The 72,089-nt window shown below is 40.1% G+C and overlaps 2 protein-coding genes across 2 annotated transcripts in view; both read right to left on the reverse strand.

Moving 5' to 3' along the window:
- Positions 1–337: 337 nt before the first annotated feature.
- lrp2b (low density lipoprotein receptor-related protein 2b) lies at positions 338–44,575 on the reverse strand. The gene is made up of 81 exons (XM_073489713.1): positions 44,509–44,575; positions 43,110–43,220; positions 42,781–42,903; positions 42,197–42,313; positions 41,945–42,055; positions 40,384–40,500; positions 39,612–39,728; positions 38,927–39,070; positions 37,342–37,458; positions 36,734–36,862; positions 36,316–36,485; positions 35,987–36,210; positions 35,501–35,707; positions 35,194–35,396; positions 34,751–34,891; positions 34,036–34,245; positions 33,642–33,834; positions 33,116–33,241; positions 32,866–32,996; positions 32,148–32,285; positions 31,571–31,849; positions 31,229–31,468; positions 30,971–31,093; positions 30,714–30,830; positions 30,095–30,472; positions 29,607–29,855; positions 29,137–29,345; positions 28,339–28,523; positions 27,908–28,136; positions 27,439–27,616; positions 26,840–26,968; positions 26,518–26,684; positions 25,794–25,937; positions 25,304–25,413; positions 24,747–24,924; positions 24,402–24,615; positions 23,014–23,250; positions 22,716–22,907; positions 22,060–22,532; positions 20,729–21,176; positions 20,408–20,573; positions 20,135–20,293; positions 19,772–20,061; positions 19,087–19,290; positions 18,370–18,609; positions 18,043–18,168; positions 17,771–17,890; positions 17,163–17,294; positions 16,718–16,919; positions 16,314–16,609; positions 14,686–15,202; positions 14,355–14,510; positions 13,731–13,901; positions 13,424–13,647; positions 13,158–13,335; positions 12,021–12,217; positions 11,515–11,760; positions 11,008–11,133; positions 10,410–10,529; positions 9,936–10,052; positions 9,727–9,843; positions 9,389–9,526; positions 9,015–9,137; positions 7,345–7,473; positions 6,245–6,376; positions 5,957–6,082; positions 5,451–5,594; positions 5,176–5,341; positions 4,911–5,039; positions 4,468–4,691; positions 4,185–4,367; positions 3,565–3,684; positions 3,202–3,289; positions 3,012–3,076; positions 2,714–2,885; positions 2,455–2,518; positions 2,032–2,166; positions 1,625–1,720; positions 1,448–1,531; positions 1,178–1,234; positions 338–512 (listed from the first exon to the last, which is right to left on the reverse strand). Exons 1-81 carry the CDS (start codon positions 44,573–44,575, stop codon positions 483–485), a joined length of 13,884 nt encoding a protein of 4,627 aa, XP_073345814.1. The 3' UTR covers positions 338–482.
- A 13,371-nt stretch (positions 44,576–57,946) lies between these two features.
- muc13b (mucin 13b, cell surface associated) overlaps positions 57,947–72,089 on the reverse strand; it is a 15,560-nt gene continuing 1,417 nt past the window's right edge. Inside the window, 14 exon segments of the mRNA XM_073490218.1 lie at positions 57,947–59,345; positions 65,898–66,136; positions 66,400–66,563; positions 66,595–66,630; positions 66,633–66,664; positions 66,856–66,943; positions 67,299–67,336; positions 67,532–67,574; positions 67,688–67,816; positions 68,493–68,671; positions 68,807–68,865; positions 71,026–71,135; positions 71,459–71,575; positions 71,708–72,085. Of these exon segments, the coding sequence (XP_073346319.1) occupies positions 57,947–59,345; positions 65,898–66,136; positions 66,400–66,563; positions 66,595–66,630; positions 66,633–66,664; positions 66,856–66,943; positions 67,299–67,336; positions 67,532–67,574; positions 67,688–67,816; positions 68,493–68,671; positions 68,807–68,865; positions 71,026–71,135; positions 71,459–71,575; positions 71,708–72,085 (3,011 nt within the window).

Below are 72,089 nucleotides of genomic sequence, written 5' to 3' on the forward strand. Positions count from 1 at the left end.
CCTCCTGTGATATGTGCAGTGTTGTAGAAAGAAAGGTACAAGAGAGATCATAATTACACTCACTATCAGGGGCTTAATCTCAAACCTTATCACATTTCATACAATTTTCAGTCCAATCATTACACTTCACACACAATGGTGACAGGAGTATTTTTAATTTTTAACTGTCTTACAATCAAAATTTACATAAAAATATATAACAAACTTATCATAAACAGAGCACTAACAGATTCATTTTCACTTTGTTTCATTATTGAATAATTCTCATACTAGTTACATTTAATTAGATCTGATTAGTTTTTGTACACAAATAGTTACATTGAAATTGAAGGTGGCACAAAATATATATTTCCTTTACAAACTGACTTAGTTGATTTGTTCTGTTCTGATACTTCAGTAGTGCTACATCCTCCGATGAAAATGAATGTTGAAAGTTTCAGTCCTGAATTTGAGTCAGTCTGATCTCTGATGTAGAGGTCACATCAAATTTCAGAATCTGGAAATGTGTTATCCTGTGGAAAGAAAAACAATTACTAAAAAATGCAATGACATATCTTTTCAAAGCTTGTTTATGTCGTATACATCAGTGGTTTCAAGTTTTTTGTTTTGTTTTTAATACGTTTGGGAGCCCTAAACTGAGACTAATAAGATCACAGATCCCCACGATTTTGTCCAAGAGTACCTTATATGATAATAATTTTGCTTTTAGATGTTTTATTAGAGAAAATGTATGAAACAAATGATCAAACTAGTCATACATTCTGTCATTGTGTTACTTGTGGATGGAGTTACAGTGAAAATAAATAATTCCCTTTTTATGCTGGGCAAAGCAATGAAACCACTGCAATGACCACTGATATACATAAATGTCATATATTTAGTATTTTAACCCAAAATAAAACCAGTGTCTGAGACTGACTGAAATTATGTTACATAATTTACAAAAATAGTAAGCTGTTAAATACCACTAAGACCGAAGCTAAAAAGTTGTCAAATTGAAATAAAATAGACATAAATGTAAAAACTTCATGGCTATCATGTGCAGAACTTTTACAGCGATGCATGTCAAAATGAAATCTAGCAAGTACTTTTAAATCCTGAATGATGTACAGTTTTTTAAGACATTTAATGCTCCCCTGACACATTAAATCTGAGCTCATCATCATTCTGGACTCACCGGGTATGTGGGATTTTTGAAAGACACGAAACTGTCACCTCCAATGGGCTCAAACTGCTGGAAAAAGAAGAAACAAGATGCTTCAATAACTGAGCACACACACAAATAAACCCCCACACTCTACACTTCTATTCTGAAGTAACAGTCCACTATTGTCTCACAATACATATGTCAGACTTTACCTTCAAACATTCAGAGCATGTAATCATCGCTTTCAGATATCGAGCTGTAAACAGTGTGTAACATTCTGACGTGTGTCTCCATGGATACCTGTGTGCTGGAAGCAGCTGGTTTGGCAGAACTGAAGTCAACATCTTCTGTGTCTGAGCTGTATGCTGGGTTCTCAAAAGACTCCTTGAAAACAGGTGAAAAGAAGAGGTTCGGTCAGCAACACTTGAGTTATGAGGTATGAAAAACATTTGGTTTGACATTAAACCGGCGATGAACCTTGTTGGCAGCAGCAGGTGTGTTTGCACTTCTTTTTGGCTTGTCCGGAACTTGAACTTGAACTTGATCCAAGTACAAAGGGTTATCGATGTACTCCTGAGGAAGGAGAAAGAGCATCAAAAGACTGAGCTTAATCAAAATACACCAAAATATAGGTATTGTGCTGCATTGGGTCATGTATGTGCATTATGTTTGTATATTTCTCAGTACAAAATTAAGGAATTATAGGCACCCAACCAGCAGATACAAGAAATATACCATTTAGATCATAAATATGTAGGGAATGTTCTTTACAATATGGCCGTTTGGGCATTCAATCTAGGTCTTTAACCATGTAGCATGCCACATAAATGCAGCCACTGAGGAGGAAGAGGTAGGTGCAGAATCAATAGTTTATGTTTATTGACCTTGTTTGTTCCAACAGGAGCAGAGGTGGCTGTTGCCATCGTGTTTGTGTTCAGAGGTTTTTCTCCAGCTTCATATGCTGGGTTCTCAAAATTATTTCCCTCCGTGTCCACCATGGATACTGACAAACAGGGAACCTGACATCAGAAAAGCAAACAGAACGAGTAAATAATGATAGTAGTTCTTTGTTAATGTGTGTCGATGGCAGTCTATTAGATGTTTGATATGATACATTGGAACAACTTCTAAAATATTATTATGTGACTTTGCTCGTGAAAATATTGCTGCTGCTCCGGGAACAATATTTTGTTACATCTAAAATATGTTTACATTCCAATACTGTTCTTTGTCTTTAATAAATTAAAGAAATAGTTAAAAAAAGTAAAAACTAAAATCCTAGTAATGAATGTTTGTTTGCTACTGACCGCTTGACCGTTCATCCTTGTTCCACTCTCGTCTGTATTCGACCCGTTGGGAGACGCACCGTTTCTGAGAATCAACACACACATCACAGCTGTAACATGATGCTGTACATGACATACTAACATACAATGACCATAAAATAGAAAGCCTGTAAGTGAGTCTAATATTCTATACTGAAACCATATAATTCAATTCTTGCTTCTGTTAAAGTAAAACAATTTAATTTGCTTAAATTTCATTTAGGATAATCACATATCTTACCTGAAGCTTGGCAGGTTGGGCATGGACGGCATCGAGGGCATGGATGGCATACTGGGCATACTGGGCAAGTTGTTCCGTAGCGTCTCCATCAGGTTCGACTTCTTCCTGGCAACACAGACCAGCGCAGCCAGCAGAGCCAAAATCACTACTGTCACCCCGATCGCTATTCCAACTGTGATGGAGGGACACAGACGGAGGGAGAAAGGCAGCTTACTAATAATAACATAAAGTTTGCTCAGTTAAAGTGACTTTGAATGTTGTAATTGTTTATTTTTGGCTATAAAAAAATCTAATTTACTTGAGGTTGCAATAATGGTGTTCTTGTTTATCTGGCAGTTATCTCCCGTCCAGTCTGGAGGACATCTGTGAAACAAAATACAAACATTAGAGCCCATTCACAGTAATTCTTAACTCAGTAATGCGTTCGTCTGTGCATCACTAATTAGTCTGCCACAGATTCAACATTCCTTAACAAAAAAATGCCTTACATGCAGAGAGCCTGGTTGTCATCAAAGTAGCAGGTGCCTCCATTTTGACACTGACATGGAGGAGGCATGGTGGGCGGTGGATCAAACCCTGAAATAAGTTATATGGACAACAATCATAACATTTAACTGCCCCATGACAGAACAACTTATAACAGAGTTGAGATTTTCATGTCTTTTTGATTTTATTATATTATTACATTTTGCCATTATTATATTATATGAAAAAATAATGTGTTTTTTGGACATAAAGCATGCAAATGTTCTAGTAGACATCAATATGTCATATATTCATTTCTGCAACTTCATGACATGATTTCCTGTGTTTTTACAGCACATGAGGAAATAAATAGGTTGCTCTCTTACCAGCATCACATTCAGTGTGACTGCCTGGGACAAAGCTGGTGCCCTCAGGGCAGGCGCAGCTGTAACCTCCTGGTCGGAGCAAACACAGGTGGCTGCAGGTTCCCTTACACGGATTCTTCACTGCAGACACAAGGAAAAGTGATTGATTCTTTCATTTCAGCAAGTAAGAGTAAATGACTTACATATGTTTCTGTTTGTAGGGTTTTTAAGTTGTCAGTTTAAACTTTCTTTTTATTATGAAAAGACTGGTGTTCACTTTTTTTTTTTAGTTTGACATCACAGCTTTAAGCAAGACTTTGCAATCTCTCTTCTACATCAATGTTACCATCACTGTAATGACTGTTTCCCTGGATTTTCTGTAATTACATTTCACTAGTTTGTGGATTACTGCTGAGCCCAGACACATAAAAAGCACAATACTTTCCGTGCATCATTTAACTATAACATAGCTGTAAGAGACAATTATTCATCTGCAAATAAAAAAACCTGCAGGGACAAACCAAAATGCAAAAATCATTCTTTTACGGTGGTATGTGTACTGTAAACATGCTTGTTATATAAAGTGGTTAATGCAGTACATTATGTGTTAATGGGAATATGTAGGTGAGTGTGCAGCTTACTGTCAATGGAATTGTATCTCTGCTGCTGGTACACAGAGACCTGGGTCAGCCACGGTCCAACAGTCAGCAGCTTGGTTTTGACTCCACGGCCGAACTTGTCCTGCCGGAAAACCTCACCTTTCTCCTGAGTGCTCCAATAAACGTGGTCCTCGAACACAGACACACTGAAAGGGTTTCTCACATCTGGAGGAGGGGCAACAAAGTGTGACAAATGTAGCTGAAGGAAATAGATACTGGATTTAAGGAATGTGGATGGATGATGACTCTCCTTCTTAAACCTTACCTATGTAGACGGCAGTTTTACGCTCGTCTCCTGAAGGCAGAACAGACTCGATGTGGCTTTCCTTGGAGTCAGACCAGTAGATTCTGTCACCACTGGCAAAGTCGATTGACAGGCCAGTGGGCCAACCAAGGCCATCACCCACTAGGACTTTCCTCTCCTGGCCATCCAGCCAAGAACACTCGATCTTGGCTGCGCCGTCTCCACGGTCCGCCCAGTACAACATCCTGCAGAAACATAGCAGAGATTTAAAGTTCTGAGATGTGGGATAAGGTGTTTTCCCTTTAGGTTTAAATAAAACAGGATAGTATATTGAGGGTCTGTCATTTCTGCTGTAAAATACAAAGATGTCTGTCCTATGGTTCAAGGGAAACACTACTACAGATGATTTCCAACTTATTAAAACAGGAGTAAAATGTACATATAATCTGTCATCTGTGTCTCACCCCAGTCGTGGGTTGACGGCCACAGCTGACGGGTGGCCCAGTTCAGTCTTGACCAAGTGCTTCCTGTAGCGTCCGTCCAACATTGCCACCTCTAACCTCTTCAGCTTGGAGTCTGCCCAGTAAAGGTTCCTACAGGCAGAAGAATCACAACACATGCAAACTTTCTTTCACAATCCTGAAAATAACTCTTTGTCGGTCAGTTCCGGGCACCAGAGTACTGAGGGAATGTAATCATGTACATTAAGGAATGTCAGCTCAAACACACCTTCCCACCCAGTCCACAGCAATGCCGTCTGGTGTGGTGATGTATCTGATACCGAGGTCGACAGCAACAGCGATGTTGTTACTGCCATCATCCACTGAAGGTATGTATGCTCTCTTAATGGAACCTGGTACAGCGCCCTTACTGGCTACAGTGAAGTACACCATACCTGACAAAACACAAGGACGTCATCAAACAAGTTCCTCTGGTTTAAGATTTGTCCCGATCTCATGTTTGACCTTCTCACAGTATCTGGTGTTAGTCTGAGTGTGACCTACTGAATCCGGTGTTGTTGTGGTCGAAGTCGTAGTCCAGAGCCATGATATGCTCCTCTTCTTCCAGGAAGTCGTGGAAGGTCTCCGTCTGCAGGTTGAACTTCCGGATACGGATGTTCTCCGGTAGCAGTAGCAGGGGAGCCGCTCCTGAGAGACACAGACGATTACACTTTAACTGTTTTCTTATAAAAGCGACTGATAACCTCATTAGAAATACAACAGGTTTCTCTACTGCTAAGATGACCACGGTGGCCTGCATCTTCATTTTTCTTTTTTTTTTAATACACATTCTGTATTTTGAAGCATTTTCCTAAAAAGCCACATATTATAAGTACTTTGTGACGTTAAAAATGCTACGTAAACATGAGGCCTGCATTGTAGTTGTGGTATCTGAACCCTCTTTTTCCTTTTACTAAGCCATCAAGTCAACTTGATCTATTGTTTTACTGAGGGAATTATTTGTATGTTGCTCTTGACTAAACGTAGGCTCACGAAAAGATTGTTCTCACCCTCAGCCTCGCACATGTTGCCGTCACCCACTTTTCTGTAGCCGGGGGCACACTCGCAGTCGTAGCCACCCTTGGTGTTCTTACAGAGCTGAGGACAGGTGCCGAAAACATCGCACTCGTTGATGTCTGGAAGAGCGAAACGAGATTATGAGTATGTTTTTTTTTCACGTTTTTCTCTGTTCACCAGAGCTTTACCTGGAATGATATTTTATATGAGTGGAATTTATATCCATCAAAGTGCAGTAATTTGAGTATGAGTTCAATAAACAGAGGAGTATGTGTGTGTACCCTCGCAGGTGAAGGTGTTGTCTCGGTCCACCATGTATCCTGGCCTACAGGAGCAGATGAAGCCGGTGCCGTTCAGGTTGGTGCACTCTTGCTGGCACAGCTTCTCCTCACAGTTGCGATCATTGCCGAAATCTGGAGCCAGACACACAGAGCACGTTCTCTGATACATTTCAAACAATTTCTGTCTGTTATTTATGAGACATGAGTTAAAAGAGCTGGCTTTATTAACAACTGGAGAACAATGCAACTATTGACCATAATCCAGGTATTTAATCACAAAATCTCTGATCTTAAGCTCAGCCAACAGGATATTTCTGTGGTGTTTTGGACACAGACAGAGCGGTTCTCTGTCTCATAATCAAACTTAGACTCTGCTCTGAAATTATGTGTTATCACAGAGAAGAGAGAGCTGCCAGGTTAGAGAAAAGAGAAAAAGATTCCATAATTATGACATCTCTATCCATCCATCATCATTATGAGAAAATTATCTCTGAATGCAATCTTTTTTGTTCAGATAATTTCCTTTTGAGAGAAGGTTTTCTAATTATTGAAAGGCTGCTAACTCCTAATTGTGAGATCCATAAGTCATAATGACGAGATCCCTCATAATTTGTTTTAATAAGATTTTTCCTCATAATTATGAGACACTATGTCATGATAGGGTCGCGACCCGGCCTGGATGAGTGGTGGAAAATGCATGAATGGATGGATTAGTCATAATTTCACGTTATGAAAGCTATTATAATGAGCAAAACGTCTCCAATTTCTTTTTATCTGGAGACTGCAATGTGCTTCAGTACATACCATACGTTCACATTATGGTAATTATGTAACACTTATGTCATACATATGTGGTCTTTTTCTCGTTATTATACATCTTATCTGCTTTTATCAATAAACATAATGTACATATGATTACGTTTTTCAATACTGAATGTATGATGTTACATGTTGTTGCTTTAAATCTCGAAAGCTTAAAAACTGAAAGATGCAGGATTTGAAGCGTTTTTTTTCTTCCTGCGCAACATTTACTAACATACTTTAAACCGACATTCAAAGAAAATGTTGACAGAGAGTGAATCTTTTGTCGTGCTACTCACTGCAGCCTAATTCGTCCGTGAGGTCCCCACAGTTGTCATTGTGGTCACACACGTACGGCAGAGCCACACAATGTCCGTTGGTGCATTTAAACTCCTCCAGTGTACAGGGGGGCAGCGTAGGCTCGCGGCCTGAGAAGGACACAGTCAAGAGTGAGTCATCAACGCGAGTGCGCAGGGAAGGTTGAGTGGGTATAAAACCCATCTGTGGAAACATGTCCACCTCCACTTGTCTAAGATTGAAGAGCTTTCTCTACAGTGTCGCACTTCACTTACCAACTGTCTAAATACCAAAAAAGAAGAAGAAAAAAAAAATGTGCGGAAATGAGCGGACTGCCTACACTTGTAGATTAAAAAAACCTGCAAGCATCCCACACAGTCAAGTACTGAAATGTAGGCATGCACACTCGAACATGACAACATACTACAGTGATTAAATCACTTATTCAATTGAAGGCTTCTCCACAGCGTCCCTTGTTTGTCTCCTCCCTGACAACAAATGGATTTAGATGAGCTAGCCAATGTCCACCAACTATTTAATCTCCTCTCAAAATAATTTGCTCTGATTAATGTTTAAGCTGATTGTGTAACAATTCCATAAAACACACTATTTCCTTATCCCTTGTATGTTTCAGGCTTTGCGTCCTGTGTCCTGACACACTGATGTCGTTTTGGGATTTCCAGTTTCAGTGGCCTTACAGAGCAAGGTTCAGGAAGCATTAGTGTTGTTCAGATTAATCCTTAGCAGTCCCAGAAACTGATGATTAGTGGTGCATTTACTAAACCTGAACATAATAGAAATCTGACTCTTGCTGTGTTTAAAAAAGAAGGGGGAAAATAACATTTAAAAAAAAAATTGAAAATATTTTTTTTTTATGTATCTATACACAATATCTATATCCCTGTATACCTATACATATTTGCATTTCTGCTTTTTTCTGTGTGTTTATACCTCTATCACTTGCTCAGACATCTCATAATTGTGTTGCAGTGTTAGCTTTTGATAATTAATTTAGCTGTATGTTAGTATTTCTGCATTTGTCCCCTTCACTGTCAGGTTTATTGAATGCTAATGGGAACTAGGAGCTGCAACTAACAAACTTTTTTTATCATCGATTAATCGACTTTAAATTATTTTCCCAATCAATCGTTTAGTCTATAAAATATCAAAAAATTGTGAAAAATAATCATCACAATTTCCCAGAGCCCAAAGTGACATCTTCAAATAGCTTCTTTTGTACAACCAACAGTCCAAAACCCAAATACTCTTCATTTACTATCACAAATGTCGAATAAAAGCAGCAACGCCTCACATTTCAGAAGCTGGAACCAGCCATTTTTTTTTTTTTTTTTACATTTTTGCTTGAAAAATGACTGAAACGATTAATCAATTATCAAAACAGTTAATAGGCTTAACAAATAAATTGATTAATCAACTAATGGTTGCAGCTCTAATGAAAAATCAGTCAAATTCCTTGTATGTGTCAATATACTTGGCCAACAAAGTTGATTCTGATCTGTCATTCAGAACTTGCATGTATCACATGTGTACTTGCAAATCCTAGTATAGTATTAAAATAGTATAAGTATAAACAAAGGGTAAGGAGAAATGTTTCCATTCAAAATAGCCCTGATGCACTACATAGATTGTGGTGTAGGTGCATGAGTCATACAGAGTTCCTCCTCCTCGTCACTGCTGTCTCCACAGTCGTCCTTCTGGTTGCACAGCAGGCCGCTGTAGATACAGTAGCCATTCTTACAGCGGAAGCGTCCAGGGCTCTCACAGGTGACGTTCACTGGTCAAACACAAATAATGTTTAAACCATCTTCTACAAGCGTGAATGATCACAAACACACAGCTAATATATATACCGTCTTCTCTCTACAAACATCGTGTCAGTCCATAGATGTTCATTAGTTAGGATCAGGGTTAGAATTATCCCTTTGCTTTAAGGAATGAATGATTATGTTGAACACAGGCAGAATACTTTTCACAGGACGTTGCTTTTAAAAACAAACAAACATCAGCAAACAAAATGTTTCTCACAGCACAAACTGAGCTGTTCGTCGGAACGGTCCCCACAGTCGTCGATGCCATCGCACACCCAGCTCTGGCTGACACACAGACGGTTCGCACACTGGAACTCATCCTGAGGGCACCAACGGCCTCCTGGGTAACGAGTGGCTGTCGGGGAGGGGAAAATAGTGTAGTATACAGTGTATTTTAGACATTTTCAAACTTTTTAATACTATGCGCTTGAACAATTTAAGACTAAGGACATGGAAATACCTCAAACACATACCAGGAGAAGAAAACAACCTAAGTGCACTAAAACGCTGAAGGGTCCAGGCAGGTTGCCATTAGTTTTCATGTGGTTTACTTACGACAGCTGGTCTCATCTGACAGGTCCTGACAATCAGCCCGGCCATCACACTCCAGAACCTCGGGGATACAGTGACCCGAGTCACATTGGAAATAACCTGGACGACACGTCAGCAGCTCTGGAAGAGGGCCAGGATGGGAACATGTGTGTTTGTGCTGTTTTATGACAGAATATTTCAAGGAGGTGAGTTTGTGTGTAGCGCCTGCTCACCACAGTCCCGCTCGTCTGAGTTGTCCCCGCAGTCGTTCTTATGGTCGCACACCCAGGTTCCAGGGATGCACAGTCCGCCGTCACATCTATACTCACTTTCAGAACAAGGCCTCGGCTCTATAGACCAAGGTCAGGACAACAGAGAGACAGACACACACATATCTTCAATAGGAAATCAGAATGAGGTCTTACTGTTGAAGCACAAACTATACAGGCTTAAACTATGCATAAAGGCAGTTTTTAAGGTGATTTAAATCTACAGTATTTGATTTTTGTGTGAGTAAAACAGCATGGCTTAATCAGCATTAAGGAATATAATATCAGTAAATGATTTCAGCAAATCCCAGGCTAAATCATAACACAGGATTAAGGGCTAAACTGAAAAAAAGCAAATATATTGTAACCCTGGTGGACACAAGACTCTTGCTAGTCTGTGGATGGTTTGAGCTAAAAGATATTGTGTAGGACACTCACGGCAGTCCCTCTCATCTGAGCCGTCACCACAATCGTTGGTGCCATCACACTGCCAGCGGATGGGAACACAGCGGTGGTTGTCACATCGGAAATCTCCCAGGGGATCACAGGTCACGTCCTCTGTTGGAAGACAAAGTCAGAAATAGACAGATGAGAAAGAAACGAGAAAGATCAGTGACTCCATGTTTAAACGGCGGGTACTCTCAGATACATACGACTTGCTGTTCATTGTGCAAAGTGGCAAACAAGATTAACATCTCAATGATAGATCAAAGAGGTGATTTCCAACTACAAACATATGTCTCCTGCTTTCCCTCACACTGTAACATCACCTACATTTTATTCCAGTCTCCATCATACTCCTATTTGAACTTGTTTTGGTCTGGGCTACAACCAGATGTTGACTCAAATCTCTCATGACTATTGAAATAATATCTGTGTAAATGGTAAGGCTGTATTATGCAAGTAGAAACCTCTGTACATCCTCAAGAAATTATTGCCAAATTAAGTCCTTGGCCCGATTTTTCCCAACAGGTGCAGTCTTTATTACAGCGATGCATTCACATAACATCGCATCTGCTGACACTCAAGCACTGACCACAGCCTTGTTCGTCGCTGTTGTCGAGGCAGTCATTGGTGCCGTCACAGCGGGCCCACTGAGGGATACAGCGGTAGTTTGTCTTGCAGGAGAACTCGGTTTCGTCACACTTGTAGTCCGGACCCACTGGACAGGGAAAGAGAGACATGAGACAGAAATGACACGGAGCAAAGGAAATGATCAATAAGAGCAAAAGGCAGAGGATGAGAGGGGAAAAGATAAAGAGCAAAAAAAATAAACCAATAAAACATCATTAATTCTCTCAGATCTCTTTTGGGACATGGAGTCTGAACTGATTATACATTCTGACACTGAAAAACATCTATGCCTGATTAAATCGTCAGCTCTGCTATCATCAATTACAGCATTTACTTTTGTCTGCTTGCTTCTTGCAGACACAAATGTAAGGGAAACCAGGGGTGTCAACCAATGTGGATTAGATCATCACTTTAAGTAGTGTCTTGTGTAATTTTCTTGTTTTCCTCCTGACTTTGATGTCCGACTTACTGCAGGTTTCATATGGCTCATCAGATGAATCCCCACAGTCATCCTGGGCATCACACACATAGCTCATTGGCAAACAGCGCCCGTTGTTACATGTGAACTGTCCCGGTGGGCAGGTCAACTGGGAACAAGTCTCTTGGGCCTCGTCGCTGCCATCTAAACAGTCATTAAATCCATCGCAGAGATAGGACACAGGGATGCACTTCTTGTTTTTACACTGGAACTGGTTATCCTCGCATCGGTGGTCACCTACGGGGACAGAGAGCAGCTTGACTAATGTTTGAAAAATGAACCATCTGTCTGAACTAAATCTAAAGCATGAGGGCTTCTCCTGAGGCCTGACTTTTTACTAGTAAATATAGTATTCTTCAGCAAAATGTAAACCAGACCTAAAATAATAACATCTTAAGTTTCAATTTAAGTTTCAAGTGTGGAACAACTTTAATTTCTCCCTGTCTGATTATCTACGCTGTCGCAGTTAAATACAGTAACTGTGTTAATCATCATACTGCAGAGAGCTGCATCCTCGTCTGAACTGTCAGGGCAGTCGGGGCGAGTGTCGCAGATTAAGCCAGGGTAAGTGCAGTTTCCATCCTGACACTGGAACTGGCCAGTGGGGCAAACACGGGGAGGGCAAGTCTCAGGTTCATCCGAGCCATCGCCGCAATCTGACTGGCCGTCACACTTCCACCATATGGGAACACACCTGAAGACAAGAGAAAGCACAAATAGGTTATCTTGGAGAATATAAATATAAAATTAATCTGTAAGATTATTATTTTTTAATTATATTTGATTCCTAAACCTTTTTTATTGTTATTTTGTTGATGTTTTTTTTTCTTTTGATGCCTGCCTCTGTCTTGATAAAGATTGGTGGACTGTGGAAACACCAGGGAAAACAATGGAAATACGGGAATTTGTCATTCTATTCTATAGTATTTTTATAAACATATCAGAATGTTATCAATAAACCAAAAACATATCACCTAGTGTCCGTGATTATTTTCACAAAGCATATAGAAGAAATTGTATCTGTAAAAAATGCAGTAAAACTATTTATAACTTAACACAGCTAAACACCTTACCATACCTTACAACATTCACAGCCTGTCTCACTACAGCTTTATTACAAAACAGAAAACCAGTAAAAATTGTAGTAGTATTAATCAATTATCAGTGATAGAATAAATAAATTCAGTCATTATTCTCTTTAGTCATTTTGGATGACTGCTGGCCTTGTTAAATATATTCAAAGTTTGCAAAGTCTTGTGTTGTTTGCAATTAATTCTAATATAAATCTAATCACTGAAAACCATCAGAAAATTCGAAATTGTCTTTCTTTAGTCTTAATTGTCGCAAAAATCTGTAATAAACAGCAACAGAAAATCTGCATAGCCTATTTATGAAATATCGGACATTTAGTTTTTTTTTCTGAAATTGTAAATCTATGCATGCATGATTATTGTTTTACTTTACAGTTTTTCAATACATTCATAGGCTTTAATGGACACCTTCCCAATATCTAAGGCTCTGGAAATAATCCCATTAGTTTTCATTATTTGTCAAAGACTTGGATAGTGTTAACTGTAACAGAAAAGTAAAACCTGATGAGAATGGGAACACAAGTGATTGAATATCTGACTAACTTCTCATTGTCCCCACAGCGGAACTGAGTGCTGGAGCAGTCGGCAACACACTGGATCTTGAAGCCCACAGCGAGGCCGATGAAGTGATCCGGACACTCGCAGAAAGCTTCCTGCCCACCGGGGCTAATCAGACACAAGTGGCTGCAGGTCAGGTGGTGGGAGGAGCAGGGGTTCACACCTGGGAAATGAATTGATTAAGATTAAGTGGTCAATTTTGGGCTGCAGTCCATTGAGACAATAAGCATCTACAGTTAAAATGTACGTACTGCGAGGCTGTCTGTAGGGGTGGTAGACGTGAATGTCAGAGGGCCGATGTGTGTTGTTGCCCATGAGTGTGCGCTCTTCGCCTGTGTACTTGTGGGCCTTCTCCACTGCGTGTGTGTTCCAGTCGGTCCAGTAAACCCAGTCCTCAAACAGGGAAACTGCAAAGACATGGGGAAGTGTGCCAGCGATGGCCCGGTGTCGGTTCTTGCCGTCCATGTCTGCAAAGCTGAAGGTTGATACAACAGAGAGTTAATACAGACTATTTACTGGTACTATTATTGTTGAAGCAGACTTAATATCATAACTCACTCCAGAAAGTTAAGGTGGGAATCAGCAAAGAAGATCTTGTTGGTGGTGTAGTCTATGGTCAGAGCATTGGGCCACTCCAGCTTGGTAGTGATAATGGCACTGACATTGGTGCCGTCCATGCCAGCTCTGCCGATATACGGTGTGTCAGCCCAGTCCGTCCAGTATAGCCATCTGGGGGAAAAAAGACAGGACGAAAGAAAACAGGAAGGATGGAACAATGCAAGCAGAGGATTCAGTCAATGATAGAGGATTTACCAAAGAAATTTAAATTTCAACAAGCAGCAAAAAGATAATATCATTTCACATTTTATGGCCTTTTTATATTCATGTGCCTAACCACTATTAGCCTATGTAAACAACTATTTTTAGGTGTTTACATTGCAGCAACATCAAAAAGTCCAGTTTGTAAAAGAGTACATTTCAAATACTGATACTTTGGGGTAGCAGCCGACCCGACCTACAATCCCAGGGCGTCAGTATTTTACAAGTTGGGAATGACCTTTAAACTCGTTTTAAGGATATTAACTGCAACAGTAAACATCTGGTTTTGATGTCAGCCACAGATCAAAGGCTTCTGTGTGTGTGTGTGTGTGTGTGTGTGTGTGTAGGTGTGAGCATCAGTACCCATATTTAGGGTTAACAACCACAGCACGAGGTCGGCTGATGATATAGGTGGCATTCCCATCTGTGAACTTTCCTGTCAGCAGCTTCTTCTGATAACGCCCATCCAGCTCCATCACGTGAAGTGAGCCGTAATAAGAGTCGGACCAGTACAGCTTCCTACAGCAGACACAGAAAAGTTTTACCGACATCCCTGTAGCCATGTTTTGGTCAGCCAGACAACAGCATTTACAAGTAATTAGATATCAGTTTGAATTGGACAGCTTATTGTTGAATGAATAATGATTTATTTACTAAATACAAAGAAGCTTTAGTAATGAATTTCTTAACACACCTGCCCACCCAGTCCACTGCCAGGCCTTCAGCTCCCAAAAGATCATCATCCGCCAGTGTCTCCCTGTCAGTCCCATCAAGACGCATCCTCTCAATCTTCAATGTCCCTGTATCCAGCCAGTAAAGTCGCTTCTCAGCATCGTCAAAATCTAATGCCACCACATTGGACAGCCCTTGCAGGACTATACTCAGCTGTGAGCCATCAGTGCTCACTTTGCGGATGTAGTAGCGATTACTGTACAACACGTACGGGTCAATGCCACTGTTCTGACGACAGGTGCGTCCGTCCGCTTCACGGATGTACCCTGGGGCACATTTGCAGTAGTATGAGCCAACGGCGTTCTCGCAGATCTGGCTGCAAACAGCGGGCGTGCTCACACACTCGTTAATGTCCTCGCAGGCTTTGCCATCTGGCATGAGTTGGTAGCCGGGGCTGCAGGAGCAGTAGTACCCGGTGAGGGTGTCGGTGCAGATCTGGGCACACATGTGGATTGATGGGTTGTTGCACTCGTTGATTCCTAACGAGAACAAAGTAAGAGGACAGAGACAGAAAAACAAGGTGAAACAGATGTATGAGTTCAGAGATCTCAGTGTGATTTAGTGGAAAAGATTCTCAAAGATTAGGATGAACTGATATACTTAATGAACAGATGACTTCATCAGAGCTGCAAGGATAAGTTAATCGAAAGGAAATGAGTTGCTTAATTTTGATAATTGACATTTGACATTAAATGTCAAACATTTGCCAGTTACAGCTGATTAAATGTAAAGATTTGTTGCTTGTCTTTCTAATTTATGGGAGTTAAGGAAAAGGCTTTGGGTTTTGGACTGTTAGCTGGACAAATGAAGACGGCACTTTGGTCTCTGGGGAATTGTGATGAGCAATTTCCAATTTTTTTTACACTTACAGACTAAAAAAATGAATTAATGAATTAATCATGAAAATAATTAGCAGATTATTCAGTAATGATAATCGTTAGTTGCAGCCCTGAAGCCCTGACCCCTGAATAAATCGTTTTGTTATTCACCAAACAGAAATGCTAAATACTGGCCTCGACTTCTCAAAATTAAACATTTATTGCTTTTTTTGAAAAAGATGTTGTCACTGTTTAATTAATAAAATGATAATGATAATGATAACTATAATTTCAGTCAATATTTTTGGCTTTTGAACTGATAAAACAAAACAGAAAGTGTAAAGACGTTTGTAAACAATTTCTATTTTAGCTAATCAAAAATGTAATGTTCATTAATTATCCTTAATCTAGAATATTATATATAAAAACAAGTAGATAGTATGATAATAATCATTAGTTGATAGCCAAATGAATACATTCATATATTCATGTATAACACTTGCAAGCAAAAGCACCAGTTTTACATGAGAAATATGCCTATTTTTTAAAACATCAGAGTTAACAGTTTGATTTAGAAAATGTCCCAAACTTGACATTGATTTAAGGATAGTGAATAGTCTTTCAAAATGTTTACTATTTGGAAAGAAAATCTTTTGTTAGTCTCCACTGAAATAAAACAATAAAACTGTGGTGCGATTGTTCATGAATACGTGAGAGAGAAACTCACATTAGTTCATATCAATATTGTCACACAATTTCATATTTCTCTCACCGCAGCCTTTTTCGTCGCTTTCATCCTGGCAGTCCTTCTGCCCGTTGCACACCTTACCGATGTCAATACACTCGCCTGACTTGCACATGTAATGCTGAGGAGAACAGGTGGGCTGGGGCTTGATGCACAAGCTGTCTGCCTCATCTGAACCATCCAGGCAGTCGCTCATGCCGTCGCAGGTGGAGGAGGAAGAGATGCAGGCTCCGTTACCACAGGTGAACTGCTTGCTGCTGCACGTGTCATAAGTACAGCCCAACTCATCACTGCCATCCCCGCAGTCGTTCACACGGTCACACCTGGGGAGGAGGAGTAATTTATCAGACTCTATTCAGTGATGAGAAAATTATTTTCTGGACTTGTAAACAAACCTCTGCTTTATTCACTCGCACACACTTCCTACTTACTGGTAGGGAAAGAGGATGCAGAGCCCGTTGGAACAGGCAAACTCGTCCATATGGCAGGTGCGGTTGGGGCAGTTCTGGAGCTCGTCAGCTGCGTTGGCACAGTCTTTGTCCCCATCACATACAAAATTTAATGGTATACAGCGCGGGTGACCGGGGTGCCAGGTCGGGCAGGTGAACTGGCTGGAACTGCAGGTACGTTGGCCTACAGGAGACAGAAAGGATGAGAAGAATAGGGTATAAAATATATCTATATGTTTGTAAGATCACACATTTAGCTGTAAAGATTCTGAGAGTGCACATAATAAAAGAGGCAAATTTCAGATGAGACATGGGATGGAGCAGAGAAAAAAGCTCAAATATATTCTAACCTCTAACAAAACAAATAAACTAAATAGATCTAGAGTATTACACTCACACAGGGTAAGAAATAAACATTGTATCTCACCACACTGCAGTTCAACAGCCTCATCACTACTGTCCCAACAGTCATTGTTGCCATCACAGACCAGTGACCCGGGAATGCAGTTTCCATTTGTACATGTGAACTGGCCTGAACTGCAGGTTCTGATATGATCCTCTGCACGGGAACAAAAAAATAACACATTACAAAACCTACTCTAATAAGATAGGCAAATACATTCAGCACATGGAGATCACTGATTCACTGTATTATTTACAGGTCATTGATTACTATCCTTGTCATGAATGTGTCATCTATTCAGACAAATTAATTGCTGGATTTAAACCAGTGGATACGATCACCATAATTATTGGACGATGTCAGGATCAGTAAAAAAGCAGAATTAATGATAGACGTTTTGCACAATTAAGGCTGTGAGGTACAAGCAAAAATTTAAAAACATAAATTGTGGCTTGACTCACAAAACAAGTAAAAATAATACTAGAAATATAAAATAATGGATAGTAATGTAACTACAAAGTCAAAAGTCTTCTATCAGAGTCATGCCAAGATATAAAGATACTGAATGTATTGAATATAAGTTGCATCTGTCTAAAAAGCCAAACGGTCAAATGTAAATGCAGAGGACTCACCACAGGTAGGAGGTTCATCTGTCCCATCACGGCAGTCATTGACAGAGTCACACACCCAAGAGGTAGAGATACACTTCCCCTCATCGCAAAGGAACTGGTCCGGAGAGCATGTACGACCCGCTGTAGCACAGCAGCACAGACATATATCCATGTAGAGTTATACTGAATCTACTCAGCAGGTAAAACGCAAACTTACCAGCATGTCTCTCTTTCTCTCTCTTTCTTACACTCTCTCACTCAGCAGCAGGACAGATACTGAGTGTTCAGCTTACCGCAGAAGAGAGGATTCTCATCGCTGTTGTCTCCACAGTTGTTGTAGCCATCACACAGGCTTTCAGGGAAGATGCAGATGTTGGTGTGGTCACACTTGATCCGGCCGTCAGGACACGTCCTGTCAGCTGAAGAGGAAGATCAAAACATCAACCAAAAGATGAGAAACACACAGAGATTGGACACGTCTCTTATTCAGGAAGGTGGATATAACAACTGTGATTTTTTTCTCAACTGGCACCTGAGTAATGCTTTGCTCAAGGGAACATAAATTACTAACTGATGAAGAGCAGTTCAGTTAATGAATCAATCCCTTAATCATCACTCACGGCAGTTGATTTCGTCAGAGGCGCTGTCTTTACAGTCATTGATGCCATTACAGACGAAGTCTGCACTGATGCAGCGCCCGCTGGCGCAGGTGAACTCAGTGGCAGGATTACACGTGTTGAAGGGGCACCCCCGCTCGTCGCTGTTGTCACCACAGTCATTTGTGTAGTCACACACATACGAGAGCCGCACACAGCGCCCATTGTCACAGGTGAAGTCAATGGATGAGCAGGTGTGGAAGGCTACGGAGGAGGAATAACAGAGTGCTGATTTACTTTTATGCCATGATATTTATGTTTTAGGTTTTCTGCTTATTTTGTGTTTTGAAGAGCAACTAAAAGAGCTGAAACCCACAGTTTAACAAATGGACACTAAAATGTGATCAATAATACAAACTACAGAGAGAATTGAAACATTAAAAGCTGTTAAAAAAAATGTGTCCCACTTTCCCACGTTGGCATTGTGTGGCCTTTTTAATACCTGCTTCAGGAGGCAAATTTCAGGGTTAAAATGCTGAAAAAAAAGTGTTTATGTACATTGTCAAGGGGTGAGAACCAGAGAGGTGAAAGTGAGCCAAAATTAAAAAACAAAGTCAGGACAAAATATGATGTTTTTTTGTTTTGGCTCTTTGGTCACATGTCACTCACTGGTTCTCACCCCTTGATTTTTAAATCTCCTTGCTTATTTGGTTTAAAGTCAGATTAAACGTCATCTCTCACCACACACTCTCTCCAGCTCATCCGTGTTATCCTGGCAGTCGTTTACGCCGTCACACTTCCAATGCGAAGAGATGCAATTACCGTTGAGGCAAGTGAACTGCCCTGACTGACAGCGTTTTCCTGTGTCTTTGATGCAGTCCTTGCCGTTGTTGGCCAGGTACCACTTCCCCTCATGAGGACACTGGCACTCTGGACCTGATGGACCTGCAGGGGAGATTATGGGAGGTGAGGGAATTTAAGGATGGAGAGGAACTGAAGGGAACACAAGAGATAACCTTTTTAAATAGTAGTACTGTGTGTCTCTTTGTGTCCTCTAGGATGTTCAGAACTTTATTTTCTTAATGAGAAAGTTTTAACTTTAACCTAACTTGAAACAAAACATTGATACTTATTGTATCTATCTTTGTTAAAGTATCAAGAGGTTTTTATGTAAGATTTTAGAGTTATTCAGTGAAGAGGCCACAGACACAACTTCAGGCAACAAAAATGATGAGTCATTCCCTTCGACAGCTGATAACTAGGCAATCTGTTCACAGAAAGTTGCATTCACCATTTTAGATTTTTTGAAGCAAGGTTACTGATATAATAACTTTCTTTTTCTGATGTTAGCTGCATAACTTCAGTGGAGTATTAGGGGATTCAATGCCTTGCTTGGTAGCACCCTCGAGGAAGAGACAGCTCTTACCAGAAACACAGATGTGACTGCAGCCTCCGTTGAACTGCTGACAGGAGCTGGAGCAGCTCTCCTGCTTAGATCCGGTATAAACATGGATGTCGTTGGGACGGTACTGCATTTCCTGAGCCATCACTGTGAGGCCAGAGCCATCATCCTTCCCAGCCCTAAACACAGCACCCTCAGTCCAGTCGCTCCAGAAGATGTCCTGTTGGAAGACAGTCATGGCATACGGGTACTGGAGCCCCTGGAGGATCACTTGTCGGTTTTCACCGTTAAGAGTGCAGCGCTCGATCCTTTCTCTGGAAGGGAGGACAGGAGTTGTCAAAAAATGTGAGCAGTATGCTGCAATATAGTATATATTAAAAAACATACGTTGATGCATCAGCCCAGTAAAGCATCCTTTCTTCATAATCCAGAGACAGGCCATTGGGTGTTGTAAGGCCGCTGTTGATGATGTCGGTTCGGAAGTTTCCACCCAGTGTGGTCCTCTCAATCTTAGCTGGATAGCCCCAGTCAGTCCAGTACAGGTAACTGGGCAGAGAGGAGAATACAAGGGAGGAGAGGAGCTCATTGATATCCTTTGATGATCACACCACAGTCAGTACATCACGTCTATTTATATATTTGGTAAGTAAGTGCCTTTACCCATAGCAGGGGTCAACAATGATGGCTCTTGGACGGTTTCCATGGGCGATAATTGAGCGGTTCATCCCATCCACCCCAATGGACTGCACATTCTGGCGATAGTAGTCAGTGAAGTAGAGACGCTTGTGGACCCAGTCATATGCCAATCCTTCTGGGTCATCTAAATCTGAACAGTTTAACAGAGAGGAGAGGATATTGAATAAAGAGAGAAAAAACAACAATAGGGTCATGAAGGAAGTAAGAAAATGGAAAACAGTGAGAGAGGAAGGTTAGAAAGAAAAATATATTTAAAAAGGTAACACGGTAACAATTAATGCTCACCTGTAGCTATAAAGACAGGAGGGCTGGTAGCGGATGACGTGATGATGGATCCAATTCTGCTCCGACCATACCCAGCAGACTGGGTGAAGAAAATTCGCTTGTCCTTAAAGTCATAATCCAAACCCATTACGGAGTAGCCCAAGGTCACTGTTGGATAGGGGGCGCTGTGATCTGCAGGGTCTAACCTCAAGCTATTCAGTGTGTAGTCTGTGGTGAATATTAGAAACTCATCTAGACCGTAACCACATGTGACTCCATTACTAAGGAGTGACCCATGTGCACAACCACACTTAGGTTTTTCCTGGTCTGGTATGGCGAAGCAGAGCTGCTGGCATCGTCCGTTATTTTCATAACATGGGTTGAAGTTCACCTGGTGGGCAGCCGTAGGCTGGACATGAACGTCAAAGACGACAACGTCCATTGGCTGATCAAGATTGTCTCGAATTACCTGGTACCAAAAAATAGAAGACAAAAAATAGTTTTGTTGTTTGTAACTAATCAACCAACCAACTGCTATCGCAGCTGCTAAAATGTATTGAATGAATGAATATTTTGTTGAATTAAAAAAAAAAAAAATTGTTTCAGGTATATACATTTTAAGAAACAAGTATCATTTCACACAAATTGCTCACAGTCAATAACCGAAAAATGAATAGGCTGAAGCCCAAGGTTTATTTTTGCCTATCCTATAACTTCCATAAAATAACCCAGAACATCAGCAGTACCAAAGACAGAAAAAAATAAATTTTACTTTAAACTGTAATCCTTAATTCTTCTACATTCTAAGGCTTTTTTGAAACTCAACAGAGAGCTACACAGGTCCATTCCATAGTTTGACTCCCAAAGCTGTATTTTACATCGGTTCTCACTTTGCGTGTTTCAAAGACAGACAACCCTCTGAAATGATAATTTTCTTCTGTTCATCTTTAAAACCTTTATCATCTTTATAACTCTCAGAAGTATTTCCAATGTTTTTATATACACAATATCTAGATTTTCTGTTTTCTTTTCCTCTTTGTCCAGGCCAAAGAAAGATTTCTCTCTGACTGGTCTGTAAAGCTATTTCGAAATGAGCCATTATATTAGGTCAGATTAGATGGGGGAGATCAGAGCAGAAATAATTAATCGATTAGTTGAGCAACGGAAATTAATTAGCAATATTGTAATGATCAAATACCTTTTTTTAAGCAAAACTACCCAACATGTTTGTTTCATGTTCTCAAATGTGAGGGAGTATAATTATATAATTGTAAACACTATATTTTTGGATTTTGGACTGTGTTTTTATTAATTTTTTAATGTGTGTTCAATCCAGCAGATTTAACACTCACCTCTGGCTGGGTTGAATTGGCAGGGTCCTTGCTGGCCTGGAAGAGCTTCCCAAGCTTTTTATCCACCCACAGCATGTTGTTTCCAAATATAGCCAGTCCTGTTGGCGATGGATACCGGCTCCCATACCGGATAATCTCTCTCTGTGTTCCGTCTGCGGCCATTCGGGAGATCATATCGAGAGCATCGTCTGTCCAGTAGAGGAAATCGTTGGTGTAATCAATGATAAGGCCACGTGGTGACACTAGGCTTTCTGATGCCAGCACAGTGCGGTTGGTGCCATCCAGCAGGGCCCGCTCAATCTTGGGTGTTTGGCCATAATCAGTCCAGAAGAGGTAGCGAAGCTTGGGGCTGACAGCAAGGTCACGGGGCTGGTCGTGGGTGGACTTGAGGAGAATCATTCGGAAGGTGGTGTTCATGGCAAGGACCTCCAGGTAGGTCTGGCTCTCAAAGACATTTGTGAAGTATAAGTTACCTAACAGATGAGAGAGAGACAGTTATAAAGCTTGACAGGGTAACACAGGGTTTAGTTCTACATGAGACAAATAAACTCCAGTGAATGAACATTTATTAAGCAAGTACTAGTTCATATCTTTGCTCCTAAAGCCTTCCTGTAAAGATAATGGATAAATAAAGGGATGGTTGAGTGGCTTCATACCCGCAATCCAGTCTATAGCGAGGCCGTGGATGCCTCCTCTTCCAATGCCTGAGGTGATGACACTGCTGTAAAACCCTCCATCTGTTTTCGTCCTGAAGATGCCCCTGTATGTGGTGGAGGTGCTGTTGTCAGCGAAGTATACAAAGCCAGACTCAAAATGGAGGTCCACCTTGGTCTTAACGGAGTAGGTAGCTGCAAAAGACAAAACATGCTACTTGTATAAACTGATAATTTGGTATTATAGACAAGAGACAGAACAGGGTTGAACATAATGCAGAAAAATATTAAGTCAACCTACGTCCACCGACAGGCACCATAGCCTCAGAGTGGTCGGAGCTGTTTATGTGGAAGCCACGGATATACTTGGAGGTGGAGATAACAGCGAAAGAGTCATACTGTTCACAGCTGGCGCCATCGTGAGATAGGTAAAAGCCTGTGGTGCAGGCACAGGCCTTCTCATTGTTTGGCTTGGGCAGGCAGAGGTGGGGGCAGCCCCCATTGTTGGAGCTGCAGGCGTTGCTGGTCCCTGCTGAGTCTGAGGTGGAGAGAGAAAAAAAAGTGGTGGAGTTGAACATAACTCAAAGATCTAGACTCAAATATAAAACTGTCACAATCTTTGCTGTCAGGGCTCCTCGACTTTGGATTGACTAGCCTACAGGGCTCAGAGCAGCAAGTTTGTACCTTTTTTCAATAAATAACGTCCTTTTGGGGGGATTGTCCACCTTAATTAGGTAGCAATAGTGGAGACATGACAGGGTGGGAAGGAAAGAGATATTCATCAAAGACGCTGTGGTTAATGGTTGACATCTTACCTCCAATGGGTTGCCCTTTTCAAATCACTTTCAAAAACCCACCTTTTTAAAATATTTTTTAAAAATGTAACAATTGTCATATTTCTCGATTAAATTAAAAATTAATTAATTATTGTACTTACATTATCCCAAACTTTTCCAACAATCAAACACAGAGAAATACTTAATTTTAATTAAGGTATCGCTGTGTTTCATTTGGTTGCATGTCACTTTAACTACACAGAGAGAGTTGGAGTGTGAGGAAGGAAGACAGTTAACTCGAGAAAATGTAATGTGAATAAAACTTTATAACTTTACCCAGTACATGAACATTTCTGCCTGAGTCAGTTTACATTGGAAGGTGGTTGTTTAAGAATGAACAACTAGTTTTGCTTTGATTGTGAGATGCCTCAGGGCACACACTGAGTGTTAAACTGTGATTTTTGTGTTTATCTATATATATTTAAAGTTTATATCACTATTAGCATCTGAGCATTTATTATTTATTTGACTGTTTAACATGAAAATGCATGCTGCACAAAAAATATGACTTCAGCATTCAAAATATATTAATTCCACTATTTATCGCTACCTTACCAACTTGTTTTCTCATATAATTGATTAAAATTGTCATCAAATTTTTTTTAGATAATTTACTTATTTTGCTTAAACTAAAGAGCTGTGAGAACTGTGTCAGTAAAAGGCTGTATTAACACAAAGAAGATGAAAAATGAGTGGTGCTCGATTCTGCTGTGTGCTGTCCTTGAGGAGGACACTAAACTCCTACTCACTCACTCACTGGCAATAATTGCATAACAGTCTAGATGAAAATACCAAAAAAAGCTCAAGGACAGACACCTCTGGATAAAATTAAAAACACAGTGAGCCCACGTACTGTCTCTGGCATGTACTTTGATGGCATGGAGGCCAGACATGCCGCTCCTCATCACCACCATGTTGGCACCAGAATCCTTGTCCACCCTCTCAATGACCTCAAAGTCCAGGTCGGTGTAGTAGAGGTGGTCTTCGTGAATCGCCAGCCCCCAGGGATGGGACAGGCCACTCACCACTGTCACCCGGGTTACTCCATCCATGGTGCCACACTCGATCTGAGCAAAAAAGGAAGGAGTGCAAAGAGGAGGAAGTTACTTAAAGTAAGAAAAGACAAGTATGGAAATTGTGGAAAAGCTGTCAAGTATTAAGAGAATAACATTAAATCTTTAAGTCTATATGTGCGCACCACTCCTGAGCCCGCCACACCCCAGTACAGTTTCTGGGTTGAGATGTCAGCGGCGATGAATCCTATGTTAACCAGATTCCCTGTGTAGAGGTTGGTGACGTTTCCTCCGTCCATGTGAGCGCTGCCAACCTTTGGAGGAACTCCACTATCTGAGCCCTTGTCCGTCCAAAACAATCTCCTGTGAAGGGAAAGTGTAAATATGAGAAATAATTAAAGCGAGTTAGTCAAAAATGAGTCAGTCATCATGATGTATGTATCAAAAGTTCTCATTTAGAGTATAACTAGAGAGAGTTTCACCTACTGTACAAAAATGCTAAGATGCAGGCACAAATGTCTGACTGTGTTACAGACAACTGTTTATAGTTTTGGGTTATTTAAATCACATGAAACATGATTGAGATGGACATGTTGCTGTTGGAGAAATAAATCTTCTTGGTGGTCTTTCAAACAATTAGACCACTTTGTCCTCGTCATCTCATTTACTAACATTTAAACCATGCCTCTGAATTTAAGTAAGTACTCCATAGCTTTCATTTGTCAGTGAACTGATGTTTTACCCTCTGGCTGGATCGAGGGCAATTCCAATAGGCTCTCCTACTCCCTCTGGTTTACCAGTGGAGGTGATGAGGGTCTTCCTGTAGTGCTCGTTTCCATCCACACGGATAACCTATGTCAAGTGTAAAAGTTGTGTTTGTTTATTTGCACAATGATGATAAATTCTCACAAAAGACAAAAACAAAATGTGCAGATCAAAACAAAAAATACGAACTTTACATTAAAGGAAACAAAATAAATACATAATGTACTAAATAAAAGAAATACACAAAGTATAAACCAAGATTCAACTGTAATGAATTCAGATGAAATGCTCTATAATAGAAAACAGGGAAGAAGTAGGCTTATTTTTTTTAAATGGCTTAAAATACAAAAGTATAGCATCCTTTCAATAATTCCAGGGTTGTTTACCTTTTACATGTTTAATTTAGTCATTTTGTCCAACCTTGTCACCTCACGAAATCACAGTTTTTGTCTAAAAAAGGTGCTTACCTCTATGGATTTAACAGTGGGATTGGTGTAATACATTATTCGGCCTATCCAATCAAAAGCCAGACCGGACGGTGAGCCCATGATAGCAGCTGGAGCAAACTCAGACCTGTTGGTTCCGCTGGTTTTCACTTGCCATATAGAACCCTGATATTAGAGCAAAGTCAGAGAGCATGCTTCAAAAACTGTAGATATCAGTTGACAAAAAACACAGAAGGAAGTATGTACATGTGCACATCAATAAATAAACTATTCCATATTATGTTATGAAAATAATCAATTCAAGCAGCAGAAGACTAACCCTTTTCTTCTCTTCTATAGGGATACTATTATATATTTATATTTATATTTATATATATGTAATAGTATAGTATATAGTATCATCATGATATCAGATTTTCATTCAGTCATCATGGCCAAAAGAATTCACATAACAATATCATCACGATATGTGCCCACACTACGGGTAGAGTGTCTTTGATCTAGTCCATCATTTCCTCCAGCATGGTTTTGTATGGCAGTAGAAGCCCCACAGAAGCTAGCTAACTAGTTAGTTACTGCATCTTCTTTTTTCCATTTTATGGTGGATGGCAACTGGCATTAAGGTGTATTACCACCACCTACTATGACGAAGTGAGAATGTAAAGGAATGGAAATGATTCAAGAGGTCAGACCTCAATCCCAGTATATTTTGACACTCCTAGTTCAATTTAAGACTTCCACTCACAGTGCTCTGCACCCAATAGACAAGCTGCTCCTGGTTATCAAAGTCAATGTCCCGCCCCTGGGTGATTCCTGACACAGGAGTCATCGCGTTGTTAGAAGGGTCAGCGGGGTCCAGAGGAATGCCAAAGATCACTGAATCTCTCACCACCATCAAGAAGGGAGTCTCATCTAGAGCAGAAGTACACATGATAAGATGAAAGCATTACTCACACAACAAGCTGGAGAAGAAAATATACTTGAGCATTTTAAATGGATGTATATAATATGTATATATAAGCGCTGGTGTAGAAAACACTGTAAAAAATGACAGCTTAAAACCCTACCTTTGACACAGGTGCGTTTGTCAGCATCAAGCTTCCAGCCAGACTGACAGTCGCATCTGTAGTATCTGGGTCTCAGGCCTGACAGCAGGCACAGCTGAGAGCACGGGTGGTCTTTGCATGGGTTGAGGCCTAAATAGAAAGTAGTGTCAACTTCATTCAGACCTAATATGACTTTTGACATCTTTGATATTAAAATTATGATTCTGTGCATCACTTGGCGTTTTTTAAAAGCAGTATATTTTTCAGCATGAGTGTGTGTGAAGTGTGTTCTATTACTCGCAATGTTCTCTTTTCAGCTATGGCCTCTACTTCTGTTTCTGCTAATTACCCGAGTTGGCCTGCTCAAAATCCTTGCTGCAGCTTCTGACATGGTAAAATAAATTTTTCCTTTTGCACTTAGGGACATCTGTATGAACATTTACGACACTACCATGTGGTTGCCATAACTTTAGGAGCATGCATTCAAGAACATATACAGGCTCAATACATACTTACTGATAACAGATGAGACATGCTTTTACCTCCCAACTCTGCATCAACACACAACATTTTAATACACTTAAAAAAACTACACATAACAGAGTTAGATTTGTCATTACCTGCGGGCTGTTTGATGGGATGGTCCATAACAACGCCCATGGGCTGGTACACATCGTTCATCAGAATGGTGACGTTGCCACCGTGGAACTTGTTGGTCCTCATTACCTTGCTGGTGTAGCGCTCTGACCAGTAGATACTGTCCTCGAAGATGGTCATACCGTGTGGGTGCTGGAGAACCTGGAGTGAGGTGGGCATTCACAGAGGTGAAGGTTTTTTAAAAACTTTATTTATCCAATGAAGGATTTATTTTGAGCTCGGATGTCTATTTCAGCACCATGGGATTTATGTTGATGCATTAACACTCATTCATATGTGGGAAATCACCCGTCTTAAATTTTCACTGATTTGTACCATGTCTAATATATCAGGTATAATATACTGATACTAGCATAACGGATACTGTGTCAGAGTTAGTCTAGTCTATTAGCCCAGTCTATAACAATTTTGTATTGATATACCTAAACGTACCATGTCACTTGCCATGACCTGATGGCGGTTTTTGCCATCATAGTCACAGTAGTCAATATACTTGAGGTAGGCGTCAGCGAAGTAGACCCTGCGTGTGGTGTAGTCCAGGGTCAGGCCGTTGGGCCAGTAGACCTTATCCTTGACAATGACTTGTCTCATGGCTCCATCCATGTTGGCCCGCTCGATCCTGGGGTTCTGACCCCAGTCCGACCAGAACATCAGGTTGGTGCTGGGCGGAAAGAAAGTGAGATTTGAAGCTTTACTAATAGTCTTGCAACTTTACTGTTCAAGGGCTCAACGGAAAGGTTTTTTTAAAAAATTATGGCGTTAAACATAAAATAACAAAGAAACAGAAAAAGATAAAAAAAAAAAAAAAAAAAATTCAAGGCCGTTAAAATTCCCTTGTAAGTTTTTCCCAAAGAGTTACTTACTAGTTACGGGGGTCTAAAACTAGTCCGCGGGGACGGGTGACATTCTTGGTGAGGAGGACTTTCCGAAAGCGACCATCCAGTGTAGAAACCTCAATGTTCTCCATGACAGAGTCAGTCCAATAAAGGTTCCGAGCCACCCAGTCTACAGCTATAGTCTCTGGTTCCATCAGACCAGAGGAGAACATCTACGACAACAGGGCAACATTTAACAGTGAGAATACTGCACAATGTTCCTAACACTAACTTCCCAGATATTGACAAAGTTTACATCAAAGACTTACATTTATGTCTTCTAATATAAAAGAAAGAAAACACTTTGAGACGGTCACAATTAAGCACAATTGAATCTATAAGGTTAAACATTGTCCAAAAAATATTATATATCAAATCTTAGACACAACAGTTAAGCTTTGTTGTAAACATTAGTGATGGTTGGTTTTTTTATACAGCAACATTTAGTTAGGAAGACATGATGCCATTGTGTCAATATGTAATTTAAATGTATACATTAATAAAATAATAAGTTCAACAGATTTAAGTTTACAAATTGTTATATGTATGTGACTGTATTATTGATTTGCAATGCATTTCCTTAGGCCAACCGTCACATAGAATTGTTTATGTAAAGAATAGGGAAATACTTCAACTTAGCCTCTTGTGTTGTGATTAAAAGTTTGCGCAGTCCCAAAATATTTTCACGTTTCAAATTGGGCCACATCATTCTTAAGTTTGGGAATGGCTGCTTTAGAGAAATTTTGTAACGAATGGAGTAAATCCCATTGCAATCATTTCTCTTACTTCCCGAATGTCGGTGCCGTTGTCGTAGGAACTCATTATCTTCTTAAGCGAGGCATCAGCCCAGTAGATTCTGGAAGTGACGTGATCAAAGTCTACAGTCACGATGCTTGAACCGCTGACCAGTGGATGTATCTGGGGTGGCCTCAAGTTGATCCGCTGGGCGATGATCTGGTTACGTCTTGCAACCAGAAGTACAGCTGCTAGGTTGTCTAAAGGCAGAAAAGTATCTTGTTTCTTACCACCATCTGTGTATCTATGCTACACAAAGAGGGGAATTTCACATATAAATACTAAAAACATACTGCAAATTAAAAATATTCTGCTTTGTTTGCATGTATGGAATAGTTTTGTTAGTATCTTTGTTATATCTTGCTTTAAGTTCCTGCTCTTAGGGCTTTTTTAGGGCCTAAAATATCATTAAAAAATTCAATTTCCTCTTAGTAATACATCAACTAATGTGTGTTACTCACTTGTAGCTTTGCAGGTGCGTCCGTCAGGCTCAAGGAGGTAACCATGTGAGCAGTAGCACCTGAAGGTTCCCCTCTCGTTGAAGCACTGCTGGCTGCAGAAACCCGGGATCAGACACTCGTTGATGTCTTCGCAGGTCTTGGAGTCCTCAAGGAGCTGATATCCTGGGTGACAGGTGCACTGAGCCCCGTATGGTCCTTGAATGCAGCCGTCACTGCAGCCCCCATTGTTCAGTGCACAGTCATCTTGGTCTTCATTAAAAACATGACAGTGAGTTAGTACTGTGCATTTATGAGGCATCATCCTGTATTTTGTCCATTTGACTGATGTTTGTCTTTATAATGTTTCATTCTATATGTTGTACTACTTTTTAATTGTTTTGAACACAATTAAAACCATATATAACAACATAATTTTCATTTATTCAGTTTTGCATTATATGCCAAGGCATTAATATAACATATAATGCTGGATATTTTTTATCACTCACTGCAGATAGGTGACTCATCCGCTCCATTAGGGCAGTCCTTCTGGCCGTTGCACACCTTGTCAAGGTCAATGCACAGCAGGTCAGTGGGGCACAGCCACTGGTCGGACGGACAGCTAAATGGAGGGGTGGGGCAGTTCTGCTCATCACTCATGTCCCTGCAGTCGTTGTCGCCATCGCACACCCAGTATGTCGGGATGCACAGCTTGTTGGCACACTGGAAATAGCTGGTTTTGCAGGTGACAGGCCCACAGGAGTTGTGTTCATCTGATCCATCCTCACAGTCTGGATGGCCGTCACACTCCCACTTGTCTGGTATGCAGAGTCCATCGGTCTGGCACTGGAACTCGTCATCGTGGCAGAGGCCTGGCCCTCGAGTGGCTGGAGAGGTCACAGACATTCAAAAATGACCAAAACTGCAGTGGCTTACTCACCAGCAGAAAGACAGAGGTGTAACATGTATTAATCTTTGATTCATGTCAATAATAATTTTTCTGTTTGATTGAATAATATCAACAATAGAGCTGACAGAATGTTAAGTGCTGCAATCGGTCATAATCACATCTTTTATTAACGCAATTGACATAATTCTTATAGTAGTTTTAGAAAGTTAAAAGCTTACGACAGTCTCCTTCATCAGAGTGGTCTCTGCAGTCAAACACTCCATCACACTCATACACCGAACTGACACACTGGTCCCCACTGGCACAGGCAAACTCATAGGAGGCACAGGTAAACTCTTAAGGAGAAAAATAAGAGGGAAAAGAAGTACTTAGCATTAGCATGAAGATATATATAACTAAGTGTTACAGAGCACCATAAATGATCAAAATAAATAAAACAGAACACAACAAAGAGTGAAATCATGGTGAGTCTTACCACAGTTTTTCTCATCAGAACCATCCAGGCAGTCCTGGTCTCCATCACACACATAGGTGAAGTGGAGACAGCGGTGGTCAGGACACAGGAAGTAATCAGGAGGGCATGTAGTGATTGTTGCGTCTGTCAATCACAGATAATTTATCAGAATATGGTTACATTACATTTACAAGATATTTGTATGCACAGTATTGTATGTAGTAAAATCATATTAAGTGAGTTGACTGAGCTGAAAATGGACAGTCCAGACATACTTACTGCAGTTGTGTTCATCAGAGCCATCGCCGCAGTCATTCATACCATCACACAACCATGATTTAGAGATACACCTGTTGTTCTCGCAGGTAAAGTAGTTGGAGGGACAGGTTTTAGGGATTCCAGTGGGACAGTTTTCCTCATCAGAGCCGTCGCCGCAGTCGTCCATGCCATCACAGCGCCAAGAGGACCGGATGCAGTGCTTGTTTTTACAGGTGAAAGCGTATGGAGAGCAGGTCGCTCCTGGTGAAGATATACGAGGCAGGTAGTTAAATTAATAAAGCTGTTTACTCAATAATTCCCTTCCACCACTCCTCAAACACACACATTTTCTTATACAGTCACCTGTATCGGTGCAGTTGGCCTCGTCAGTCTTATCAAAGCAATCAGCGATTCCATCACAACGCTGAGAGAGGGGTGTGCAGTGGCCTTCATCACATTCAAAGGCTTGGTCACCACAGATGGTGTCAGGTGGGGGAACAGAATCATCCTTGATGCAGTCCCTCTTATTGACCTGAAGTTTCATGCCGTACGGACAGCCGCACTCTCGACCGTAGGAGGGAGTTGGGAAACAGAAGTGGCTGCAGTGCCCGTTGGGCAGTGTATTGCACTGGCTGGTGATCGCTGTCAGGAGGATGATAAAGATGCAGTCAGTGGGTTTCTGGATTATTTTATTTGGCTGACTCACAGTTAACTCTCGCCCTGGCCATTCTCACCCTGCAGTCATTGATTATTCTTGTTTGAGAATGTGATGCAGATACTGTTGTCTTCTTTTCACTCTACAAGCAGTCAAATCCTCTTTGTCCTGTTCATACATGCAGTATAGTTATCTAAACTGTCCTTACCACTCTGCATGAATTACTGTAGGACTTGAGTATTAAACTATTTACAGACCTCAATTCCTCCCTGTGTATGAACTTACTGCTGTGGAGGTCAGCTGTGTAGGCCTTGATATTCATGATGCCAGTGACTCCTTGTCTGATCATAATGTTTCCTCCTCCATCCCTCTTCCTCATCTCAAATATTCCTCTGGTCCTTGTGTCAGACACATATAGATAGTCTACAAGACAGAAAATGATTATCAGCATGTTAACAAAACACTACAAAAGATACCAAAAACAAATGCACATTCAGAAAATATTTAAGAGGAGTCACAAGTAGCTGTATTACAGTTCTGAGAAAAGGCAAAATGTAAAAGTGAGTAATGTTGACATGCAGGGCAGTAGTATCATCTTTTCCCAAAGACATTATGTAACTTTTGCCAGTCAGTACAGGAGCAAAGGTACTGCATACAGCACTCCCATTTGGCAAAAAGAAAACATGTAGAATTATTACTTGTTTATAGTATTGAGCATTAATGTTTTAGATGGAATACACTCATATTATGGTGTTACTTGAATTACATTAATTCAAGTAACCCCTCTGTCCACCACTGATTTGATCTGAGTGCAAATATTCTGACTAATAAAAAGGTTTTAGAGTGTTTAGTTTTAGAGGCTTATGATACAGTTTGGGTGTCATTGTTTCAAAGCTGAAGATAAACCTGAATAATATTGTATACAATTTGAATAAGCCTGTGCATGTGTAACATAGGTGCACTAGGATAAGTGACAGTCATGAAGAGAGACCAAGAAACCTACCTGTATAAACCGTCAGAGAGAAGGGTTCAGTGATCTGGCCAAGATTGGTAAACGTCTGTCTGTCAGTTCCATGAATGCTAATGTGACCAACTTGATTCAATTCGGCATCCACCCAGTACAGCCTGTCCGTCCTGTTGAAGATCGATCACAAGGAATGAATATAAAGGAATACTGCAAGTCACAAAACCCACATTGTTTTAATCCTTGAAAAAACCTAAGAATTGTTTCTGCCCATCATCACTGTGCTTACGCATAATCAACAGCGAGTCCATATGGTACTCCCAGTGTTGTGTTGACCAGAGGAATAGCATTGCTGCCATCTGTGAACCCTCTCATTATGACCGCTGGACGGTACCAGTCAGACCAAAACAAGAAGCTGTCGATCAACATTTGATTGGACACACAAGAGGAGAGATAAGTGTCAGTTAAGGATAAAACACAAAGAAATCAGTAAACCTTGATGTCTTTTTATGGATTATAACACCACTGTGGAGCCTGAATGTATTCAAATATGGTTGCAATTGGCAATACGTGGACTATTTAAATAACTATTTTAAACTTGTTTTCTGTATTTTCAGAGAAGTACTAAAAGCAAACTAAATTACTGAACTGATTATGGTAAAAGACATTCAGGAAATATTGCACACACAGTATTACAATGAAAGTTTGCTAGACTGTGATATTTCATTGCATAGGTGAATGTGGTGTAATGTGCATTGTGTTTAATTCCCTGATCACTTTTTTAGTGTTTACGCCTGAGAAATCTCAGCACTCACCCAGCACCAGGATGCACTGCGATTCCTTTTGGGTACCTCAATCCCGTCACAATGTCTCGTCTGGATTTGTCTGTGATTCTGTAGGCCACCACAGAGCTGAAGGTGTTCGTGGTCCAGAACAAGACTTTGGAGGTCCAGTCATAAGCCATGGCGTCAATCGATCCAACTCTGTAGCCCGTCAGAATCTGTTGGACTGACAATGCATAACGAAAATCGATGCAGTGAGGTGTGACACACAGGTTTAAGATTCAAGTATTGAAATACAAAATGTAGTGATGAATTATATCCTAATGGGAAACAAACTAACTTACAAATGTATTCTGCACAACAGAAACAATACACATGGTATCGCTGACTGCCCTCAGAATGCTTTAAAACACAGAAAAAAATTCACCAGTGCCATTGAGGTTCGACTTATAGACGAGGCCTCTGGACCTGTCATTGTAGAAAATGGAGCCTTCGCTGCCGTCAAACTCCACAGCAGAGCCCGAGAACGACACCCCGAACCCTGAGAGGGGCAGAGTGATGTCCTCCTGGAGGGACAAGTTCAGTGGGATTCCCCGCACCCCCAGAGAGGTGGCCATCATCAGGAAGTCCTTCACCTCTGTGCAAAGAGTGAGTGGTGGTGGTTACGTGCAGATAAACAAATTGTCGAAAAAATGTAATCCTTAATCAGCTGTTGGCTGAAGATGATAATGCATATCATGGCTTTATGTGATACAAACACACACACATGCACATACAGTATATATTAGGGCTGCATGATATGATTGAGAAATCATGTTGAGATTATTTTGACAGATATTGTGATCAGGATATGATTTACAGTAAGTGGGAATAATCATTTTTGCAATGTTCATTGTCTTCATTTTGACTGAAAAAACTATTAAAATAATGATGCGCCAAAGTCATCATGGCATCTTTTTAACTAACCTTAACTATAACCTTACCTAAAATAAGACAAAACCATTGCAATTTAGAAAGTATGTGTACAACATTTTGTTTTCTTACTAATTACATAGACAAAAATCTGATGGCAGAACACAGAAAATATTGTGAACTGATTAACAGACCAACTCTAAGCATCAGGTCAATCAAGGGAAACTTACTGAAGCAGGAATGGCGGTCAGGTTGTAAGTCGTAACCATGGTGACACTTGCAGCGGAAGCCCAGACCATCGTTGTCAGTGCGGTGACTCAATACACAGATCTGCTGACAGCCGCCGTTGTGTCTGCCGCAAGGGTTCATCACTGTGAAACAAGACAGATGTGGTAATTTTACCACAGCACTGTTGTTTCTCAAATCGCTGTAGTCTTCATTTATAAACATAACTAATGAGTTTCTGTGTATGTGCTGTTAAATTAAAGAAAAGAGTGGGTTGCACTTTGCTGACAGCATCCTAAACAAATTCTCAGCTGAGCATTGACAGAATAATCAAAAACGAAACACGTACAATGTTCACTTAAGTCTACATGAATTCTGGAAACACTGTGACATCTCTGACCACTGAACTTAACCTGACTTGTTACAGGTTGGAGGTGCATCTCCTTACCAACAGGTTGCAAGACAGAGTGTGCGACTACAACATGGCCCGGTTGATTTGCGGTACGGTAGATAAGTGCTGGGTTGCTGCCGTTGAAGCGGTTGGTTCTTATCAGACCCATCTTGGCCCAGTCAGTGAAGAATACGTGGTTTTCAAACACAGCAATTCCAAAAGGATGTGGAGCCTGGGTTGCACCATTTAGGACTATTTTCCTAGGAGACACCAACACCTCAACGTGGCCATCCATTTTTAGCTTAACATAACTCTATGGGTAAGGAGAAATCATGAATGACGGCATTTTCAGTGCAACCTTTACCTGTCCAAACCGCTGTAGGTGACAGTCTCCACTGTGTCAAAGTGGCTGTCAGACCAGTAGACCCTCTGGGTGACAATATCTAGGGTAATTCCTGTTGGAATGCCGAGTCTGGTCCTCACTAGCTCAAAACGGTTACTGCCGTCCATAAAGGCACGTTCAAGCTTCATCTGCTCATCTCTTACTCCCATGTCCGTGAAGAACATGTAGCTGCAAACAAACAAAGAATGAAGACTTTAAGAGACTTTATATAAACTATACGATGCCAGGTCAAGTGGAAGCAAAAACTATTGGTATAATTGAATGATTGAGTTCAGCATTAATTTGAAATCACAGAGTTAGGGGTTAATGAATGGGCTTCAACTGATCAGCCTAAATGATAATGACAACAAGTAAACGTGGCAGAGCAGACTTTGTGCCAGTTTTTAAAGTAAGAAGAAATAAATCAGACCCGCGGTATAACAGAAAGCCTGCAGAATTTAAACCCACCCCACTGTAGGGTCCAGGGCGAGGCCATGAGGAGTCTGCAGGTTTTCAGCCACCAGTGTGACCCGATCACCTCCATCGAAGTTGCACATGTCGATACGCTCCATCCTGACCTCTAAGACATAGAGTTTGAAGTTGATCCAGTCCACAGCGAGGTTCTGGACATCGAGGACTGCAGTTGTCAGAACCTCCTTAATGTCACCCCCGTTGAAATTGGCAGAGTATACCTGGCAAAAGAATGAAAGGGTGTGGGATGAACCCAACTGCTTTAGCGGCCTTGAAAAAAGCATATACGCCACAGCTGCTGTCCCCAGACAATGATCCAGACTGACCTTTTTGGTGTCCATATCACTCCAGAAGACTTTTTGGCTGTGCCAGTGGGTTGCAACTCCTATAGCATAACCTTTGCCCTGGGACGGCACCAGAGTTCTGACAAAGCGTCCGTGTATATCAGCCATCATCACATCACCTCCGTTTGTGAAAATTAGCTGTGGCAGTCCATCTGGAAAACACAAATGCCAGAACTCAGCAGTGAATTAATTTCAGAAAGTTATAGTAATCTTACATATATGATGTAATCATGAAAGCATATTAGAAGATCAAGATTTTGAGACATGACCAGAAACTGTATTTTCTCCTTAACTATGTCATGTTGAAAGTTGAAAAACATCCCAGAGATTATGTATCAGCAGATTTACATATATACTGTATATTGTATAAAGATACTGTGTGATGTGTGACTCCCTGTACCTGACACATTGGCCTTGCAGACATGATCCTGCTCCAAGAAGTATCCATAAGCACAGCTACAGTGGTGTGTCCCAGGACGATCTTCACACAACTGGTCACAGATGCCCCAGATCTGACAGTCATCATAGTCTAGGAAATAAAACAAGCAGCCATTTTTCATGTTTTAGGCAATAGGATGAGGATCTATACCAGTAACTTGCAACTAGAGTACCATGAGATTAAGCCATTAATTTTAGCTTTTCAAGGCTGATTCATCTTAAAAAAAAAGACAAAACAAAAAGACGGAGACCGTTTGACCAAACGCTCTGTGCTCTGTTCATCAAAACAAGCTTACTTTTGACATTAAAGGTATTTTGTTAGCTGAAATATAAAACTCATTACAGAATATGGTATCATGTAATGTATATATATGCTACCCTGAAAGTCATCATGACCACAGATCCTGCAACAATGTTGCTTTGTTGAATAGTTCAACTCACTCCTGCTTATGTTTAAAGAAGCTTCCCAAAACCTCTGTTTGCTGTCAATACCTGGGAATCCACTACTATCAACAAAGTTACAAAATGAGATTTTGTTTTCGCAAAACAAATATGATGCACGGCACTCACCTACACAGGAACGACTGTCATTAGCTACAGTGTAACCATCAGGGCAGTAGCAAGTACCTCCCTGAGGAGACTCATGACAGCGGTACTCGCAGCTCAAGGCTGAACACCGATCCAGGCCTGTGAAAAGCATCATTTTATTCAATTAAAAGAACATTAAATTGATTAGAAATACAGTCCAGACATTTTAAATGTAGTAACTGACTATTTTTTCTCTTTAAATAGTACACTACCTTCCTCTTACACTACCCCCCTCCTGTGGTCCAAAGCTATTCTAAGTTTGTCATGTTAAAAGGCTAATTGATCATTAGAAAACCCTTGTGTTATTATGTTAGCACGGCTGAAAACTGCTCTAGATACTCAACTGCTAGCTGAGTATCTAGAGTTTGATTACAGTCTTAAAATGGCCAGAAAAAAAACCTGTCCTTTTTTGCCTTTTTTGCCTTTATTTCTTGTTCTGAGAAATAAAGGCTATTCCATGTGAGAAATTGTCAAGAGACTGAAGATGTCATACAAAGGTGTGTACAACTCCCTTCAAAGAACAAGAGGACAAGTACATCAGAGTCTCTAGTTTGAAACAGACGCCTAACAGGTCCTTTGCTTGCAGCTTCATCTAATGGTTCCCACAAAACAAAAGTCTCAACATCAACAGTGAAGAGTCCACGAGGAAGAGAAGCAAAGAAAAAGTCATATCTGCAGCAGCTTGACCGTATTGTACGTAAGAAGTGCCCATCAAGCTGACCTGAGGGAGGTGCTTCAGAAAGCATGTAGTGAAATATCCCTTAGATTACCTCAACAAATTGACAGCTAGAATGTCAAAGGCTGTACTGTAACTGCTGCAAATGGAGGATTCTTTGAGTTGGAAGGACAACATTTTTATATCAAGAAAAAGTAATTTCTAACCTTGTCAATATCTTGACTATAGTTTCTATTTATTTGGCAACTCATTTGATGAATTTAAGTGTGAGTTTTAATGAAAAACATGAAATTGTTTGGGTGACTCTAAACTATTGAGCGGTAGTGTATTTCTTTTTTAATAGGGATGATTGGTCCCCATACAAATCCAGGTGAGAGTTTAATTTTTTTTATTTCAGACCACCATCATCGACGCAGCTTTGTCTGCCAAAGTGTCATTACCAGTATTGTGACCAGCTTTATGGCCATCATCAACTGAGTCTCGTGGCCATTAGGGCTCAACGAGGATATTTACCTGAATAGGTTAATCTTAAACTAGGTATGTGTGAAGGCGGTGATGAGGAAGACGAAAGCTTTGATTGTATCACAGCAGCTGACTTCTGTGAAACATTTATGAGTTCAGTGCACTATAATGTCTAAAACCCTTGCACCCATGTTTATACCCCTATGAATGTGCAAATGTTCAATTTTCAAGATGTGACCGGATCGTTAACTTAGGCAACACTGAATTCAGTGTGGTTCTGCTGATCAGGGTTATTTCTCTGAAGGCTTAAAAACAGTTATAAAATCTCAAACATAGCAGCATTCTTATATGTTTTCTGTGGTTCAGTGGTGAACGGGCATGTGTTGATTTCTCAAACCGATGTGAAAAATGTATATCTATGTGACTTACTGCATGTTTCCTGTGCTGTGGAGTTGGTCTCATCTGTTCCTCCAGGACAGTCGGGTTTGCCATCACACACTTTGCCTATTGCTATACATGCTGTCGAGCCAAGGCATCCCCACTCACCAGGGTAACAGCCTCGGGAGTTACTATCTAGAAAATAGAAACACTTCTGATTAATTTAAGTGATGATAAAATATAAAATATATACAAATAATGTTATAATATAATTCTAAAATATAAGGATTTGCTGCTTTTATTTGTTATTGAAATGATAACATGTTAATGAAAGAGTCTTTGGGTTTTGGGTTTGCTGGCTAGACAAAAGAAGAACTTTTCACACTTGTCTGACCCTAACACCAAATGATGACTTGATAGATTGAGACAATAATGAAAAATAATCAGTAGTTGCAGCCCTTGTGGATTCCAAAACTCTGCGGTATCTACTGTGACAAACACCCTTTAAACATATCATTCAGTAGTTATTTGCTTACGTCAATGAAGCTATGACCAATATATATACTTCTTCAGATTAGTCTTTACATTCCTTTAAAGTCTTCTCCTAAAATGTTTTTCAAAATGAGATATTTCATTGTGTGATATTTGTTTCTAAAAAATGCTGTAGTTATTCTTGAATGAAATAGCTCTCTGTGTTTCTACTGAATTCCAACTGTAAGGACCAGTTTTTTCTCACCACATCCTCTCTCATCGCTGAAGTCCCCACAGTCATTGTACTGGTCACACACCCATCGCTGAGGAATACAACGGCCACTGGAACACGTGAACTGATTGCCGCTACAGGTCTCGTACACTAAGAATGAATAGATAGAACTCAAATTTATTCTGGTTTCCACTGATTTTTACATTTTAAAATGCTGACTCTTTTTTCAGATGATCTTACGTGTCGACTGGAATTCAATATTTGAGATGATTATATTACAATGTTAGGGTATACAAGCAGTCTGTCTATCAAGTTAGACAAAAAAACAAACATCACTTTTTGTCTGTTTACCAATAAATATGATAAACATTAGATGAGACTGTTTTGGAACACAACAACTGGACTTGCACATTTTCTATGATGCATGAAATGATTTGGGGATTTTTTTTAACCGAATTTTGGGAACTTAAGTAATCCATTGAAACGATGAACAGTTAGTCTCGTGCTGTCCATCCATAAACACCCACTGTAACTAAAATATGGGCCTGTTACTTTAACTTTACAATGATTGCACGTGTTTAAAGACTTTCTTTATAGCTTCGATACAATTTTAGATGCTTCATACCCTTGGACATTGCACCAAACTGTTGAGCAACCTTAAAATAAGATAACACTGAATTGTTGGTTTTGCAATTCTTCCCTTTACATCGTACAGCAGGTTGGTCATTAGACAAGATACTGCTATCAACCTGTAAGAATTTAAGATACTTTTGTAAAAACTCTGTAGAGTCACGTTGATCCTTACCACAGCCTTGCTCATCACTGTTGTCCCCACAGTCATCCCAGTGGTCACACACAAAGGAAGATGGAATACAGTAGCCATTTGCACATTCAAACTGGTGGATGGGACAGTGCTGCGTTGCTGAAAAAAACAGTTTTAACAAATTTAGCAAGTGGTCAAAAATGTGTTAATAACTGAGGCTAACTTTAGGTCAAACAACTTCCAACTGACATCCTGAAGTGTAGTAACAGTAGGATACGTTTCAATTTTACCATAAGTTCAATTTAAATACTAAAATCACAAGGAAGCTAAATTAAAAAGGTACAAAGGTTGAGCTGCAGTGCCTTTAGCTACAATAGTCCTGTTACCATAAAATGATGACTAGCTAGGCTGACTGCAGGGAAAGAAAACCAATAGCTAAAATGAGTCTCATCTTATATATATAAAAAGGAAGGAAAAAGGAATTACAGATTTAAACAAATACATACAGCTGGAATGGATTTCCACCGCCAGGTTGTGCCCCTCATAGGCATTGACAATAATGCTAGTTTAGCTAGCTAACAATGCTACCACCTAATGTTGAGCTAGATAAATAAGCTAAAGGCTAAATGTGTAAAAACTCCTAAACTCGTTTGACAACACTTACGGCTGTTTTGAGGACATTTCCATATTCCTAAAACACCTAATTCAGCTGGAATAAAAAATAAGTAATCAGCTCATCAGTAACTCCTCTCAGTAGCTGCGACTTAGCTCAAACAAAGATGGCGGCCGGAAGTGACAAGCTCACTCCTACGTTGTACAACACAAAAATAAATGTCTATAGAAAATATCATGAAAACAACAATTAATATACATATTTTCTTCTTCTTCTTCTTCTTCTTCTTCTTCTTCTTCTTATTATTATTATTACTGTACAGCTTTTACCAACGTGCCATCAAAGAACTGAATTGCCAAAAACTGACTATGAGCAATATTTTATATTTTTTTAATATAAATATATTTTTTTAATTATATATCCCATGTAATATATATCTGGTATTATTCTTACCAAGTGTGATACATATTCATTATATTTTTTATTATTCCACTTTTACCTACTTACTTGATTTTGTGTATTTGAGTCATCTTTCAATTTGTTATGTACTGGTGCTTTTGTTCGTATAACCACTGAGGAGTTGCACTGAAATTTCATTGTACTCTGTGCAATGACAATAAAGGCATTCTGTACCCATATTTTCATGGTCCACATAGCCTTTTATTTTGCAGCAGACAGAACTTTTCCTCCTACTGTCCATCTTTACACCATGAAAGCTATGAATTCCTTTAAAATGTAATTGAATTTTGTCTGAGTGCCTGTGCTTTATGCATTTAAATTCAAGTTCAGGTAAAGAAATCACTGCTCCACCATATCATCATTAACAACTATTTGAACAGAACGCCACTTGATTAAGGAGGAAACACGATGCTATCCAGATTACATTTAATCAGTTCTTACAAACAGAACATTCATTTTCTTAAATGACTATCTGTAAAACCATCTCCGCCAATTAAACACCAGGGTTTGCTGGTAGTCTGGTCTACTCACTGCAGTTGAATTCATCAGAGCCATCTCTGCAGTCCTGTAGTCCATTGCAGTGCTGAGAATTCTTGTAACAGGCCCCATTTGCACACGTCTTCTCACTGCATTGTGGATAGTCTGCAAAAACAAAACAAAAAAACACAAGCTTGTTCTATTGAATTAAGGAATATCATTTTTTTGGCCAATAATCCAAATAGAAGTGTCTCCTTAATTCTTATAGATTGTATTGTAAGTTCATTGTAGACGTGAAAGTCTTACCGCAGTTCTTCTCATCAGAGTTGTCCACGCAGTCCTTTACATGGTCACATTTGTATGTGCCAGGGATACACTGACCCTCCTTGCAGGTGAACTGGTCTGAGCTGCAGGTCCTTTCACCTGAACCAAGAGCATGTGAGTGGGTTTTGCTTCAAAAGGCTATGTTGCAGGGGAATTAGACTTGCAACAAAAAAACTTTATTAAAAAAGAAAATCACAGTAAAACCCTGTCCTATAAATCCATTTTCTGCTAAACTACTTGAAGGGAAAAGTCTCATAAAGTTTCAGCCAATTGTTTTTTTTTATTTGTTTAATAACTCAACTCAAGTGCTCACATTAGAGAAATTGGGATTGTGGCTAAATGTTTATTTACACATATTACTAGTTTAATTTTGAGTTAATTTTTTTATGAATGGCTTAAGTTTTATACTGAGAGGATGTGGCCACCTAGTGGTTTTACTGCTCATTATTTCACATGAGTGGGCACCTTTATGTCCTGTTATTCATAGATCACACAAGGTGTGTCAATTAGTAACATCTTCTAAGAGAAAACAGTCACAGTCTCAGTCAGCACATAAATCTGCTTACCACACTCTCTTTGTTCATCTGAACCATCTTTGCAGTCTTCATCCCCATCACAGACAAATCCCGAAGAGATGCATTCACCACTTGTCACACACTTGAATTCCTCCGAGGTGCATGATGGAGCCGCTGCCACAGAGAAGCAAACAACTGAAGAGTTTACACAAATATCATAGTGCTTTGTGCTTGGTTTTATGTTTCTGTACAACATATTATTACATAGACATTCATAGATGTCTGAGTGGTGAATTTTTAAATCACTGAAAACACCAGGTTTTCACAACGGATTTTACTCTGTACTGTTTGTGTTTCGGGTGATTGGTTGTAATACTCACGACAGTTCAGCTCATCTGAGTCATCCTGGCAGTCTTTTGTCCCATCACATCTCCAAAGTATGTCGATACATTGTCCACTAGTGCACTGAAACTGTGTACTGTCACAGTTTCCTGGAGAACACACACAGAGACAAATTTCATTGACATGTCAATGTCCAATGACAATAAAGGCAATCTTGAATCTTGAGACAGAGAGATTTAAAAAAACGGTCATCATTCATCTTTTCATGGGCATGACGTGAGCTTACCCCAAATGTTTTCAGTTATAGAAGTCATTTTCACATTTAAGATCACTTAAAGGGTAACTCCACCAATTTTACATATTAACATTTGTTTACAGGTCTTGGGGAGTACTACTGCATATGTGAAATGAGATATTGCCCTTTTTATTTTACACATTCTTCCTCCTTTTTAAAACCTGGTGCCTACATTACCCACGATGCAACTTAGTCACAGAGTGACATCAATCAACAAAATTTATCAGATTACATGCAGCTACCTCTGGAACCTCAAAAGGCTTTATATTACTTTTTCACATATGCAGTAGTACTCCCCAAGACCTGTAAACACACTTTAATGTGTAAAATTGTTGCTGTTACCCTTTAAAATACAGTCACAATCAGCAATAGTTGCACTTTTAATTGTCAGATGTCCATGTTGATGAGATGAAAAGGAAGTGTTTTTACTGTTTCCTTGACAAATGAGTTACCATGTTTATGACAGCTGAAGCGCCACTGTGTGCCCCATTTGAACCTTAAAACATGTGATTCAGCCATTAAAGGATAGTTAATTCTTCACCGTCTATGAAAAGTCCATCTTATGACCTTGGACTATACAGCCCATCATTTGAAATAGACTGTTGATGCCTGAATCAGCACACAGATGTGGACTTTGTATTGCATGTACATTCAAAACGTTTCAGTATTTTGTGAAACTTAATTTTGAATGAAACAAAATAAGTTCAGCCTTTTCATTCTGTATTTTTAATTAATGACCACAGAAAACCTTGTATATGCACTTATTTAGAATTTCCTTTCAAAATATTAATCACTTTAGAGGTTAAATTTAACTTTTTGATTTTTTACGTTTTCAAAACAGCTAAAATTGTCAGTTAGAACTGTTTTTGTGTCATGTAAAATATTCAAAGGGGGTGTCAAACTACTCAATTCACATTTAAGCATGAATCTCTGAGCATTTTTGTGCAGCTCAAAAATAACATTAATTAATTGGGAAAGATGGCATCCATTAAAATTCAACATTTTGGTGAAAAAAGACCTGTGACGATGCAAAAATCCCCAAATCCCACTCCTTAATACTACGTATTCTTCTCTCATTACTTTGCTTTAACACATTGGTGACTTAAAAAAATATTGTTGTGAAATAAAGAGCATATACATACCTTGTGCAAGTTGAATTCCTTGAGACAGCAGCAGAAGAGAAAGAAGATGAAGACCGTTAAGGCCCATAATTTACCTCTGGTGTTACTCAGACAAAGTGTGTACACTCATGCTAAATCTGACTCTGTTAACACGAATGAGCTGGAGAAGATGCTGCTGAGACTGAGATGTAGCCTATAACCCCTGAGCGACCAGAAGACCAATAACGTGACACGGCATAAAACAGCTTTTTATGGCTCGCTCTTTTACATAAACCTCATCTAAGATTAACTTTTACCTGTTGGTATATTGTCTACATCAGCAAGAAAAAGTAACAACTCATTTTTGTGTAACACTGCAGCAGGAAGTTAACACCTTCTGTGATTGAAACCGGGGTAAATAAAAACTTTATAGTTCCCTGAAAATAGCTGCATTTTGTACGTTGTATTTCTATACCGGTTAATAATATAAAAACACAGCACAGCACAATTGACATGCCTCATTAACCAAATAACCCAAAGAAAAAAAACACTGTAGCCGAGGATTTATTTTCAGTTCTTCATATGCTATAAACGAGTATGCAATTTCAATCCAAATGTTTCATAGTTGTAAGCGTGGTATACACACAGGTATGGAGTAGCATACAGCATAAATATGGTATGATGGTCATATGTGATACATCTTTAATGAATTGCAAATAGAATATCCCGAAACGTTATTTTGTAATTTCACCCAGGGGAGGCGGAGTGTACAATAGCAGTGGTTAAGTATTGGTTTTCTGTTGTTGTGTTGTAGGGGAGACCAGGGTTGGTTGGTTGGCACACAGCTGTTTTCTGGTCCTTTTGAAGGTTGGGCCAAATGTGAGCAAAGTCGATTGGTACACTGACTTTGGGGTTGGCTGGCTCATGTGTCTGTGTATGTAACTGTTAAAGGTGCAATATGTAAGAAATGACCACCTGTCGAATTCATACTGTGCAGTGTGTGTGGAAACCTTTAAGGACACATGGAACAAAGCAAACTCAAGCGGGCTTTCAGAGAAACCTCAGACAATAGCCCTTTTCACACTCGAAACAACAGTACCCGCTAACTGTAGCTACCGTTAGCTACTTAGCTCAGTTAGCCCTGCATCTGGTGGTCTGGACTTGGAGCTCGGAGCACCGGGGGAGTGTTGGTGTGTCACGTTCTTTACACCAGCGATGTTCTGGGAACTTTCTGGGAACATAAAATTTCTAGCTGGGCAAGTATCTTTATAATTACTTAATTTATGCAGATATTTAAGGTTTAAATATGTTGATTAATTCTACACTTCCTTACTTGAGGATAACAATAAAAAAATAATCATCAACTTTATGGAGTTGCGTCTGGTGTGTTAATAAAGTCATTGCCACATTATGGAGAAATTATTTTATTACAGTACCACAAAGTTATAAAAGCTTTTGGCAGCTTCTCCTGGCTTTTTTATTGCATTATACAGGGTGTGACCTTGTCTTAGTCAGTGTGCTAAGTTGGTTTATAGCACTCAGGTATATTGCTTTGTGTTGGAAACTTAAGTTTTATACTGAGAGGAGATTGTGCGATTGTGATCATCTAATAGTACTGTACTTAATGCATCGCTCATTATCATCCAGTACTATAAATTATTCTGAAATGAATCATTCTGCATAATATATATATTTTTTATGCTAATACTTTGGTACTTTTTCTGAAAAAGAGTGTGAATGCAGGACTTTTACTTGTGATAGATTATTTTTACATTGTGAGTTGTTTTTACTCAAGTAAAAGATCTGATTCTATCTGGCAAATGCTGCAAAGGCGTGTTGAAAAGTCTCTTCTATCACATTTATTCTTCTCAGTAGAGTGAAAGAAAAGCCGCAGTGAAGAAACAGTTATAGCATAATGATATTTAGACCATCTGTTCTGTCAGGGGTATATCAGCAATTCAACAAATCAGATATTCACTTCCCACCACACAGAATATCTGCTGCTTACAACCATGTGTTCCCAGTCACTGAAGCTTATTGTGTAATTTATGTGTTTTTCTGACTGATACACCTGCTGTGCATTTTGTCACCGTTTCTTTGTTGTTGCATGTTACTGATAATGTGTTACAATGCTTTTAAAACAGACACATACTCACAGTTTGCTTTCACCTTAAATCTCATTTTATTTAGCAAGTTTTCTTTGTCTTAACACTGTGGATCTAGACAGATTCATTTATAGTAAAGAGAGAGGCACTTCACCAAGTTTTGCACACAAGAAGGGCACACTAGAGGGCACTTTTTCAAACATTACAGTGCTTGAGAGAACAGTGACACAAAAGTTGACTCACCAAAGCAAAATAGTGGACTTTGAGGACAATTCAGTGAAAACCACTCCATTTTGCAATAAAAATCTATTTTGACAATTTCTTAAAAGAGACATGGTGAATACCTATTTCTCTAAAGTTTTGTTTACTTCCGTTCATTCTGTGGACACACAAACCACAATGAATGGTTTTGTCTACTTTGGTGCTCTCCAGTGGTAGAACTAAAAAAGACACTGGGTGGGCAGACTAGTGCACATTACAACCACCTCTATACAGATGGTGTAAGGTAATATATTCAACTTACCAGGTACATTTTTGTTTTAAAGGATCAAATAAATAAATAAATAAATAATATAATGATAATATACTCATAAAGATAAGTTGCTAAATAATGGAGATAGCTAATTATTTAAACCTGTAATTAATGCATTTACATTAATGCATGTCTGTTTGTACATAAAATAAATCCAAAGTTGAACTGTTTCGTATTTCATTTCATTAGGTCACACATAACAGAACCAGCAAACTGACCTACCTCCTCAGTTATTTCCTTCCTGAAAGAATCCAAGAAAAGTCCCAAGCAGTGGATGGTTGAAATCAATTCAATATCATATGATAGTGATAAAGGTAAGCTAACATAATACAACATGCAGTAGAATATTTCTAATTATTATTATCAAATATTATAATGTCTTTTAATCATGTTTAAAAATTGTGTCCAGACATGTTTTTACAGGACCTTGTTAAAACCATTAAACTTACATCTACTTCTTCTCCTTCGTTGAAATCCAGAATCTGTAAATATAAGTTTAGCTGCTGGACACAAGATGTCTTCTACTTTACTTTAAAGTCTCTTCTCAGCGTATGTGCACCAGAAGTTTCAAGTTTCCACATCACACTTTTGCAAGTTGACCATTGAACCAGTATTGGCCTTCAAGCTATTTGTGATGTCACAAATCATTCTTGTAAACCCACCCTTTCAAAAAAAGAAAACCTTTCCACTCTCAGCAGATAAATGTGAAAACATCCTTCGAGTGTCAAACTCTGCACATAGATCATTTTGTACAGAAAACCTATTTTTATGCTAACTTTTAACATATTGGTATCAAGACACGTATGAACTGAACATCAAACACACACAGTAGCAAACATTTTACACAAATCAACATGAAATATATGGATGGACGAACATGACCTAATTTGAAGGAATAACTCAGTTAAACATAAAATTGTCATCAAAAACATAAAACATTTTATATACAATGTTATTGCTTGTGAATTCATAGGCAAAAGAGACATTAAATGGGCGAGAGAAGATCCTCATCTCTATGTGTCGCCTAGAGTGAAATTTTCTGGTTCAGTCACATTCAACAATTAGAGCTCATTTAAATGAACTGACAGTAAAAGGAAACCTTGGAAAATACCTACAATGTATCTCAAGTCCAATACATTCACAAAGATTAGTCAAGGAAAGTGCTGGTCAATGTGGTAAAAAGACGCGAGTGCTCTACAATACAGTCATATCTATTAGTGCTTCATTTATATAACTCTGACCATAATGGGGTATTAAAAGTCCCATATGCTCATTATCAGGTTCATACTTTAGGTTCATACTTTTATTTTTTTACTATTATTTTGGGTGATTACTACAAAGTGTTTAAATGCTTTTATTATTTTGCTCACACTATCCATAGCTGCAGCACCTCTATTCACCCTCTGTCTGAATACCCTAGTTTCAGTGCATGTCTCTTTAAGGCCTCCTGCTCTGATTAGTCAGCTCTCACAGGCCTGAGCAGGCTCCACACACCGTTTTTCAGCATCATCATTTAGGAATAAAAAAATTCTGAGCTGTTTCCAATAAAACCTCTTGATCTGGGTAAATGTCACTGTCACTTCTGTGGTTCTTCATTAACTGTAGCATCTTTCATCATCTTGCACGTAGTGAGGGTTAATCCAGCCTTGGCTCGAGGCATACGTGTTGACCTGGGGTCGAGGCCAAGAAAAGAGGTTGATCTGTGGTCGAGACTGAGTGTATGGGGCCATGTCATGATCATCACTGTACAGCCGCTATAATGAAAAGAGACTTTCTTTATTAGAGAAATGAGAAAACCAAACAAGTATATACCTGATTATATTATCTCTAACCCTGATGAATATTTTCATTTCTTTTCTGTTTTTCCATTTCTACTCAAATTCCTTTAATTTACCTTCACTACCCTCCAACGTTATATATCAAACACACACAGAGGTGTACTCACCGAGTTCCTCCCCCCAGGGACCAAGTCTCGCCAGCTGTTGCTTGGAGTCATCTCCAGGTTGGATCTGCTGTCCCAGCTGCTTTTGGTTGTGGCGCGTGGGATCCTCGGCACCAAGCCCTTGGCAAGGGCATTAGCTATCTCATTCACAGAGTCTGCCTTGTTGCTGGCGAAGTTGTTGTTAACTGGTGTCTTGGCGGGAAAGTGGCTGACGTAAGGCTCTTCAATGTGTGTTTTTTTGTTCATCTTGAAGCCCTTCTTTACTGATCTGGAAAGATAAAAAAAAAAAAAGGATACAGTATATTTCTATCTACTGTATCTGTATTTGTACTACTGGTATGTATCTTATTTGTATTTACATTTGTAATTTGATTTTCTTCTATTCAAAATATTGCAAAATGTGTTTGGTAGGTTAAAAACACCAAGCTATCTTAGATAAAGATTAACATATAGCATGAATGAGAGAGAAACATGGCAAAGACACGGCAAAGGGAATAATAAATAATAAATGACTGGAAGTGTGTGGAAACAGTAGATGAGAAACTCACGTGCGAGCCACTAAAGGCAGAAGACTGAGTGAGATAAGCAGCAGTGCACCAAAGACGGAGCCGACGATGACCAGCGTTCGCTGCCATGCTAATAAAACACAATGACAAGGATGTTAATAACAAGGCCGCGCTACTGAAATTACTTTAGAAACACTTTTTCAAAGCAAAACCTATAAAGTGTTTCAAAATAAATTGAGTGATGTCAATCATTTTACATCATTACTTTCAAATAGGGATTTCTTGTGTTTATTTAACAAAGATTTTCATTACATTTCTGTTTTTTTGTCGTTGTTTTTGCTGTCACTGTTAAACACATGCTGTATACTCACATTCACCGCAGTTCAAACCACTAAGACCAAATGAACATCTGAAAGACAACAATAGTTGTTTTTACAGTTGTATTTACACCAAAGCTCTCTACAAACACAGGTCATATTTACAGCATCTCTCAGCTTTGTTGTTGAAATAAAATTACATTATATAATAGATACTAATTGTCACACCATCAGAACACACTGTGATAATAAAGCACTTACTTGACACATTTGATTCCCTCAGCTCTTTGGCCACTTGGACAAGCTGCAAAAGTAGCAAAGGTAGTTTGTAGTTTAGATAAAGAAAGATTATTATATAACACACACACACACACACACACACACACACACACACACACACACACACACACACACACACACACACACACACACACACAAACACACACACACACACAAACACACAAACACACACTCGCCCTCTCACTTAACTTACCCATGCACATTCTCTCACTGAACGTCGTTGGAACGTAGAATTCCTGACAGTCACACTCAAAATATCCATCAAGTGCTTTGCAGATTGTAGTCACCTCATCACAGGCTTGTCTAGTACACAGGCTTTCATCTGTAATGAAGGAAACAAAAGAAGATTGTCTCAGTAAGAATGTGTAGGACACATGTATGAGCTCCACATGCTGCATGTCATTATTGAATCTGGAAACACATTAGATAGACTGAAACTTCTTGTACTGGAAAAAAGTGTTTATCAAACCACTGACAGTATAGAAATTAAGCAAATTTTGTAAGAATTTGGCAGATTTAGTCTTCGAAGCCCCAGGAGTACATGCCTTAAAAAAAAAAAGTTAGACAGGACATAATAAAACCAAGATAAAGGATTTCTTTTTTTTTTTTTTTTTTACAAAATAAGTCTTCTATATTTCAAATATGAATAAATGATTGAACTATAATGGCACTCAGCTTAATGCATACCTCCACCACGGCTCCACAGTTCCCTGTCATTCAATCACGCTTAATCCAATATCGGACCTGATAGCCTTGTATCACTCTAAATTTTAAACCACCAATAGCTGCTTGACTATGAATTAAGCTGACCAGATCTAGGATCCACATCAAATTACACTCACTCATAGATACAAGCCACCTAAATACGGCAACTTTTTTCATCAAGATCAATGCATTATTCCCTGAGAAAATTAACGAAAAAGGTTGAAGACCCCCCTGACTTGCAAAGTTAAAGAAAGTGAGAAAAAAATCCTGGATCCATTCCCTTATCCAGATCCCAATCAAAAGCACCCAGGACTCTGTGGCACTTTTGTGTTGTGCTGGAGGCCGGTCATTAGTTTCTAAACTTACGTTATCTACTGATGCTCTGTGTTAGCGGAGTGGAGAGAGGCACTGAGTTGAGGCACTCGAGAATGTGCGTTAAGACACGTCCTTTGGACTGTCGCAGAAAATCCGACCCGAGTCCTTCACAAATAGCATTAAACAACATAAACAAATGGTCCGCAGGCTAACCGAGAGAGACGTGAAGGTCTCATTTTCAGGTCACATTGCAATCTGCTTGCATATAGCCAATAAAAAGGGTTAATAATTGTAAATTGCAACAGATTGTTACAAAATGCCTCTTTAATGGGGTTTATCCTGGCCCGAGACCCATCCTCCATCCAAGTTTCGTGGAAATTAGTTCAGTAGTTTTTCTGTGATCCTGCTGACAAACCAACCAACAAACCAAACAAATGGACACAGGTGAAAACATAACCTCCTTGGCCAAGGTAAAGAATGAATGAAAGAATTTCAGACAGTGCTGAAGAGACAGTGTACAGCATTTTGAAACGTAATTCTTCAAAACAAATCTGTGTCTTCTTTGAATATTATTTAGATACATCTCAGCATCAAAAATCGGACGTGATAATAAACTTACTTTGAAAACTTGCCCCATTCAGTAGACAGGTCCCAGTACAATTTTTGACATATGACTCAATATCGCTTAGAATGCCATCTGTGGTGACTTCAGCATTTGCTGTGAAGCTGATCTCTACAGTTGCTTTGACGGTTGGGTTTGCTTCTCTTGACCAAACTCTGCTGGGGGGGTCACTGCGCCTATATAGACAAAATCACACTTAATGATGATTATATTCTGTATTATCAAGTGCAATATGCTGTAAGTGTAATGCAGGAGGTATGGTTCTAGATGGAGAGACAGTCAGCTGGTAAACACCGCTGCCACTGTGACTTACTCGAGTCTCAGCACTGTAGATCCAGAGTAATCGTTATTGTCCTCGAAAACATCATCCAGCTGTGTTTTGGAAAGAAAATATGATTTTGTTTAGGCATCATCTGACTGGAAAGGCACAGTCTCTTTAGATCAAGTTTGCTCCTGGGCTTATTTTGCTTTGATATTGTGCAGCAAAGCAGTACATTAATTGCCACGTGCATAGCCCATATGAATTATCACTGTTGTCAAACAACTCCACAAACAGCTCGTCTTTGTGGTATTTTTGCATCATAAATGTCAAATGTCTTAAAAGGACAAAAAAATCAAGACTTTTTTAAAAATATAATTCCTTCATGAAAGAGATTACCCAGCAAGCAATTGTATGTCTAAAAGATGTAGAAATAATCTTCTGTATGTAAACACGACTAAATTTGGGCTGTCAGTGCAAATTTAGTAGATGTCTTTTTGTAAATATTGATTAAACAAGTCTTTATAGCAAAAAAAACAACAACAAAAAAACAAAAAACAATGATAAGGATAAGGATATGTGGAAAGCATCGTATTCATTTCTTTAGCTTGTGTACTTTGCTCTACAAGGCTTGGTTCTGGCTCTAAGTGTTTGCAGCACATGTACAGTAAGTGCAGTGTCTTATTTAACAAATTTGTATAAAACTGTTCCCAGTATGAAGTCCTGAAAGCTTCCTGTTCACAGTTCACAGCCTATATACTTCCACATTTGTGACATTAAATGTGTTGAAATTACGTCTTCATGTAGTTTACCTACCAGTGACTTTGGAGAAACACTTTAAACTAATCATGATCGTCTCTCTTTCAACCTACAAGTGAAAAAATTATAAAAACAATGAGACAAATTTGTGCTTTGTAACACGTTGATGCTGAAATTGCATTTTAGCTGGTTGCTACCAGTCTCAATGAGGGCTATAGCCAAGACCTTGTTATTATGTTCATTATTTGCCATTAATCGCAATATTTTATTTAACTGAGGCGTCTAAATGACATTTTGCTTACTGAAAATGTATATGTGTGCAAAGATAAATATATTGATCAGTCCTAGCCAGTTAGATGAGGGGTATCAAACATTTTATCACAACATCACAGCAAGAAAAAGATGTCATTCGGACATCTTGGCTATAGACCCCCAATTTAGTTGACTATCTGTAACCCACTTCTAGCTAAAAGGATCTTGACATTGATTAGATTTTTTTTGCAACTGCAGCTTGCAGGATGTGTGATATTTCATCATGTAAGAAAAGTCAAAAGTGATTACAAGGTGAAATTGTGGCAAATAATGAACATAAATAAAAAGCCTTGGCTATAGTCCTGATTTAAATTGGCAGCAATCGTCTAACATGCGGTTACAACATCAACATGTGACAAAGCACACATTTGTGTCATCATTTTTAGAATTTGTTTATTTGTAGTTTGAGAAAGAAATGATATTGATTTGTTTTAAGAAGATGAAGATGTTATTTCAAAGCATTTAATGTTTCATATCAAATATAAATATGGAACTATATAGGTTGTTAGCTGCTAACAGGAAGCTTTCAGGACATCGTAATGGGAACAGTTTTATACATTTATGTTAAATAAGACATTGTGCCTACTGCTGTAAAGTACATGCACAAACACTTAGCCACAACCAGAAATTGTGGAGCAAAGTGCACAAGCTAAAGTAAGGAATATGATGCCTTACACAATTATACTATATCTGGCTGTGGTGGTGTAGAGTGGGCAGTCTCCCAATCGAAAGGCTGGAAGTTTAAACTCTGTATCCCGCGTTTGAAAAATGACCAGTGCTTTGGTTTAGTTATAAAGACACATTTAATTCTCTAAAATGCACAAATAAGGGCTTATTTATTAAAGTTCTCACTAGAAAGCCAGTATTGCAAATCCCAGTGAAATATGTACTAAATGTGAACGTTTAATCAATGTCTTCAATTAAACATCTAGCAAATTTGCATTGACAGCACAAATTCATCCATGTTTTAGCCTAAACTTCAGGTTTACCTATAGATGGCTACTATAGGTCTTTTAGACATAAAATTGCTTGCTGGAATGAAACACACAAGTAATGGGTGTTACTTCAAGAAAAATAAATATATATATAAAAATAAATAAATAAAGAAGAGGAAAGAGCTGATGGCTTACCGAGTCAGTAATTTTTAGTGCAGCATTTTGAAATTCAACTGACTTGCGGTCCTCCATTTCTGGCTTGTACTCTATTCCGGGCACAGTCAGGTTTCCAGGGAAAACTTTGGCTAAAATAGAATATCATCTTCAGAAAGTTGCATTGACACTCGTATTGTAACCATTTATTTAGAGGAATGGTCCAACAATTTGCTTTCTTGCTGAGAGTTAAACAAGGAGATAAACTCTCGTATCTGTTCAATCATTAGAAGGCAAGCCGGCAGCTGGTTAGCTTAGCATAAAGATGACAGGGGCAGCCAGCTAGCCTGATATCCCCTGACCCTCTTCCTTTCTATATGCTAAACAAAGTTAAAAGGCTCTTGGCTCCAGCTTCATATTAATGAGAATATATGACATATGATCAGTCATATGATCTTCTCATGTAACTCTGTATAAATATTGCCAAAAATATTGAACTGCAGTGGTAAATATTTCATGACATGATTAATGTAGTACCGCTTTCACTGGCCAAAAAACACCCACCAACATCTGCCTTTTGTGTGCAATGTGAATGTATATTATTGGGGTTTACTCCTGGGTCAATTGACCCTACAGTAATCACGGTGTTTAATGCTTCTGGCTCAACTCGGCTGTGATGTGAACACAACATTTAGGAGAACACACTAATTTACTCTCCTTTTCAGTCGCGATGCTAAGACGTGTGTTGAAGTTAAGGCCATTGGCTTGTTATTATCTTTCCATCCGTTTGTCAAGCAGCACTAAAACTTTCTTCAGTCGGCGGTGAGTTTGAAAGAGAGACTTAAGTAAAAGACACTAAAAAATTATCAGTTCTTTGTGGCTTCCATGTGGTATGAGCCAAGGCAGCTGTCTGATTGGTACTGCGCATGTGCTCTCAACAGAGATCAGAAGGAAGCAAGGTGTCTCACTTCTTAGCCACTTTCTTTATCAGCTCTGGAAAAAAACGGTGTCTAATTCAGAATATTATTAATTCAGCCTTTTTCAAAAATGTTTAATATCTTCTGGATGTAGTCTGATGAAGTATATAATTTGCTGGTGCGTTCGTGATGACGAATGGGGCAAGAGGAAAGGAACAGAAAGGCAATCTCTTCCATTGGCAATGTGAAAGTATTTAATTGTTGATTATTAATGGGCTTACTTGCATTTAAAAAACCTGTGTATACACGCTAGTTTCAGGGTATTGCACTGGTATGCTTCTGGTCTTCTTTTGCTTTAAATTACTAGTGTTATGAGGTACTTTGTCATGGAGTAAGAACTGCATAGTGGTGGCACACAAACAAATACCGCTACAGTACTTACCAGTCTCACAACTTTTGGTGATGTTATTATAGAAATCACCAGCCAAGCACAAGCATACAAAGTTTTGTTCTCCACGGTGGTCACAGGTGCTCCCTTGACCACATGGGTTGGATGCACAAGGGTCTTTAAAGTTAAAGGACAAAGAAACACAGTAATATAAGCATTTACAGCATAATATGAGGACCTAAAAACAAAGAAATCTTGTAAAAAGAGTAAATTAGCCTGCATTTGTTGGACACAGGTGAGATTACCTGGTGCTGGTGGAGTGGATGTAGGTGGCGGTGGAGTGGATGTAGTAGTAGGAACAGCTTCGGTTGTTTTGGCAGGTGCCGGTGAAGTGGATGGCGTAGTGGGACTTGCCTCTGTTGTTTCGGCAGGTGCCGGTGAAGTTGATGGAGCGGTGGGACTGGCTTCCGTTGTTTCGGCAGGTGCTGGTGAAGTGGATGGCATAGTGGGACTGGCCTCCGTTGTTTCAGCAGGTGCCGGTGAAGTGGATGGAGCGGTGGGACCGACTTCCGTTGTTTCAGCAGGTGTAGGTGAAGTGGATGGCATAGTGGGACCGGCCTCCGTTGTTTCGGCAGGTGCCGGTGAAGTGGATGGAGCGGTGGGAGCGACCTCCGTTGTTTCGGCAGGTGCCGGTGAAGCGGATGGAGTGGTGGGACTGGCTTCCGTTGTTTCGGCAGGTGCCGGTGAAGTGGATGGCGTAGTGGGACCGGCCTCCGTTGTTTCGGCAGGTGCTTGTGAAGTGAATGGAGCAGTGGGACCAGCTTCCGTTGTTTCGGCAGGTGCTGGTGAAGTGGATGGCATAGTGGGACTGGCCTCTGTTGTTTCAGCAGGTGCCGGTGAAGTGAATGGAGCGGTGGGACCGACCTCCGTTGTTTCGGCAGGTGCCGGTGACGTGAATGGAGCGGTGGGACCAACCTCCGTTGTTTCGGCAGGTGCCGGTGAAGTGGATGGAGCGGTGGGACTGACTTCCGTTGTTTCGGCAGGTGCCGGTGAAGTGGATGGCATAGTGGGTCCGGCCTCCGTTGTTTCAGCAGGTGCCGGTGAAGTGGATGGAGCGGTGGGACCGGCTTCCGTTGTTTCAGCAGGTGCCGGTGAAGTGGATGGAGCGGTGGGACCGACCTCTGTTGTTTCAGCAGGTGCCGGTGAAGTGGATGGAGCAGTGGGACCAGCTTCTGTTGTTTCAGCAGGTGCTGGTGAAGTGGATGGCATAGTGGGACCGGCCTCTGTTGTTTCAGCAGGTGCCGGTGAAGTGAATGGAGCGGTGGGACCACCCTCCGTTGTTTCGGCAGGTGCCGGTGAAGTGGATGGAGCGGTGGGACCGGCCTCCGTTGTTTCGGCAGGTGCCGGTGAAGTGGATGGAGCGGTGGGACCAGCTTCTGTTGTTTCGGCAGGTGCCGGTGAAGTGGATGGCATAGTGGGTCCGGCCTCTGTTGTTTCAGCAGGTGCCGGTGAAGTGAATGGAGCGGTGGGACCGGCTTCCGTTGTTTCGGCAGGTGCCGGCGAAGTGGATGGAGCGGTGGGACCGGCTTCCGTTGTTTCAGCAGGTGCCGGTGAAGTGGATGGAGCAGTGGGACCAGCTTCTGTTGTTTCGGCAGGTGCCGGTGAAGTGGATGGCATAGTGGGTCCGGCCTCTGTTGTTTCAGCAGGTGCCGGTGAAGTGAATGGAGCGGTGGGACCGGCTTCCGTTGTTTCGGCAGGTGCCGGCGAAGTGGATGGAGCGGTGGGACCGGCTTCCGTTGTTTCAGCAGGTGCCGGTGAAGTGGATGGAGCGGTGGGACCGACCTCTGTTGTTTCAGCAGGTGCCGGTGAAGTTGATGGAGCAGTGGGACCGGCCTCCGTTGTTTCGGCAGGTGCCGGTGAAGTGGATGGAGCAGTGGGACCAGCTTCCGTTGTTTCAGCAGGTGCCGGTGAAGTGAATGGAGTGGTGGGACCGGCCTCCGTTGTTTCAGCAGGTGCCGGTGAAGTGAATGGAGTGGTGGGACCGGCCTCCGTTGTTTCAGCAGGTGCCGGTGAAGTGGATGGCATAGTGGGTCCGGCTTCCGTTGTTTCAGCAGGTGCAGGTGAAGTGGATGGTATAGTGGGTCCGGCCTCCGTTGTTTCAGCAGGTGCCAGTGAAGTGGATGGAGCGGTGGGACCAGCTTCCGTCGTTTCGGCAGGTGCCGGTGAAGTGGATGGCATAGTGGGTCCGGCCTCCGTTGTTTCAGCAGGTGCCGGTGAAGTGGATGGTATAGTGGGTCCGGCCTCCGTTGTTTCAGCAGGTGCCAGTGAAGTGGATGGAGCGGTGGGACCAGCTTCCGTTGTTTCGGCAGGTGCTGGTGAAGTGGATGGCGTAGTTGGACCGGCCTCCGTTGTTTCAGCAGGTGTTGGTGAAGTGGATGGAGCAGTGGGACCAATCTCTGTTGTTTCGGCAGGTGCCGATGAAGTGGATGGAGTGGTGAGATGGGCCTCCGTTGTTTCGGCAGGTGCCGGTGAAGTGGATGGAGCGGTGGGACCGGCCTCCGTTGTTTCGGCAGGTGCCATTGAAGTGGATGGTGTAGTGGGACCGGCCTCTGTTGTTTCGGCAGGTGCCGGTGAAGGGGATTGAGCGGTGGGACCGGCCTCCGTTGTTTCGGCAGGTGCCACTGAAGTGGATGGCGTAGTGGGACCGGCCTCCGTTGTTTCGACAGGTACCATTGAAGTGGATGGTGTAGTGGGACCGGCCTCTGTTGTTTCGGCAGGTGCCGGTGAAGGGGATTGAGCGGTGGGACCGGCCTCTGTTGTTTCGGCAGGTGCCACTGAAGTGGATGGCGTAGTGGGACCGGCCTCCGTTGTTTCGGCAGGTGCCATTGAAGTGGATGGTGTAGTGGGACCGGCCTCTGTTGTTTCGGCAGGTGCCGGTGAAGGGGATTGAGCGGTGGGACCGGCCTCCGTTGTTTCGGCAGGTGCCATTGAAGTGGATGGTGTAGTGGGACCGGCCTCTGTTGTTTCGGCAGGTGCCGGTGAAGGGGATTGAGCGGTGGGACCGGCCTCCGTTGTTTCGGCAGGTGCCACTGAAGTGGATGGCGTAGTGGGACCGGCCTCCGTTGTTTCGGCAGGTGCCATTGAAGTGGATGGTGTAGTGGGACCGGCCTCTGTTGTTTCGGCAGGTGCCGGTGAAGGGGATTGAGCGGTGGGACCGGCCTCCGTTGTTTCGGCAGGTGCCACTGAAATGGATGGCGTAGTGGGACCGGCCTCCGTTGTTTCGGCAGGTGCCGGTGAAGGGGATTGAGCGGTGGGACCGGCCTCCGTTGTTTCGGCAGGTGCCGGTGAAGTGGATGGAGCGGTGGGAGCAGCCTCCGTTGTTTCGGCAGGTGCCGCTGAAGTGGATGGAGCAGTGGGACCGGCTTCTGTTGTTTCGGCAGGTGCCGGTGAATAGGATGGAGCGGTGGGAGCGGCCTCCGTTGTTTCGGCAGTTGCCACTGAAGTGGATGGCGTAGTGGGACCGGCCTCCGTTGTTTTGGCAGGTGCCGGTGAAGGGGATTGAGCGGTGGGACCGGCCTCCGTTGTTTCGGTAGGTGCCACTGAAGTGGATGGTGTAGTGGGACCGGCCTCCGTTGGTTCGGCAGGTGCCGGTGAAGGGGATTGAGCGGTGACACTGGCCTCCGTTGTTTCGGCAGGTGCCGGTGAAGTGGATGGAGCGGTGGGAGTGGCCTCTGTTGTTGTGGCAGGTGCTGCTGAAGTGGATGGAGCGGTGGGACCGGCTTCCGTTGTTTCGGCAGGTGCCAGTGAAGTTTCTTCAGAAGTTGATGATATTTGGGCAGCACCTGTTGTGGTTAAAGCAGCACAGTGAAGCAGTTAGTAAATGATAAGCAGTAGCATGAATTATGGATTTATAGGTAGTGCTTTCCTTTACCTGAAGATAAAGTACATATGACAGACAGGAGAAATTACAGCTCACGTTGGTGATGAACTAAGTGAGGCGTCTTGTGTTTAAAGCAGCACAATGTACCAGTTAGTAAATGATAACCTGCTAATTGCCCAAGTGCTCAGCTACAGCTAAGCTGATGCCAGTCAGCATATTGTAATCAAATTGTGTGCTGTGATAGAATTACAACATAAAATACAGCTTCATGACACAACAGCATGAATTATGGGTTTATAGGCAGTGCTTTCTTTACCTGAAGATAAAGAATTTATGAGAGGTGGTATAATTACAGCTCAAAAGGGTGGGGAATGAACAAGGTGAGGCCCTGCCATTTTTGCTCTGATAACATGATAAAGGTTATCAGTGGACCAGGCTACTAGGTGTTTTTCAGGCTAAGCCTTCACATCCAAACTCAGTATAAAATGTTTTTTTTAAGCAACTTTATCGAGGATGTAAAATTTTGTAATGAAAATAAATGAAACAAAAACATTAAGTGAAATACAATACATATTGTGATACATATTTCCTTCACACGTATACAAATATGATACAAAACATGGGCCTTTGACAACAATTAGGTCAATCATAGTAGTCCCAAAACATATGAAACAGCAGGTGTAGGACCTCATACTTTTTGATATGCCCCATGAAACTGACTCAAAGCTAATTTCTGCTTCAAAAATCTAAATCCTCTTGACCATTTCTCAGTATTACTGCACTAGTCCAGTATTACAACATTAGTCCATCAGTAAAACAAGATGGGTCACGAACAGTTGGAATCCATCCATCCTTGAGCTTGTACTGTCATTGGACCTCATATATAGAACTGTCTGTAATGAAATGCACTCATACATTCCAGTTTCCCAGTTGTGGGGACATTTCTGCCACATTTCCATCAAAACAAAGTTAATCCACTGAGTTGTTACATCCTCAGATGTTAGGTAGCCTGCTGGCCATAATCTCTTGCACAATTCCAGGCATAATGAAGGGAGCTTCACACTGTCTCTGCTTCATTTCTTCGTCCATTTGCTCTGGCTTGAATAAATACAGCTGCATATCCAAGTCAGCCAAAACCCTATAAAATGTATCCTCATCCATAACATCCTCTGCTCTCATATTTTCAGGTGCCATTTTTGCTGTTGGAAATGTAGCAGTAGTAGTAGTGAAGAGGACAAGGAAGGTTAGTTTTTGAGCAGTAGCATGCCCCCTCAAATTCCTATTGGCAGAGACTAGAAACCTGAGCTGAAACAGCCTGTAGTTCTTCCTTAACACCCTAACAGAATTTGCATCAGGACAAGTCAGCTTTCTTGAGAAATGTATTGCTACATTTACCATCAACACTGACTGAACATCCGCGTTAAAAAGTGGCAACTTTTTCCCTCAGTCTGGCATCGACTTTTGTGGGAAAAAGGGACTTGATTAGAATAGACTTCCAAAGAAAGGTAGGTTAACAACAGGGTAATTAGGCAAGGCCAGATTGCCTGCGTCAACACAGTATTCAAATCTTTCAATCGGTATCTCACCAAAGCTAATAGTAGACCATTCCATGTCCAATTAGACTTTCAAAATAAAGCTGACTGAGACACATTTTAGCTGACATTCTTGGTTTGGTTAGGTTTAGGCAGCAACACTACTTGCTTAGGTTTCGGAAAAGATCATGTAATGTTATGTATATGCATGACGTTACTTATGTGTACAAGTTAACATTTAATGCATGTGCATCAAACCATTCAAGAGGTTAAAAAAATGGTTGTTAGGCCAAGCATGAAGCAGTTATGCAAATTGTGCTCTGATCTTAACTGATTTTTTCTAATTAACTGGATACTTGGATTTTAAATTTGAAACAAAACTGAGTTAAAATACATAAAAAATGAAAACAACAGGTTGTTCAGAGAATTGGTACACTTGGAATTAAGGGGCAATGATGCCCAGGTTTTTTTTCTTGAACAAAGAGTTGATGATGGTAGCAAAGACAGGCTAATCCAAAATGCTCTCAGTCTTACATCATTGGTAGCTTTCTATTTCCCACTTACAAAGGTATCACTGGATCATGGTCTGATAAGCCACACAATGCCAAAGCATCTCTTAATCTACTGCTACTTCATAAAGGCCTATTTAAAATATCTCTGCTTTAGGTATCGAATTATTTAAAGCTAAAGCACTGTGAAATTTTAAAACTCAATCGATATAAATTTACTGAATTTAAATCGAAACACAAGAATATTTAGACTGGAAAGTTTTTCCTGAATATAAAGTTAACCTGATGATTGAACTTCTGTTCATCCGGGCTATTCTACTAATCAGAGACTAGCAACTAGCAAAGATTTTTAAAATGTTAACAGAAAAAAATCAATCGACTTACCAAGGCAGGCTGCTACCAGCCAAAGGAAAAAGAAGAGTTTGAATTCTCGAGCCATTGGAAAAGAACTTAAGGACAAAACTCCAGCCCAACAAAGAAAGTCAGGGCTATTAGTGGACGAGGCTTTAGTGCCCTGAAACTTTGGAAGATTAGGGCTCAGGTGTCCTCTGCTGATACTTTCAATCATTAGCCACTCCTCAGAGGGCAGCACTGCGTGCTAAAAGACATCCTCCTACCGAGAAAAGACAACTGGGAGGCCCACCTTCAATGTGACCATGGCAATTATTTGTTTTATGATCCATAGATCTGTCAGTTTGTCTTATGTAATGTCTAGTGTATCACAGATCTAGAAGCTACAGTATATGAAAGGCTTGTCCAGGCTATGTCAGGGGTGGCTAAAGCATAAGGTAGTCAACAAATCAATAGTGTTACATTAAATACAATAATTAAAATGTATTTAAGGTAATGCCAGACTATTGGTGAAAAAAATAACTAAAGTAAACACCACAAACACTGAAAACTTCTAATAAGGTACATGATTATGATTTCATGCTTTGAAAACTCTGAATCAACAACCTGCTATTGAAATAAATGTCATTTTACGAATTTATGGCAGTTTAGCCACTCATCATGACCAAACCACGAAGCAACTTCTCCAAACTTGATTTCTTCATTGGCCCAATTAAAACATGGCAGAGGAAGCTGTGTCTATGAAATCAAATGCACTAACTAACAAAAGTATAAAAATATTGCATCAGATAGTAACTCAACTAGTTTACAATGTAGTTATCAGAAAGACGTAGCCAATAAAATGGTGAGGGCCAAAGGATATTATGACCTTTGAAGCTGTCATAAAATGTGAGATAAAAGGATCCTGTTGCAAACAGTTAAACAGCCAAAGAAATAAGTTGTATACCCTTGCGTTTTAAACCCTCATGTTAATAATATATAAGCCATAAGTTTTGAAATTCTTTTAGTCTTTTTAATTTAGTTTTTTGAGAACTGATCTCATCCAGTCACTGCCCATAAAACTATATTATCTTCAAGGTTATCCAAGTTGCATATCTGAGTTAACACACCCAAACTTTTATGCCACTTCAGTGTCATCATGGGCGTCAGTGGAAAAAATGACTGTAATGACTGACAAATACACAAAAACAGCACTGGTTTCCATGGATATTGCTTACCTACAGGCAAAATAACAAATGAGTTAAATAGATTAACAGAAAAAACATGTTTAATAAATTTGGGGCCTCCACAATAAATCAATACCAATTATAATATTAATATTTTTTCTCTGTTTTCAGCTTCCGTCTAAATAATGCTGACATTTCTGACCAGAGAAATCTCTTTAAAACACTGGATTTGAACCTGCTCTCACTCTCGAATGGACAAATCCTTTAAAACATTATCTAACACTGTACTGTCATGGTTTTGGCTATCAAAACCTGTTTTCCTGTTTTATTTTGTAGGGTTCACCCTCATGTGTCTTGTTGTAATTAACACCTCCTGTATTTGAGTCTTTGCCCCCACCTTTTTGATTGCCGCATCAGTTTCACCTGCCCCGTATTAGTCTTACCTCCCTTGTGATTTTAAGTCTGTCTTTGCCCTCTCTCTTTGTAAGTTTTTAACCTGGGGCGTGTTACCCTATTTGCAGTAGGTTTTTCATCAATTCACCATTTTAATTCTAATTAATTCTGACACATGGGTTGAGGTCCTTATTTTAATTTTACTTATTTATTAATAAAACCATACACTTGCTGAACACATCAAGGTCAAAATATTTGACATTATATTACATGTATTAGAGAGGCAGTCAGCTGTGGCAGACACGTTCAGTGGGCGGAACTAAGGATGCTTGGACACCTGCCCCTTTGCCCCTGATGTGCAAAGTGCCCTTTTGTCAAGGTGTATTATTTATTTATCTATAAAGTTTTTCTATCTATTCCCTTTAAATTAGTCTTTTAATAGTAGAAAGCTCATTTGAGAAAAATAGGCCATAAATGTCCAAGAAACTAAAAGCATACATTATCAAACAGCTTTTGCTAAATCTAGAATTCTAATATAAATCTGCTTAAGATAGACCATTGTGTCATCAGTAGTTCACTTGAAACTTACACAGTTTTAACTGTGTGTATCTTTTATTGTTTTTATGTTTATCATAGTTTCTTGCAATTATCATGAAATTTCCCTCAGCAGTGCAGAGATGCCTCGTAAAGAGAGGGGTTTGAAACAAAAAGAAACGAAGCTGGAGCCGACAAATGTTTTACGTTTTTGTTTGAAAAAAGACAAAAATCTGATATCAAACTAGTTGTAAATTAATTTTCTTTCGATGGACTGATCAATTAATCGTTTCATCTCCAGGTTAATGTGCCCAATTTACCTTTGAGAAGGCCTCTGCACGGCCCTGAGCTTTAGGTACTAAAATTATGGTCATTATAATTTTTTGCATACTGTTAAATATTTATGAAGCCATTGCTATTCTAATGGAGTAATTTAGACTGATTTGTTAAACACATGCTGATCTGTACCTTAACATTTATCATACAATTTATTTTATTTATTATTTATTTAGGTTCATTTCTATAAATGAACATTTGATGGCAGTTTAAAAAGTCAAATAATATGGCAGCATGCCAGAGAGTCAGTGGTAAAATCATCGCTTTTCTGTCAGGTCAGTGTTACAGGAACTCTGGTTAAGCAACAACTCAGACCTGATACTTAGTTAGTTTCCCAGCATCCGTTACCAGAATAACTGAGCTTCAACTATGCTGAGTTTGCTTTATTGAACTGAATCACCTGGAAAATGGGTCAGACAAACCATAATAAGCCTGGCTTATTTGGTAAGCAATCCTGTCTGTGTTCCCCGGGCTTCATCCTGGTTTGTACAACATTTAGTTTTGTGTTTCTCTTTAGTTTTTAGGATCTGCCCTTTTGATGCCTGCCTTTAATTTCTTGGCCTTCAACATTACGTTAACAAAGCTTGCCTTTGTTTTTTCATCCGTCTGTGTAGTGGGAACAAATAAGCATAGAGCTCTTTCGCTAAAGATATTTTAACATGTCACACTAGGAAAGCCGCAAAACGAGCAATGGCTGCCTCCTTGTACTGTGCACACTGTGTTGAAAAGAACAGAACAGTTGAAAAGAGCCACTGTTCGTAATATCAGCAACACCTGTGCTTTCTCTGTTGTGACAAAGTCAAACCTTATAAAACATAACACAACAACAAACACAAACAGACCCAGCAAACTTAACAACTAGCTATTATTTTTCCTCCATGAAAGAATCCATGAAAAATCATGAACAGTGTCTTAAAACAAATTCAACATTATATTATATTATGAGTGACAAAGGAAAACTAGTACAAGACAATGTGGAAAATGTGTAAATATTGTTATTTTATTTTATTCAAGTTAAATAACAGCTTGGTATCAATGAGACATGAAAGAGGTTAAAAATACACAAAATACACTCTAACTTATACAACACAGGACATCAAACAATTTCAATGTAGTAAACATTTGACATAAATTACAGTTAAATTTATGGATGGACTAACATGCCCTAATTTGAACCAATAACTCATTAAGTTTTATTAGAACAAAAGAAAAAACTCGTCTCATTCACAAAAACTGAGTTAAACATAAATTTGTAACTCATCATAAACTTAAGACATTTAACATACCAAATGTTCACGTGAAAATTCATAGACGAGCAACACATTAACCAGGCAAAAGAATAAGTAAGTAGTATCTTAAGTCACTGTCATTAAGAGGAGACATTTGAAAAGACTTAGTGTATCTCAAATCCCAAACATTCGTAAAGATTAGTCAAGGAAAGACAGAAATGATTTGTGAAAGCTTATAATTGGTCTGAAAAGAGTTGCTGTACAGTGAAATTCTTTAGTGCTTCTGTTTAAACAACTCTCAAGGTATTACAAATGTACAGTCATTTTGGGGACAGAAGATAATTCTTAAGTGTTTCCACAGAAACCTCAACAAGGTTTTGATCTGGGTAAATGTCACTGTAGGATAAACCGTTGTGATTCCACATTAATTGAACCGACGTCCATCGTCTTGCATGTAGTAAGGGTTGGTGTGGCCTTGGCTTGAAGCATACGGGTTGGCCTGGCCTTGGCTTGAAGCATACGGGTTGACCTGGCCTTGGCTTGAAGCATACGGGTTGGTCTGGGGTCGAGCCTGAGCATAGACGCTGCTCTGGGGTCGAGCCTGAGCATAGAGGCTGCTCTGGGGTCGAGACTGACCATATGGGGCCATGTCATCATCGTCATCGTACAGTCGCTGCAATGAAAAGAGACTTTCTTTATTAGAGAACTGAAAAACGAAGCTACAACATCCCCATTTTTCTCCCTGCTGAATATTTTAATTTCTTTTCTGCTTTTCTGTTTCTACTTAAATTCCTTTAATGTACCTTCACTACCCTCCGACATTATACATCAAACACACACAGAGATGCACCATACTCGGATGCTGTTAAAATTTCGTTGTACATTTGTGCGATGACAATAAAAAGGATTCTGATTCTGATTCGGAGATGTACTCACCGGGTTCCTCCCCCCAGGGACCAGGTTTTGCCGACTGTTGCTCGGAGTCATCTCCAGGTTGGTTCTGTCCCAGCTGCTAGTGGTTGTGGCCCTTGGGATCCGAGGCACACCTGCATTGGCAAAGGCGTTAGCTGACCTATTAGCTGGGGCAGCCTGGCTGTTGGCAAAGTTGTCATTAACCAGTGGTGCCTTAGCAGGAATGGGGCTGACGTAAGGCTCCCGAATGTCTGCGTTTTTGTTCTTCTTGGGGCTCTTCTTTGAGGATCTGGAAAGATAAAACAGAAGTACATAAGGCTGTCCACTGTTACGTTTTTTGTATTACAGTTTATTTATTACATTTGTTTATTGATTTCTTTGATTAACGAGTAGCATGAATGAGAGAGAAACATGGAAAACAGACGGCTTAGACCATGATGAATGATTGGAAGAGGATGAGTGCATGGATGAGATACTCACTTGAGGAACACTATAGGCAGAATAATGAGTGTGATAAGCAGCAGTGTACCAAGGACAGAGGCGACGATTACCAGCGTCCGCAGCCATGCTAACAAAAAACAAAGATGTAAAGGATGTTAATAACAAGGCCACGCTACTGAAATTACTTTATTAATTAATTACTTGACAGTATCTTGAACCATATTCTTACATTTTCTGTCTGATGTGTTGAAGAATTCAATTCAAGTAAGACTATGTTTTCCCCTCAAACATATACTACATTTACAAGGAGTTGAATAATATGAACAATACATAACTGATTTTTGTGTGTGTTGTCAAGAATTTTACATCATTACTTTCAAATAGTGACTTGTTATGTGTATTTTTAATAAGGATCATGTATTATTGTTATTTTTTTTGTTGTTGTTTTTGCTGTCACTGTTAAACACATGCTGTATACTCACATTCACTGCAGTTCAAACCACTAAGACCAAATGAACAGCTGAAAGACAAGAATAGTTCTTTTTACATCTGTATATATACCAAAGCTCTCCACAAACTGGTCATATTTACAGGGGCTCTCAGCCTTTCCCTCCTTACTATGATTGGCATGAAATGTTGTTGAAATATAATTAGATTATATGATGGATACTTATTGTTACACTTTCAGAACATGCTGTGATGTTAAAGCACTTACTCGACACATTTGCCATCTTCCACTCCTTGGCCACTTGGACAAGCTGCAAAAGTAGCAAAGGTTAAGGTAGTTTGTAGTTTAGATAAAGAAAGATTATTCGATCACACACACACACACACACACACACACACACACTCGCCCTCTCACTAAACTTACCAATGCACATTCTGTTACTTAACGACGTCAGAACGTAGGATTCCAAACAGTTACACGTGAAAGATCCATTTCCTGATGTGCACAATGAAGTCGCCGCATCACAGGTGTCTGTATTACACAGATCTTTATCTTTAAATGATGGAAACAAAAAAAATGTGTCAGTAAACGTTATTCAAAATAGGTGTAGTGGTACAAAATAGGCAGAAAACAATAACATTACCACATGATATAAACTGTGGATTTGTGGATTAAAATGTACAGTATGCTATTCCATCATCAGTAAGATATTATTAATCACTGGCTGAGTGATACTCTGTACACTCTATAAAGATCACTCTCTGTGCAGTGACAGAGGACCAACATTTAGAGTGACAATCCTCATCATACTGTATATTATAATTAAACTTTTTCTAATAATTACAGTGACTCAAATGACCACTGGGCCAAAAAAAAGAAATAAAAAACTTCAGAAAGACTGTACTTCTTGAAACATCACAGTAATAGATGGTTTTGCCTTGAACAGCCAGAGTAGTGACAGTAGTAGAAAAATGTTTGATAGGACAAAATCAAACCAAACCATTTGTAGGAGGGCAAGGATAGTTTTTACAAATAATTCTTCTATATCTCACAGATGAATGAATGAATGAATGAATGAACTGAATGTGCTGCAGAAACACTATACAGCATTTTGAAACATAATCCTTCAATTACGTTCTTCCTGAAAACAAATCTATGTTTTGTTTCAGTATGATTTAAATACATCTCAGGATCAATCATAAAGATTGGACATGATAGATAAACTTACTGACGAAAGATCCTCCTTCCAATGGACAGGTGTCACACAAAACTTCATTATTGATCACATCGTTGATTTCATCTGTGGTGACTTCAGCATTTGCTGTGAAGCTGATCTCTACAGTTGCTTTGACGGTTGGGTTTGCTTCTCTTGACCAAACTCTGCTGGTGGGGGTACTGGGCCCGGGCCTATAGACAAAATCACACTTAATGATGATTATATTCTGTATTATCAAGTGCATTATGCTGTAAGTGTAATGCAGGAGGTATGGTTCTAGATGGAGAGACAGTCAGCTGGTAAACACCGCTGCCACTGTGACTTACTCGAGTCTCAGCACTATAGATCCAGAGTAATCGTTATTGTCCTCGAAAACATCATTCAGCTGTGTTTGGGAAAGAAAATATGATTTTGTTTAGGCCATCATCTGACTGGAAAGGCACAGTCTCTTTAGATCAAGTTTGCTCCTGGGCTTATTTTGCTTTGATATTGTGCAGCAAAGCAGTACATTAATTGCCACGTGCAGAGCCCATATGAATTATCACTGTTGTCAGACAACTCCACAAACAGCTCGTCTTTGTGGTATTTTTGCATCATAAATTTCAAATGTCTTAAAAGGACACAAAAATCAAGACTTTTTTAAAAATATAATTCCTTCATGAAAGAGATTACCCAGCAAGCAATTGTATGTCTAAAAGATGTAGAAATAATCGTCTGTATGTAAACGCGGCTAAATTTGGGCTGTCAGTGCAAATTTAGTAGATGTCTTTTTGTAAATATTGATTAAACAAGTCTTTATAGCAAAAAAAACAACAACAAAAAAACAAAAAACAATGATAAGGATAAGGATATGTGAAAAGCATCGTATTCATTTCTTTAGCTTGTGTACTTTGCTCTACAAGTCTTGGTTCTGGCTCTAAGTGTTTGCAGCACATGTACAGTAAGCGCAGTGTCTTATTTAACAAATTTGTATAAAACTGTTCCCAGTATGAAGTCCTGAAAGCTTCCTGTTCACAGTTCACAGCCTATATACTTCCACATTTGTGACATTAAATGTGTTGAAATTACGTCTTCATGTAGTTTACCTACCAGTGACTTTGGAGAAACACTTTAAACTAATCATGATCGTCTCTCTTTCAACCTACAAGTGAAAAAATTATAAAAACAATGAGACAAATTTGTGCTTTGTAACACGTTGATGCTGAAATTGCATTTTAGCTGGTTGCTACCAGTCTCAATGAGGGCTATAGCCAAGACCTTGTTATTATGTTCATTATTTGCCATTAATCGCAATATTTTATTTAACTGAGGCGTCTAAATGACATCTTTTGCTTGCTGGGTAGATTTGCTGTTGTACCAGACAGCCACAGTTAGCTGTTGGTTTAATGATCCACTGAAAATGTATATGTGTGCAAAGATAAATATATTGATCAGTCCTAGCCAGTTAGATGAGGGGTATCAAACATTTTATCACAACATCACAGCAAGAAAAAGACGTCATTCGGACATCTTGGCTAGATAGACCCCCAATTTAGTTGACTATCTGTAACCCACTTCTAGCTAAAAGGATCTTGACATTGATTAGATTTTTTTTTGCAACTGCAGCTTGCAGGATGTATGATATTTCATCATGTAAGAAAAGTCAAAAGTGATTACAAGGTGAAATCGTGGCAAATAATGAACATAATTAAAAAACCTTGGCTATAGTCCTGATTTAAATTGGCAGCAATCGTCTAAAATGCGGTTACAACATCAACATGTGACAAAGCACACATTTGTGTCATCATTTTTAGAATTTGTTCATTTGTAGTTTGAGAAAGAGATGATATTGATTTGTTTTAAGAAGATGAAGATGTTATTTCAAAGCATTTAATGTTTCATATCAAATATAAATATGGAACTATATAGGTTGTTAGTTGCTAACAGGAAGCTTTCAGGACATTGTAATGGGAACAGTTTTATACATTTATGTTAAATAAGACATTGTGCCTACTGCTGTAAAGTACATGCACAAACACTTAGCCACAACCAGAAATTGTGGAGCAAAGTGCACAAGCTAAAGTAAGGAATATGATGCCTTACACAATTATACTATATCTGGCTGTGGTGGTGTAACAGGTAGAGTGGGCAGTCTACCAATCAAAAGGCTGGAAGTTTAAACTCTGTATCCTGCGTTTGAAAAATGATCAGTGCTTTGGTTTAGTTATAAAGACACATTTAATTCTCTACAATGTACAAATAAGGGCTTATTTATTAAATTTCTCACTAGAAAGCCAGTATTGCAAATCCCAGTGAAATATGTACTAAATGTGAACGTTTAATCAATGTCTTCAATTAAACATCTAGCAAATTTGCATCGACAGCAGAAAATTCAGCCATGTTTTAGCCTAAACTTCAGGTTTACCTATAGATGGCTACTATAGGTCTTTTAGACATAAAATTGCTTGCTGGAATGAAACATACAAGTAATGGGTGTTGCTTCAAGAAAAATAAATATGTATAAAAAAATAAATAAATAAAGAAGAGGAAAGAGCTGATGGCTTACCAGCTTAGTAATTTGTTGTGCGGCATCTTGAAATTCAACTGACTTGCGGTCCTCCATTTCTGGCTTGTAATCTATTATGGGCACAGTCAGGTCTCCAGGGAAAACTTTGGCTAAAATAGAAAAATATCATGTTATGAAAGTTGAATTGTAACCATTGATTTAAAGAACAGTTCAGCAATTTGGACAATTGCAAAGAGTGAAATGAGAAGATAAACCCTCATATCTGTCAATTATTATAAGGCAACAGATCAGAAACCGGGGCAAACAGCTAACCTGAAATCTCCCAACCCTGACTTGTTGTTCTGACACAGGTTTTCCCCCCACTTCTTCCCGTCTTTATGCTAAGCTAAGCCAAGCGTCTCCTGGCTTACTTTGTCATGGAGTAACAATTGTGTAACAAAGTGGTGGTACACAAACAAATATCGGTACTTACCATCCCGACAACCTCCGTTGTTGTAGATAGCACCAGGCAGGCACAAGCAGACAACGCTTTGATTTGCACGGGCGTCACAGGTGCTCCCTTGACCACACGGGTTTGAAGCACAAGGGTCTTCAAAGTCAAAGGAAAAAGAAATGCCATTATGTACGGGCTTACAGCATTAAATGAGCACCAAAAACAATTAAATCTTGGAAACAGAGGAAATTAGCCTGCAGTGGTTGGACACAGCTGAAATTACCTTACCATTTAGCGTTGTAAGGGATGGGGCTGAAGTCTTTGCATCTGTTACAATAGAGCTTGGTGCTGTAGTGGAGACTGATGGGTCAACGGAGACTGATGATGCAGCGGAGACTGATGGTGCAGCGGAGACTGATGGTGCAGCGGTCACTGATGGTGCAGCGGAGACTGATGGTGCAGTGGAGACTGATGGTGCAGCGGTCACTGATGGTGCAGCGGAGACTGATGGTGCAGCGGAGACTGATGGTGCAGCGGTGACTGATGGTGCAGCGGAGACTGATGGTGAAGCGGTCACTGATGGTGCAGCGGAATTTATCGTGGTTGGATCAGGTGTTGTTGCTGGACCAGGGTCTACTGTGGTATCTGCCAGACTGTCAGGAATGACTGC

The sequence above is a fragment of the Pagrus major genome, chromosome 20 (genome assembly GCF_040436345.1).
Source record: "Pagrus major chromosome 20, Pma_NU_1.0".
Lineage (NCBI taxonomy): Eukaryota > Metazoa > Chordata > Actinopteri > Spariformes > Sparidae > Pagrus > Pagrus major.

Excerpts from the sequence above, each read along its gene's own strand:
- lrp2b (XM_073489713.1), bottom strand. The coding sequence starts at position 44,575 with ATGGGCCTTAACGGTCTTCATCTTCTTTCTCTTCTGCTGCTGTCTCAA. Across the intron at positions 5,040-5,175 it reads GCTGTGGACTGGGTGGGAAG|GAACCTTTACTGGGCAGACT; the intron begins GTGTGTTTGAGC and ends TTCTGCCTGTAG. Across the intron at positions 513-1,177 it reads TCAAAAATCCCACATACCCG|GATAACACATTTCCAGATTC; the intron begins GTGAGTCCAGAA and ends TTCTTTCCACAG.